Source organism: Chiloscyllium punctatum, chromosome 43 (genome assembly GCF_047496795.1).
Source record: "Chiloscyllium punctatum isolate Juve2018m chromosome 43, sChiPun1.3, whole genome shotgun sequence".
Taxonomy (NCBI): domain Eukaryota; kingdom Metazoa; phylum Chordata; class Chondrichthyes; order Orectolobiformes; family Hemiscylliidae; genus Chiloscyllium; species Chiloscyllium punctatum.
This window is the reverse complement of record NC_092781.1, coordinates 43,251,187-43,323,275: the sequence shown is the minus strand read 5'-3', so window position 1 is coordinate 43,323,275 and position 72,089 is coordinate 43,251,187. Positions and strand designations below refer to the sequence as shown.

At 41.6% G+C, this 72,089-nt stretch overlaps 1 protein-coding gene across 1 annotated transcript; it reads left to right on the top strand.

Moving 5' to 3' along the window:
* Positions 1 to 29,045: 29,045 nt before the first annotated feature.
* On the top strand, positions 29,046 to 61,054 carry LOC140466556 (procathepsin L-like). The gene is made up of 8 exons (XM_072562029.1): positions 29,046 to 29,076; positions 38,347 to 38,488; positions 39,308 to 39,430; positions 42,841 to 43,020; positions 47,730 to 47,948; positions 55,741 to 55,906; positions 58,129 to 58,231; positions 60,655 to 61,054. The coding sequence occupies exons 2-8, from the start codon at positions 38,357 to 38,359 to the stop codon at positions 60,752 to 60,754; spliced, it is 1,023 nt and encodes a 340-aa protein (XP_072418130.1). The 5' UTR covers positions 29,046 to 29,076; positions 38,347 to 38,356; the 3' UTR covers positions 60,755 to 61,054.
* The last annotated feature ends 11,035 nt before the right edge of the window (positions 61,055 to 72,089 follow it).

The following is a 72,089-nucleotide window of genomic DNA, read 5'->3' as shown; positions in this document are numbered from 1 at the left end:
ATCATGCATCTGCCTTTCAAATTGCTGCGGCGCCAACACTGATACATGTGATATCCAATGAGTAACTGCTTTCAGTCCTGACCAGGGTGCTGTTATCTGTAGTTTCTCCATTAAATAATTCTCACTTCCTTTCGTATGTTCCCCCTTACCCACTGGCTTTCTCTCAACTGTAGGCAACCATATGAACGTATTCTGTAAATTCAAATGCAGCACTCCTACTGCTTTTCATTTGTTGATGATGCAACGACGACAAACTCCACGGGTTTCTGAAAGATGATTTCCCTTTTGTGTAGTTAAGCTGACTCTGTCTGCCACGTCATATCCTGATTCCCCGTGTGTCTGTTTTTCATATTGCTTCGAAAATATTCTAATATTTTGCTCATAATTAACACCAAGCTGTCCAATATTTAGTTTTGTTCAGCTTTCCCACCCATTCCCGTTTAAAATATTTCAGGATACAACATCTTCTTTACAATTTTCTGGAACCCGAATTTCCAGAATCTACAGCTAGTTGAAGGATGTTCCACAATTCTTTCTTACATCGTTAAAAACAAACATTTGGATAAGTCCAGAAATCTGAAAATTTTGGAGGGATAAAGGCCAAGTGCAGGCATGTTCGTTTAGGATTATGGTTATTATGAGCTGATTGGATTAAAGCGTCTGCTTCTGTGCTGTGTGAATCTATTACTCTGTCGTTAATTCTATTGCCACCTCCCTGAACACTCGGCGATGGGGTGCATGCGGTGAGTATCTTACCCAAGCTTGAATTCAATTAGTTTTTGGACAGTATTTCTAATCTCACAATTTCTAATTTTCACCAGTCACTCTATAGGGTCAAACTTCTGGCAGATGTTCTGTATCTTCATTTGCGGAGCTAGAACTATTGTTTTCCCGTCAGCGAGGGGCAGCAATAGACATTGTGACCGTGTGAATACATCAAAGCACTCCATCAGCAAGATAATGTCCATGATAACCACTCCTGCTCGGACATTTCTAGGATCTCAAAAGTTGAATGAAACTGTTACTTCATGGTCGCTGACAGTACAGTCGTCTGCCTCGTCTGAGGTCACAGTTTATGCTGAAATAGAAGACACAAAGCTGTGTCATTTAAGAAACAAACCAGCTTCACAGTTTCCAACTGGTATAGTTCCAGAGAGAGACATGAATAAGTCTGTGATCAAAGTATTTAAACTGGGGGAGTGACCAAAAGTGAACTGCAACAGCTAGTAATAGATGATGGTTTACTTACGAACAGCACTGGAGCAGTAGTGAAGGATGGGAATATTGTGGCGGTAGTAGTGGACAAGTTGAGTGATGCAGGGAATATGGAGAAATAAATCAACTCAGGTCTAAATTGGCCACGGTGATTATGAACATTTTTGTTTCTCTCCAGGCACTTGTAAGTGAATGAAATGCATCATATGGAATTGGCATTGACTTTGTGATTCGAAGCGAATACAATAGCTTACTTTTTTGCCAAATATAGACAATAGACATAATGGTCGCGTTAAAAATGATTTACAGAATTAATACATGCAATGAGACAGACTTACCTGGAACACCAACAATAGCGAGGATGGGATAGTAACCTGCCTGAATAATCATCAGTACACATTCTATCCGAAAAGATAACCATAACCAATCCTTAGAAACATAGTGAAGACCCCAGGATAAACTTCTGACCATTGTTGGAACATTCCAGTCTAATGTTATCAGATTACGATCCATTTTGGAACACACCAATCTCGTTCTCAGATTCTGATCTCTCCCACTCTCTGGAGTTGCTGATCTCAATCCTGTTGATGATGCGACTGCTGCTGATACTATGGGATAACACATTGAAACAAACCGCCTTTTCATAAAAAAAGGTAAGTACTCTCGTGACACAGTTCAGTTCCATGGAGACTGAAATCAACCACAGTCACTGAACAAACAGTTCCAGTTAACCCTTTTCACAATAACACTTATAATGTAACCATAATACCTGATCTGGGTGGGATGATAACATCGTCTGCTATTGGTCTTATTGCCCTTCTCCATTTATTTTAGCAAATGTTTGAGCGAAAGGAGAAAGGTGATGCTTTCTCTTCACAGGCTGAATTCTTCTGCTGCGTGATCCACATGCATTGATCCATGTAATTGTATTCCTAAAAGCCAATTGAAATGCTGTCACTATACTGAAATCTCCTCTATCACAACAGCTGTCAATCTAAAAACTGCCTGTTGGCACAACTACCTTGAACACATATAGAAATACACAAGTGTGTATTTCTCTGAACTTCCCTCAAACTGCTTCATTAAGGCAACATTGACTCTTTAACACAATGAATTTCCATAATTTGCCTGTAAAGCTGTAAACATCATATTGCACCGTTTGCATATACTTTGCTCAGATTTTCTGACCTTCGACCAGAAGTAAATTTTACATTTGCAATCACCTAGTTCATGAGGATTTAAGAGTCACAGCCAGAATGTGTGTGTCATTGGTTAAGGGACAGAAAGGAATAGGAGATAGTGGCTGTGGAGAATGGAAAGTGATAAAGTGCCTTCTCACAGTCACCAATATCTTTTTGATAGACAGAATCAAATAAAATACAGGGAGAGAACAGAACAAACTTGGAACAAGGAATGGCGCGTGGAAGTGTAAACAAATCAGGTTAATTTGAAATAGAATGTAGGAAAATGATTTAATGCAAACTGCTTAATGTGTTTTTGCAGATAGATAAATTTGTGTACATGTACACAAGACCGTGAGAATGAACAACAGAGATACAGTCACAAAAAACATGATCCATGAGATTTACCATATTTATAAAACATTAAAACATCCCTTAATTCTGTGTTGATGCCTTAACGTTCCACTTTTCTGGGATTCCATACTGGAAACTCGCATTATTATTAAAATGTGTCTTGTAAATTCTTGCTTCTGTTATCTGAAGCTATTTCAGTTAATCCATTTTTTACCTGGTATGTTCTGTCAACAACTGCTGTTTGTCATATTATTCCAGAAAATGTTGTTGCTTCAAACACAACACTTGAACATGTTACCCTGTTGTGCAAACACCTTCCAAAATATCACAGTACATGGTCATTGCCAAAAGGAATAGGAAGTCTGTCGAATTTTGTCAATAACCTCGTTTTTTGATATTTTATTTATTTTCTCCTCGTCTATATTCTGTCTCTTTCTTTTTCTCTGTGTACGTAATTAATTAATCTTCTAATCGTTCTCTGTATCCCAGCTCTGAAATCTCCCCCTCTCAGTTTAAACCTGTTGCTAACTCTTGGATGAGAAGTGATTATACTTATTCAAATTACAGACAAGCACAAAAGGGAGCAGCTGGCCAGTGTTAAGTGAAAGAGGGAATAGAGCAGGGTAGACGGTGAACCAGAAATGGTAGGAGTTGCTCGGGATAAATCAGATGCACAGCTTAAATTCATCCCAAGGAGACAAAACGTACTCAGGGGAGGACAAGATAATATTGAGTGATAAAGGAAGTCAGAGACAACAATTAATCAATCGCAAAAGCATACAATCTGCTGACGATTATTAGCAATCCAGAGGATGAGGAAAACTTTCAATACCAGCGGACAATAATAAATGAAAGCAATGGGGGAAGAGGATGAAATAGTATAGCCAGACTGTTAAGAATATTACAGAGATTTGTAAGAGGGATTTAGATAAATAACAGAGAAGAGAGGGAAGTAAAAGGAAACAAACCGTTGGAAAATTGGTCTGGAGTACTTATGCGAAATAATGAAATGGCAGAGTATTTGAATAGAAACGTCTGCATCAGTTTTCATGGTCCAGCCTGACGGGAGTGCGAGAGCGTCAGGAGGCAGAGGTGAGTTTATAGACGATGACTAAATAGAAGGTGTTGAGGAATCGCAAAGTCATGAAGGCAGATATATCACCAGACCGGATGGTCAACACGTTCGAGTTCTGAGGTGAAAGCTGAGGTGATCATCGAGGCACTGCTGATGATCATTCTGGAATCGATGGAGTCATGGAGAGTCCCAGAGGACTGGAAAATTGAACGAAAACATCTCAGCCCGATTAAGGAAGGTGGGACGCAGAAAACAGGATGTTACAGGTATCGAAGAAATGTAAAACTGTTGTTAAGAAGTAAGAACCCAGATATTTGACTCACACTTCATTTCTTCACAGCCGAACAAAGACATTCCAGATGAAGCATCATTTCACTTGCACCATTCACAAGTGAATTTGCACCCAATTTGCAAATGTTTCTCTTTCACCTCAAATAAAAGCTGATTTGCGTTTTGCACTCTGCCTCCAGGCCAATTGTTTCACGTCATCGCTCCTCCAACTCCCTAAAGGTATAACAAGTCAAAATTCCTTTCGTTTTCAGTTCTGAAGAAGTATCACGCTGGACTTGAAACGTTAAGTCTATTCCCTGTCTCCACACATGTTGGCAGACCTGCTACGTTTCTCCAGAAATTGATTGTAGAGTAGACATATTAAGTCAAACAAAGAAATGTGGACCATATAAATCTGAATCAATAGCTAAACGTGCTGGAGAAACTGGGAGATTTGAATCATGGTCACTATACCGAAAGATTAAATCTGTTTCCACTCCACAGATGATACCAGGCCTGCTTACTTCTCTAGCAATTTCTGTTTTTCAACAAGTTCCAAATGTAAGCATCAAAGCTGCTCAAACCACTCGTGCAACAAAAGCGCCATCCACCGGCAAGTGAACAATACCACAAGTGCACATATACATTGGTACTGAAACGACGTAAGACTGACATCACTGCCACTACTGAGCTTTCTCCCTAATCATACTCAGGGAGAGAAACAGAGGGATACACCTTCCCTGTATACAGCAAAAATAGCACTTCTGGATGAAATAATAATCAGAAGATTACGTTAAAGTATTTTGTGCAATGCAAGAAACTGGTAGTGTTACACCATGGAGAGATCCTCAGCGGTGAATATATTAAAATGAAAGTTTGGCTATATCAGAAACCAAAATATATCACTGAGTACAGAGCTGATGGGTAAACGGATCTCAGTATGAATTAACGACAGGAAGCAGAATTGCACTGCGGAGAATGAACCTCAAACTGTGTATTAATGTGGTGCTGTACACCACAGCAGCAGCAGAAACAGAATTGTGTTCAATGATACCCTGTTCTTTATGCCTGGGATATTCCATCAGTCTACCATTAGCATCAAGCCGATCTATGGTTCAGTGATGAGTGTGAGTGAACATGCCAGAGTCAGGAACATGTGAACCTGAAGTTGATGGCAACCCGTTAATGTGACCGCCTTTAAATGCATACATTCAAAACAGCAGAACTGACATCTGACAGAGAGGGCGAAACATTTCCACAACTAACAGATCAGCTCGAAGCTCGCAGTTGTGCCACATCCAGTCGTCAATAATGCTGAAAACTTTAAAAATCTCATTCGAGAGGAGGGCTGCACAAATATTCTCAACCTATTTTATGTAAAAACCCTGTACAGCAGTCTAAAGGATGAGGATGTAGTATCTGCACCACCCTCAGGAAGAAGCCTTCATTGGATGATTCACCTCACCCTTGTCATGATGTCCACAGAATCACAGACTCCTGTCTTCACCCAATTCAATGCACTGCACACGACATGACAAAACAGCTGAACACAGCAGATACGACAATATAATAGGGCCTGACACTGTTCCTGCATTAGGGCTGAAGAATTATGATGCATAGCAACTCATGCCCCTGAGGAGTTTGTTTCCTTCCATCTCCAACTCTGCCATCTACCTGGTAATGTGACAAATTGCTCAGCTATGTCCAATCCGCTAAAATGAGAATAATTACAATTCCACTAATTACCACACCCTCAGTCCCATCACGACAGTCAAATTGATGGGAGTTCTTTTTGACAGAGCTGTGAAGCAGCACAGAAATAACCTGCTCAGTGTTGTTTCCGACAGGTCTCCATTTGGAGATGTCGCAGCTTTGGAAATGTCACTAGATTCCTAATCCAGACCAGGCGAATACTTTACTAGTTGGTGAAAGTCAGAAAAATCAATCGGCTTTCGAAATCAAAAATCTGTTGTCAGTAATATTGACTTTAAAACAAATATCGATTGAGAACAACAATTTGCTTCAGCAGTGTAGTTTCAGGAAGCAAATTTCCAGTGCTTCCTGTTCTGACCAAAAATTGAGGCAAGACAGTCAGACGTGGGATAATCTCTTCAATGGTCTCTGAAACGGCCAACAAAGACACTCAATTGTATCAAACTGCTCAAAGGTCTTGTCAGACAAAATCAGACAGAGCAACTGGCACCAGTCTCAGTCCCAAAAGGAAATATGAAACACAGTCCTGTCGACCCTGCAGAGACCTCCTTCCTTATTTCTGACAGCTTGTGACAACATTTGCAGAGCTTTCCTACAGACAACGCAGAAACATCGGAAGGAAAATAGACGAATCAACATATTAAGCCTCCCCACTCTCGTTCATGTTTGAACATCTCCTCAATGGGCTTTTCGGACACGATGTACACGTCCACTAATATGATTAACAATCAGAAACTACGAAATAGGATCAGCTGTATTTTATTTAGTGTATAAAATGTGCTAAAGTATTCAATTTTGCAATGGCCGATCCCCATCTGTGTATGATTGTCGTCGTCGCTCCCATCCCTTTCGTGTTTAGAAATCCTTATTGTATTCAGTTCCTTCGCTCGACAACTTTACGTTGCAGAGAATTCTCCAAGTTTGCCAGTCTCTGAGTGAAGACATTTATTCTCATCTCAATGCAGTGTAGCCTGCCTGTACCTAATACCATGACCAGTTGTTTTAGACGTCTCAGCCTGGGGAATTATCATCTCTGCTACCAATCTTCCTCACCCTGTCAGAGCTTGTTGTATTTCACAGAGATCACCACTCATTTCCCTCAACGCCATGGAATATAAGTCCTTTCCACCCAAACACTGCTCCCAAAACAAACCTGTCAAGTCTGCAGGTCCAGTCTGGTCATCCATCACTGCACACCTTCAATGCCAGATTTGTCTGTTTTGGGTTCGGAGACCAAAACTGCACACAATACGGCACAATGTTCGAGATGAGGTCTCACCAAAAGCTTGTAAAGCTGCAGTAAGCCATTCTTAATCCTGTACTCAATTCTCCTTTAAATGAAGGTTTTAACCACTTGTCTTTCTGACTGATTTTTGTCCCTGCAATATTGATTTCAGTGACTGGTGTTCAGGGAGATCCATATGCTTTTCAGGTAAAAAGCGGCCCACTTGGTGGTCTATGAATATTGTCAGTATCGACTTCTGGATTCAGAACTCGCTGCCTTGCATGTACTTCAGATGCCTGCGCAGAGGAATCTAAAAATAATCGGGTATGTAGGTCCCATTATAGATCAAAATTTCCCACCAATTCAGTTTTTCAAATGGTAGGCTGCTCTTCTACTTCTTTTCAAAAAAAATGCACAAAGTCACATCTAATTCCGTTGTTCTTCATCTGGCATATATCTGCCCATTCACTCTAATTGTCTCAGTCACCTTCGAGCTTTTTTTGAACATCTTCTTCAACCAGTCATAACCCCAGCTGTGTCCCATCAAACGACTTGGATATATTACATTTGTTTCCCTCTGCCAAATGTTTGGTGTGAATTGTGAGCAGACGAAACCCTAGCACCAATCTCAGTATACTCGTGGAGCCTTCCACTCGCAAAAGCACCCATTTATGCCTTCAACTGTTTCCTGTTAGGTCTGCCATTATAACGCCATGTTCATATGTTGTCTCTAATCACATATGCTTTTATTTTACACAGTAGGTTTGGGGCTCCATCAAAAAAACATCCCGAAAATCCAAATGAATTCCATCGATTGTTCTTCCACAATTTGTGTAAAGGATGGATTCTCAAAAATTATACCCATTTCATAAATTTATGTTTACTTTTTCTATGCCCGTTAATTTCAGTCCCAATTATTTGTCCAAATCAGTTTACTTACTAAAGACACTGTATTTCATTTTTCAACAAATTTCGATGTTCTCCTTTTGCTGGGTTGTTATTTTATCTTCATATCGGTTTCTGTTAAGACCACACTGAAGTAATCGCTTCATAGTTCTGCAATTTTCTGTTCTCCATTATCCTTTGTCTGGTTTCAAACTATCAGGATGATGCAATTAATTTCTTATTTTTCCATTGACATACGTTTAAAAGCTAGTACAGTTATCTCTTATAACCTTTGCTGACGTACTGTCCAGAAACACAATAATTCCTATCTTAAACTGATCAGTGAATCCCTTTCCACAATCATAGACTCACAGGAGCATAGACCCTGTACAATCAATACTGCAGCATGGTCTACAGTAGTCGCAGTTTCCTACACGTGTCCCGTAGTCTTTCATGTCATTGCACGTCAAGTGCTCGTCCTCGTTTTTTTGTTTAACGTCTGTGAAGTTACATATGACAAGCCCCTCTCTGGAAGTCCATTCCTGACACCAACATTCTTTCGGTGAAAAACAATTCTCCAATCCTCTCTAAACCCCAAATCCTTTACTTTAGAAGTGTACTCCCTTGTTCGTGGTCGAAAGACAAAAAGAGACAGCTGGTATTCATCGTTGGCTACTTGTCGAACATGTCTGCAAAGGGATCTCTCCTTGCCTGTTCATCATTCAGGCTAGTATAAACTGGCTGACTGTCATGATTCTGATCAGCTGTTTGGCTTGGGAAAGGCGAGGATCGTGGGAAGAGATTTGCCTTCCCATCTGAACTAGGCTTACACTGACGTAGTCGCAGTGGAGAGATATCAACTATTCTGACTGCAGGAAAGGATGCTAATACGTAACCAATACTCTCACACACCGGCAGTTTCACCCTGTGAAGCGCCAATCTATTACACCCGTTTAAAGACTTGAATCAAACACTCATCTCCACTCACTGTACAGCAGTGTTTTCACACTGGGAGAGAGCTGGGAAGTACCGGCCTGTGATGTTAAGAGAGCACGAGGTGGAATACTTGAACAACGGATGGTAATTGTGTGTACTGGAGTCCAATAATCTCAGACGTGTAACATCACTGCAAGTTTCCTGAGGATGGTGCCTTGGTCTCAAACATCTTCAACTGCTTCATCAGTGAACATGACGACATCAAAATGTTAGAAATGGGGATATTCCCAGATGATGGCACAATGCTCAGCACAATTCACTATTCCCATTCACTAAAAGCATCGATGTCAATGTGTTGCAAAACCTTGACAAGATTCAGTTTTGGAACTGATTACAGACAATTGCTCAGCAATGACCATTTACAACAGCAGATACTCTAATCATCTTCCATTGACATTCAAGGGCATTTTCATCACTGAAAATGCCACTTTTAACACGTGTATAGTTACATCATCCAGATTCTGAAATGGACCAGCCTTAAACCCATATCACTACAAGAGGCCAGAGGCTCGGAATTCTTCAGTGACTTCACAAAGTCTGATGTGGACGTGCCAATATTGAACCCGGTTGGACAACGTCGGAAGTCAGCAACACCAGGCTATTGTTCAACAGGTTATTTGAAATCACAAACTTACTTAGCGTTATCCTTCAGAGGGTCAGACGCTGCTATCACGGGACATGATGGTGTGGGGAGAGACTCATGTATTTTTTCTGCTTATTAATTTGCTGTTGGAGTAATCTTCATTCCCTGTGTTCTCCATCATGCTTCCCCTGGACCAGAGTCGTATCATTGCCCCCATTCTGCTGTCGACAAGTTCGTGGAGGTTAGTGACATCTTGTAAGGACACAGACACATTATTCATTCACGAACAAAAAATCGAAATTGCAGGAAGAGCGCAGCAGATCTGGTAGTTTGTGTAAAGTGAAATCAGTGTTAACATTTCGGGCTATTTAGAGTCTGATTCTTCCTCAGAACCGTCAGTAATTTTCACAATGTGAACCGAATGGTGCCAGCCTGTTTGCAGATGTCCTCGCTTTTGCTACTCACTGTAAAGCCAGTTCTAGTGCAGATTGATTTCTGGGTTTACGAGATATGTGCGAACCATGGAGGAGAGCATCTCGAACATTACTTCCCTTCTTCAGAGTGAAACCTCACACTCACACCTGAAACTCAGAGACACAGAAAACAGTGCGCGTGGTCCAGTTCACAATGGACCCAGCTGGCTCTTGCGAATCGGAGAAAAGGTGCGGGGCTGGAGGAATGGACGGCAGAGGTTGGTCCGCCAAGGAATTGGAACGTCGGTGCGTGGCTCGATGTTCACACGTCACTATGCTTACCGCCAGTGATTAAAAGCAGTTGCAGCACGACAATGATGTACTGATGAGTGCACTGTACGCAGGAGTCGGTAAAGGGGGACACAGACGGATATCGGAATGAAACTGATGTCACTGCAGTCTGTGAGGTTTTATAGACAATTGTGTACCAACACAGATCAGAATTTGAACTTTCCACCTCTGCCTTTGCAGTAAACGGGAAAAAGGTTCCCGGGCCTCAGCAGGCATGTGGACAAGGTCACGGCATCTCTCTTGTTTGTGGACAATGCCTCGGGGGTTTATGGGAGAATGGTCATTGATTTTCATCAGAGTTGGAGGATGGGGAATGGGGTTGGGGCAGGAGGATGGCGCTGGGGCTGAAGAGTGGGGATGGCTGTTACAAATCATGGAGTGAGCAAAAATGTTTCATGGGGTCATGTGCAACATGGCACATGTGCTGTTTTCCTTTGTCAAAGGAAAGAGTAATGAGATAAAGATTTGTCTCTTCTGTCAGTGATGGACTTCTTTATCTCTAATCATCTTATTAAGTGTTTGAATTTGGAAGGATTTGGAAATTACAAACAGACATCACGCAGACACTCTTTACACGAAGATATGAACATCATAACACTTATGACTGTGGAAGGAAATATGTTATTTCAGCTATTTCAAGTGACTTAAGGTTCAACACAACTACTCTTTGTTGCCCTCTGAACGCAAGCAATCAGTCAGAGCTATTAAGGATAGACAACAAAGACGGGCATTGCAAATGATGTCCATGACATAGAAAGAGTTGAACTGTTTCGAACGTAATTTCTGCTTCAGTACAAACTAAGTCTGCGTTGGCCTCCCTCAGAAAGACAACACAGGAGAGCTCATGCTATTCCAAATGTAAAGCATACAATATGAAGTACATGGGGAATTAGGTCAATATACACTGCTTTGCAAAAATGGACAAAAACGTAGTTCCTTTGTTCATCACTTTAGTTTGAAAATGTATCTGCGAAAACACAAGATCATTTTGAGAGCTGAAATAGTAGTGTGGTGGCAAAGATTGGAAAATAGAATTCGAATTTGGTTTTATTGACATGCGTGCTCATGTACGGAAGACAGGAGTAAACTGAACAGTTTGAAACGTCCACGTTTCACACTGACATTTTAGGTACAAGATACGAAAGTACAAAATGTTAGATAAGGAGTCGAGAAGTTAACAAGATAAAAGTGATAACTGGATGGTTCTTGTCCCTAATAGAAATGAGAATCAACGAATAAAAAGCAAACAATCCAATTTCATTGTGAAATCTCTAAAACGTAGGTCAGAGGATGAATGAAATAGTAATTCCAAGTATATAAGTTCGGATTTGAATCCATGTTTCCAACAGCTTAGATCAGGTGGTGTGCAGTCGCCACAATTCCCAATGCTTCAACTGAGGAGTTTTCTGGGTAATCAAAGATGGAGGACGGAGGAAAACTTTGGCTATAAGAGTTTTTCCTTTATTAAGATTTATTTCATTGTTAGAGTTCATTTCTTCGTTTCTTGATGTAATAATCTCTGATGTATAAGTTGTTGGCTTGAAGAAACTAATTATGAATGAAATAAACTAATATTGTACATAGTTCACACTACTGGGTTGAGTAAAATAAACCATCCTGATTAGTTGTCTGTTGCCGAGTTTTATGTTGTATGCACTCAGAGATCTGTTGCTCTACCCGCCATCATGCTTCCATCCATGGACATTTCCATTTCTCTCACTTTCCCATCATCATGCAACTCCCCTGCACCCTGGTACCTCCAGGATTCAACTCCAATGTGTCAGTGTCCAGACTTGTAGTTTACAGATTGGTCCAATTAATGGCTCATTCGGAAGACAATATTGTTTTAACTTGACACCTATAATGTCAAGGCTTACACGACCGTGGGCCAAGTTTAAGCAAATTGGGATCAAAACAGTTAGGTGGTTATTTGCTTTACTGGCAATGATGGAACGGCAACACTTGGTTGTCTTGCCAACATTGCCCGCACATTTGGAGTTTATTTTGGAAATTTCGTCTAGCTATTTATGGTTCAGTATAAACCAGTTCGAATACACTTGCTACGATAAGGCCATGACCCCATCCATTAATTAAACTAAACGTCTGGAAACGCTTACCGCTCCTCAAAATCTGTAAACTTATGGGTGATAGATAATATCCAATTTCCACAATTTAAAGAAAGTAAAGTCAATTGGTCAATAAACTACAACTATTTAAAACTTTATGCATGTTTTCTCTAAACTGCTTTTATCTACTTCCAACTCGATAAAAATATATTGTTAGAATTAAAGAAATACGCACCAAGTTATTTTCAAAACCAAACAACGGTTGCTGTCAGGAGTACCATTCTTCATTTGGCTGGTGGATCTTCCTGGGTCGTCTTCCTTCTTTTTTTACAGGGAAGATATTTCCTGTCAAACAAATACATCTGACACTGAGTGTTTTTGATTGACCGTCTTCCGCGACAGCAGTTACTCTCTTGATGACAATTAATCTGTCTAACTTCGAACATTTCCTTTTATTTAAATGTAATCAAGAGTGTTGTGCTGGAAAAGTATAGCCAATCAGGCAGTATTCAAGAAGCAGGTGAATTGACGATTCGGGCATACGCCCTTCATGAGAAATGAGGCTTGTGGGCTGGGTGACTTAGAGATAAATGGGACGAGGTGGGGCTGGGACGAAGGTGCGACACTGCTAGAGGCTAAGCACAATTTCTGTCGAATGTGGATTGATAATTTGGGGCCTTGGACGAAGATGAGGGAGTGGTGTGGGCATAGATTTTCCAATTCCTGTGGGGGCTGGGGAATGTACCAGGAGTGGGGAGTGGGGTGCTTGGGGGCGTGGACGTGACGAGGAAGTCGTGAAGGACATGGTCATTCCAAAACGCTCATAGCGGTGGGGAGCGAAATATATCTCTGGTACCAGGATCCATTTGGAGATGACAGAAGTGGTGTAGGTATATATGGCATATATGGGAGGTTGGTGGAGAGCAAGGTGAGGACCGGATGGTGTTCTGTCCTTGTTGCAATGGGCGGGTGGGGTACAAGGGCAGTGGGGCAGGAAATGGAGGACATGTGCTGGAAGGCATCGCTAACCAGATGGGAAGGGGAATTGCAACCTTGGAAGACGAAGGTAATCTGGGATTTTCGAAAGTGGAATTGGTCACCCTGGACACAGATGCGGTGGACGTGGTGGAATTGGGAAGAAGGATGTTGTTTCTACAGGACGTAGTTTGGAGGAAATGTCATCTCGGTAGCTGTGGGAATTGGTTGGCTTTTCGGAGGTATCCATGATTAGTTTGTCTCTGAAGACAGTAATGCAGAGGTCCAGGAAGGGGAGGGAGATGTATGAGATTTGCCGGGTGAATTTGCTGTCTGTGTAAAAGGTGTTAGTTATATTGGTGAACTGTCCAAACTCCTAGTTCGAATTGGCGCTGCTGCAGGTGGTGGCGGTCTAATTGCAGATGCTTCCTGCCCTGCTATGATTTCCCAGCAAAACACTCTTGACTCTGATCTCCAGCATCTGCAGTTCTCGCTTTCTCCTCATATCAAGCCTCAGTCCATTTGCTGTTTCTTCATTACTCATTCACAGGATTTAGTTCTTGTTGTTTTTTTTTTGTCTGTTACGAGTTACACTTGAGGAGGTGGTGATAAGCTTAAATCACTGAGGTCTATGTGCAGTTGGAAAACGCACAGTGCTGTTCAGTTGTGTCATGCAGGTTTTGGAATCGGTGATACTGAAGGAACCGCAATACATTTCCAAGTCCGGATGCACAATGGTTTGAAGGGGAATATACAGGTCTTTGGGATCCTATGTATCTGATGTCCATTTGCTTCCAGTTGGAAGTGGTCACGGAGTTTGGAGTGTATTGCCTCAGGACCTTTGGAGAATTGCTGCAGTGCATCTTGTTGTGACAGAGCATTGGTGGTGGATGGCATACATATTGATGGATGTGAGGCCAAACAAGAGGCTGCTTTGTCATAGATAGTTTCAAATTTTCCATTATTCGAGCGTTTTGAGGAATTGTCACTGGATCCAAACACCGCACACAGATGCTGCCAGACCCTCGTGATTGCACCATTTTTTATTTTTTTATTACTCGCGTGTCTTTGAGGGTGCACCTATACAGGCAAAAGGGAACAGTCCATCATAGGCCTGACTTGTCTATGAGATTTTGGACAGGTTTTGGGAAGTCTGGAGGTGGGTTATTCATTGTGAAATTAGCGGCTATGTCCAGCTCTTGTAGTCATAGTGTTTATATGCTTTTTGTTGAATGTGGATTAGATCGAGAAAATAGTTCCCGATAGATTAGGAATATAAACTGAGTAAAACTAGTAAAATCAACAAATATTCCATCTGCAGATGAGGTATTCTGAATGGATGAAGTTCTTTTATATTGACAGTGCTTCCGCACTAACGATGATTACCTTTGGTTTTTAAAGCTTGTTCATATAGTTAATATCAAGGGTGACATTGACACTGTTCAACTCAGATGATCACGCAGCGTCTGGTGACACTCAGCATCCCAACTGGATAAATTGATATGTTTTCGGGTTGAATTAAAAAAATCTTGACATAGTCAAGGTAAACTTGAGCGAATGTTTGCATTGGAGTCCCAGAGTGAAATGGTAACCCCAGAATAGAATCGTTCGCTTTCATTGCTGTCTGAGTAACTGTAGCATTGCACAACAGATCAATCTTGGTCTTTGAAAAACCAAGATTATTTTTGAACGAATTTCCATTGAATGAGAAATGCAGAGGATGTTTCTCATTCTTCGTTTATATTTTTCTTCTCTGTTGTGAAATGTATCTTTGACTTCAACTTTTATTTGACTCTGGTATGGAACAAAAAATAACAAGTCCTTTGCTCAATCACGGCTCTGGTAGTTATTTCACAAAATGAATCTTAGGCTTTTTTTTTAATCGAAGTGACTTTGATACAGAAAAAATAAATATAGTGTGCAGTGGGAAACGCAAACAGGAATTGCTGCAAACACTCAGGATGTCACCCATCATTTTTGGATAGAAAGCAGAGTTAGTGTGTTTGGGTCCAGCGACACTTCTTTGATTATGTGTACAACGTTAAAAATCACACAACACCAGGTTATAGTCCAACAGGTTTAATTGGAAGCACACTAGCTTTCGGAGCGACGCTCCTTCATCAGGTAGGAGCACAATCACCTGATGAAGGAGCGTTGCTCTGAAAGCTCGTGTGCTTCCAATTAAACCTGTTGGACTATAACCTGGTGTTGTGTGATTTTTAACTTTGTACACCCGAGTCCAACACCGGCATCTCCGAATCTTGAACATGTGTGTAATGAACAGTTTAGACATAAAAGATCGAAGAAGTCTCATGAATACAGTCACAGTTACAATAGTCTCAGATTAACTGAGGAGGAAAACTATCATCAAACCTTTTTTTTCCATTACTCTACTTCATGGGGAACTTCTTGCGTTGTTAATTTATACCTTAATCTTTGTTCTTTAGTTTTGTTTATTGGCTGGTTGACAGCTGCAGGTATCCGCACAGAGTGATGCGGATCTGCTGGCTTTCATGAATGAAACTTTGGTGTTTTGGAAAATCTCTGGTGACGGGGTCCTCTTATGTCCTTTTCTCCTGCTACTTGTGTGAAGTTGTTGGTGAAGGAAAATGAACGTGTAAATGGAAAACGTTATATAACAGGTCGAGTCAGAGTCATTGTGTGGAGATTTAATGTCGAAACATAATGTGAAAATCTTAATTGGATCGTTATTACTCCTACCCAAATTTTGCATAGATTGAGCAAACAAACCAATGCAGGTTGGACTGACCTCATACATCTCTTTGCTGTCACGCAGTTGTAATTTGTAGTGCTCAGGTGCAGTTTTGTCGTACATCTGAAATAGTATACAATCCAGAGATTTCGGTGAGTAAGGGATTTTAGACGCTAGTTTCCTTTAATAATTTGTAACTGTACAGCTGTGCAGAAGTTGAAAGGAAATTGATGTGTGCACTTCTCTATCCTAAAAAAAGATGTAGATGAGATAAATAGCAGAGCATCTCAGAAAAATTGTGATATTTAAACTTTTTTTAATCTCAGATATCTTTTGGCAATTTTAAGGCTTTGTATATATTGGTTAAGTTTAAGAGAATTAATAATTTTCACTAACATTAATAAGGTCTATTCGTTGTCAATTAAGTAACAAAATTAAAGGTGGATTCAAAGATAATGGCAGTGCAGTTAATGGGTGAGATTGTTGGGTGTGGGATATCTTGAATACAGAGCAAAAGAATCTCGCAATATTCAACTTAGAGTTTATGAGCTGTTGGTCAATCGGAAGACACTGTGGTGCCCCAATGTAATATTATTTCGATACATCATTTGAATTGGCATTCAGAGAATTTTAAAACAGGGTCTTCCAATTTGGTCAGTGCTGAGGTACTGGAATGTGCAGCTGTCGTCGGTCTGTGAACCCAGGAGGTAGAGGAGACGGCGCTTTTGCTGGTGTCCAGCAGATCTTTGGTATTTGCAGCATATTTAGATGAAGGCGAGGACTGCAGGATTGTTCAGCGGACACCCACTGCGCCATAATATCGGGAGGCTTTCACATCTGGTGCAGAATGAAGTGCAGTAGCATTAGGATATAACATGGTGAAGGATATTGACAATTTATTCTGTGGGAATTAACAAGAGTCCAGAACACACTCTTGCCTTCTCGTTGACTGGGCTTGCGACAACTACTCAGAGCTGACGAGCAACCTCGAGTGGAAGGGGAGAATTCAGTTATCGTGAGGTTGACTGTATGTACGATGTCAGCATGTACAATGAAGACAGAACAAGGAAGATGCTCTGCACACTTATTGTGAGAAGTATGGCACGAAATTAAATGGCCGAATCTCACAGGTAACATCCTCATTTTGCAAAAGTTAAATCTGAAAAGACATGGGAGGTAAAGTGGGCAATAGTACAAAATAAAGTTAAGAAAATTAAAATAAAGTAAACAGACATTTGTGAAGACTTTGTGCGAGTTGTGGTGAACATTTATAATCAGTCAGATTAATTAGCAATTCAGTGCAGTCGAACGGCCTCCCAATTTCGGATGGACAAAGAGAAAATAAAGGATTCTGGATGCTGGAAATCTGAAACAAAATCAGAAATCGTTGGAGGAACTTAGCAGGCATGGCTGTATCTGAGGAGAGGACAGAGATTTAAGTTTTTAAGTTCAGTGATGCCAACACTGGTTTTCATCCACAGACGCTGACAGAAGTGTTGATTTCCTCCAGGTATTTTTTAGATTTTTTTCGTTCGATTCTGTGCTTTCATTAAAACTGGAGAAAGAAAATATATAATTGCATTATTCAGTGCGATCTAACGACCACCGAATAGTGGGAAGGATATAGACGTAGAATATGTCGGAGCTTATAGATAAAATTTACTATTATCGGGTAGATAAAATGGAGCACTTCAATAAGTCAAACAGTTCCTGGGATAGTAATAGTTAATTTCCTTTGTGAGCTGCACAATCACACTGAGCTTCCTCACACAACGGACATTGTGCTGACATACCAACCACCAGTCTTGGGAAGTGAACGCCATGCAACGATTGTGGGGATCCACGCATCAAATGAAAGGTTAGAGGGAGTATCAGTGACATTATCAAAGGAAGTGAGGGATTAACTTTCCAAGTAAGTATTCAACAGAATAGCCTATCGTCGGTAAAGGAAGCTTTGCAAAATGATTTGTGATAAATGGATTAAGTAGGAGAAAGTGAGGACTGCAGATGCTGGAGACCAGAGCTGAAAAATGTGTTGCTGGAAAAGCGCAGCAGGTCAGGCCGCATCCAAGAAGCAGGATAATCGACGTTTCTAGCATAAGCCTTCTTCAGCCCTTTCCTGAAGAATGGCTTACGCCCGAAAAGTCTATTCTCCTGCTACTTGGATGCTGCTTGACCTGCTTCGCTTTTCCAGCAACATATTTTTCAGCTCTAAATGGATTAAGTGACAGTATGGGAATGTTTCATGGAATTCAGAATGATGGGAAAAATGAGGATGAGCATTTCCGACTAAGAATAACCAACTGAGGGTGAATAGACATCATTGTCTCAAGAACGGTATTGTGACGGTTAGAATGGAATGTGTGGTTAGCAGAAAAAAAACCAGCAGTTTAGCAAAGGGCTACCTTCAAATTTGAGATGAATTTGTTACATTCACGGTATAATCTCTCAAAGGGGAAAAAATGAAAAGAAATCCACACACCAGATGATGAAGAAGCTACAAATCAATTTAGAGAAGGAAAGGTTATAATCACAACCAATGAAGACTACATTTGACCTGGTGGACTTTGTCTCCAATATTCAATTAATTTTCCAGATGTGTTCTGATTGGTTTTACAATGACAATGTCAATGCGAACATACATCGCATGCAACCTTCAGAAACACTGAATGGAGACAAATAATCTATTCTGGCTTATTTCTACCAGTTCTGGACAGTGGTCATCCTGACCCAGTGACTGCCATTACTTTTATACCCACCCTCACTTCACCTGCCCTATTTTGGGAGAAATTATGTGGAAAATATAAACGCCCTTCCGGTGACTTGGTCTTCCAGTGATGAGCAAAACTCAAACAAGAGCAGTCCTGATACTAGCAATTGCGAGATCCAATCAATTTCTTTTTAATTTGGGAAAGACAATGATAACGTCATTGTACCTTTAGGAATCTGAATTTTGGCTTCCTGCTCAATTACGTTCCCTCCTTGATTAGAGATTACGATAATTTCCCTTCAAAGATGTTAAGTGAACTGGTCTGTAATTCCCCGATTTTCATCTTTCAGCCTCCTTTAAAAGCAGAGTAACGTTTGCAATTTTCCATTCCAGAGAGACAACTCATGCCTCTAGGCAATTGCAGAGTCGAGTTACCTCCTCTTCCTGTGTTTTTCATTTAGAAACTCAACGTACCATTTCATGGATATGCAGCTTTCATCGTGGTTTCCTTGTCCGAAAATAGAACCACCCGAACAGTCACCACCATGAGTTTATAGTCCTCCTCACTGACCAGAAGATGGACTGGAGCACCGAGACTAACACAATGATTGTCGACACAGGACTGAAGCTGGGGAATCTGAGAATTATCACAACTCGTGACTTTTCAGAAACTCCGCAAAACCAAAAATCTTCATGTCAGCACCATGGTGGAATAAACCACACTCATGCTGATGTCGAAGCCACAACAACACAACAACGTCCAACACAGAGCAGTTCACTTGATTGAGGTTCCCGCTCCTCGATTATGTTCCCCCAGCAATATCTACTACCCTGCAGCTGCAGTGTGTACTGTCTACAGGATGATTTGCAGTGAGTCACCGAGCTTGCTTCTTCCGTTACAAACTCCATCACTGAGGAGGCGAGAGCAGCACTGACTGATTTACAATCCCCAACTTCACATTTCCCTCCATATACTACACCATCCTGGAAATATATTGCAGCTCTTTTGTCAGTGTCATTGTCTCCAAAAGCCGTAAGACCATTGTGGGAGCAGTCCCCACCAGTAAAGCAGAAATTTCCATTGATGATTCGAGACCAATTTCTCAAGCCAGTATGTGGTGGCTGATATAGACTGAAAATACAGCATCTTCGACATCTAATTGCAAATAGTAAAACAAACAGGAAAAAGGAGCTCATTTAGCTGGTGATGTACAATAAGTTTTATAATTTCTCCAAAATGCTGACACTGAAGAGTTTATGCCCTGTTAAGTCTGAACATACCACAGCGAATGAGTATTGATCTGTCCCTTGCCTTCCAACTAATCAATGAAGACTGGAAGGTGAGTCAGCGAGTGAATGAGTGAGTGAGTGAGTGCAGGTCCAGCAAATAAAAATTGGACTCCCACATTACGTGGACGCAGTCTTCCAGGAGGGTCCACATATTCAGACCCGTAATTGGCAATGTAATGCAAGTGTCAAGAGCGATTACTTTAGTTTTCTTCTGCATATCCAATTTCTCCGAAAACCAAGCATGACCAGCAGAACTTTTTGTAATGTTAAAGATTATGACATTCGCTTCCTTTTACTTTCTGAATTATATGTCATCTCAGTTAAGGGCAATGCACAGTTTCACAGGAACACAGATCAAACATGCAATTGTTACATTAGGTACTCACTTTCGTCACGATTTTGATTCGTGTCCATATCTGTCGAGATAGTATCAGCACTAGGAAGATTGTGTAGACAGGTTACACTTGAGCGTCAGCATTCAACAAGTCCATCATAGTCCTACTGTTGAGTAACGATCCACTGGCCTGTTGCAACATTCGCAAACAACCCCGTTTAGTAACACAGGTGTAGATGGAGGCCGTTCACCACATCTCGACTGTTCCACAGTTGCTGAGATGAATTCTTATTGGTTATTGTAGTTTACAAGCGTCTTCAGAAAGATAATCAAATTTCATTGGTCACACTTTCAACCTGAAATTTCAAAACCAAGAGGAACATACCATTCCATTCTGATACAGAATTTATCTTATTTTCATAACATGATCTCCAAGCTGCAACATACTCTGCGTTGCATGCTCGCATCTGTACATATCATGGGATTCCGAACTGGTTTGACCCTTTCAATGATGCTTTAAGGTTTGGTTGACTAAATTTTTCCCTAAAAACAATGCTCATGGAAAAGGATCTGACTTCATCATTCACAACTTTAACGAACTTTCAGAGAGTCATACAACAAGGAAACAGACTCTTCAGTCCAACTCTGTTGATTGTAATTGCAAACTAAAATAGTCTCATTTGGCTGGGCCATACACCTCCAAACAGTTGTATTCATGTTCTTATCAATGCAACAACTGGATAGAATCCAGAAGTTACCCTGAACTAAGCCTGGATATCATTATATACTGCACAATCCAGACTACTCCCAGTTTACTATTTTAGCTTGTCAAGTGCATCCTGTCTTGGGCAGAAAAGAAAACATCTTTTCCAAACATTAGAACTCTGTTTTATCAATAAAAGGTCAAAAGGGATGAATTTGATTATGTCTGCGGTGTCGCCACCACGGACTCGATCGTATCCATGCTGTTTCCTCTCTCTCATATATTGTGCCGAATTGCTCACATAAACCAGAAGTTTACAGATCCTGATATAATGGGGATGAAGCAACGGAAAGCAATGTCGCTGAATTCATAGATGGCACAAAGATAGGTGGAAGGATATGTCGTCTTCAGGAGGCGGGAAGTCTGCAGGTGGACTCGGACAACCGAGGAGAGTATGCAAAAAGTGGCAGATACAAATTAATGTGGGAACTCGTGAGGCTGTGGACTTCAGTAGGAAGAGTAGAAGTGTAGGATACGAGTGAATACTCTTGTCAGCTTAACATTCACGTTGACTTCATAATTCGGAAAGCAAATGCAACGTTAGCATTCATTTGGAGATGGCTAGAATAGAACATAGAACATCAAACAGGAGAGACTTTTTGGCCTTCATTGCGCAGAACTGTTGAGTGAACCTGAAGCTCATCTGTCGTATACTATTTCATTTTCATTCACAAGTCAATCCATTGTCAGTTAAATGACCGTTAAGTTGGCGAGTCGACTGTTGTCACAGGCAGTGCTTTCAGTGCCGAACTTCACTCTGAGGAAAGAAACCACCTCTGACATTTGTCGTATATCTGTCACCCTTCAATTTAAAGCTACGTTCCATCTTGTGAACCATTAGAAACAGAGGGAAAAGGCTCTCACTATCTACCCTAACTAAATCTCTGATTATCTTGTATATCCCTATTAAATGACCTCTCAACCTTCTTCCCTCTAACAGTGTCACATCCCTCACACGATCTTCCCTCCATACCAGGCAACATCCAAGTAAATATCCTCTGAATCCTTTCCAAATTGTCAACATCCTCTGCATAATGCGACGACCAGAACTGTACTCAATACTCCATGTGGGACGATACCAGAGTATTGTACAGTTGCATCATAACCTCTTGGCACCGGAACGCTATACCTCTACCACAAAAAGCTAACTCACCAACCCTATCCATCTGGATGGTAACTTTCGGGGATCTATGTACAGGCACACCGAGATCTCTCTGCTTATCCCCACCACAAAGACTCTTACATTTAGCCCAGTATTCTTTATTCCACTTGCTCCTTTCAGTGTGAATCACCTCACACATGTCCGTGCTCAACTCCATTTTCCACCCGTCGGAACAGCTCAGCAGCTTATTTATGTGCCTGTGAAATCTATAACATCCTTCAGTTCTATTCACAACTCCACCGAACATGGTGTATTCGCAAAATTTCTAACCCTTTCCTTTATGCCCTCATTCGTAGTCATTCATAAAAATAAAAACAACATTGGGCTCAAAACTGATCCTTGACGTAAGGTACAAGACTTGAAACTGAACTATAGGATGATCAATTTTCAACAACTACCACCCATTGTCTTCTTTCAGCAAGACAAACCCAACCTCATAATCATCCGCAATCCCATGCCTTCATTTCGTGTACAATAGCCTACCTTAGAGAAACATATTAAACATTTTGATGAAATCCATATACACCTTAACAACTGCTTTACTATTATTCGCCTGTTTTGTCCCCATCTCAAAGAACTCAATAAGGTTTGTGTGGCACGAAGTAACCTTCATGAAATCGTTTTGAATCTCGCTCATCAACTTATTCAGCTGTAGTTGATTGTAAATACAACCTTTCAATTTCAAATTTTTTTTCCTAACACTTTACCCAGAACCACAGTAGGGCTCACTCATGTATAATTACCTCGCTTGTCTCTACTCTCCTTCTTAAACAAGGACACAACATCTGCCATCCTCCAATATTCTGGCACTATTTCTCCAGGCAATAATAAATATAAGAGCAGGGGTTCACTTCTGAGGCTCTTTGAGCCAAGGTCTGACTTCATTGGAAATGTCGTGAACAATTTTGTGTCTCTATCTAAGGAATGATATGTTGAGCTTGTAGGGCGTTCCCAGGGGATTCACAGGAATAATCACAAGAATGAAGGGCTTGTCATTTAAGAAGGGATTAGAGTCTCTGAGAATGTGCACAATTGCGTTTATCAGCATGATAGAGAATCTCATTGTAAGTTACAGAAAACCGAGAGACATAGATAAAGTTGGCATGGTGAATAATTTTCGGCGAGTTGGCGAGATGAACATTCGAACGCACAGCCTCAGCATAAAGGGATGTCATTTTAGAACAGAGAGTAGGATTTTCTGCTGGAAGAGTGTGGTGAATCTAAGGAACCTATTTCCACCGAAGGCTATTGAGGTAACGTCATTGAGTGGAGTGAAGACAAAAGTAGATTGGTCTGTGAATCGCAAGGCCATCAAGGGTAAAGGGATGAAGTCAGGACATCAGGGTCGAGACTCTCTCAGCAATGACTGAATGGTGCAGCAGACCTGATAGGCTGAATGACCTACTTATGTTCCTATAGCGAACGGACTTGTGGTCTAATGCGATAATGAGGCAAACCACACGGGCCCACTTGCAAATACAATTTAAGAAGTCACCCTACTGGGAAACTTTCTTTAAGATATAACCTTGGCCCTGACAGTTCGGGCTAGTCATTGTTCCAATTCCAGCATTGGACGAAGGACTTCTTTTTTTTAAAAAAACTACTTAATAGTTTACAAGCAAATAGAGAATGATTAGAGAAAATAACCACTTCGCAGTTTCCGTTCTGCGAGGAACTACCATCACGAATTTTCTGAAGGCCAACTGTTAATTTGATTTTATATCCGTCTTCGACTGAAATGGGCTGTCCTGTGATACATGGAACTAATAGCAGAGGTAGGCAGCTCTGAAAATTCACTGCCTGGTTCATCAGATGTGCACGGTCCTAGTTACACTAGAGGAGGTGGCAATGAGCTTAAATCACGGCAGTCCATGTAATGTTGGGAAACCCGTCATGTTGTTCGGCAGTGTACTCCATGATCTTGACTGAGCAACACGAAATTATCCTTTATTTTTCACCTCTCATATGGCCCCTGCTCCCTCTTTTGCTTTAAAGTAAATTGCTTTGATCTTCTTTGGAGGTTTGGAATTCTGAGGAATGATCACCCGTTTTGAAAAATTATCTCTGATGCTGTGATATTTGCTGAAAATTTTCAGCAATGTCTGTTTATCTAATGATATTCTTTTGCCAACCTAATAGAGCATGCAAAAAATATATAAAACAGTGATTACTCTTCCGAAAAAAACGGAGGAAATCAAATCTAACATTGACAAACGTCTCAAAGCTGCAGCACTGACAATCACAAATTCTCTCGCCCTCCATCTTTGATTACCCAAAAACCTCAGGTAGTATCAGTTTGGAATATGGATTCAAAACCCACTTCGATAACCGATGGATTTTCAATTCAATCAGTTCTAAGACGATGTATGAAATTATTTCTCCAATGCGAGTCTCATTCGTGGTGATTATAAAAGGAATCAATTCCTCTCGTGTAAGTTTCCAAAAATGTAGTCTGAATGTTGGTCAGTTTCAGAGGAAGTTTCAGGGCTCAGTTGGAAGCCAACCTTATTTTCACTTGGTAATTATAATGTCAAGGCTTACAAGAATATGGATGAAATGTTAGAAAATGGAATCAGAACAGCTCGGTGGTTGTTGTTTTCTTTTACTGACAGTTTGGAAACAGCAACAATTGGTTGTTTTGCCGATAGTGTCGCTAAAATTGAATGATTAATTGGAAAACATGCCAAGTTGTTCACTGTTCATTATGAACTTGGTCTGTCCTCATAATTGCGGCATGGCGATGTCACGCTGCTCCTGGTAACACCATCCTTATCCACAGGGGGATCTAATTGAAGGTTGATGCAGGGTAGAAGGAGATTTAGTCCACTTTTGGATCCATAAAATAACATGTTTGTTGCTGACAGTTAGGTGACACTCCGATCAATCTCCCCTTTGCAATGCTGACGATCCTCCCTCTTCAGCAGTGGTTTTTGAGATGGCCTGGTGGCTCAGTGGTTAGCAAGGTGTCTCCAAGCGTCAGTGATCCTTATTCGATTACAGCCAGGGGAGCTTTCACGTTCTGCCCGCATTGGTCTGGTTTCTACCGCGTGCTTCAGTTTCCTTCCATATTTCAAAAATTTGCAGGTCCAGTAAATCGGCTATGCTAAATTGGCAATAGAGTTTAGCGATGTGTCAGTTAATTGCATTCATAAGGGACAAAATGATGTGTGGTCGGGGAATTGGTTTGGGTGAGCTCCTCTTCATAGCGTCGTTGTAGATTTCCTGGGCCAAACGGCCTGTTTGCACATTCTGGGAGTTAAACCATTTGTGGAAATTAAAGATGTTAATAAAAAAAAGTGGACGTATCATATGATCACATTGGGACACAGTGTTCTTTTAAAGCTTACAATGTTGGAAAATTCTTACGTACCTCTCCCAAGGACTTGCACTAACTGATTTGAGCATACTTAAAAAGCACATAACGCCAGTTTATAGAGATCTAATCTGTCAGACGTTAACCTGATGTGTAATTTTTAACTTGGTCCACCCCAGTTCAATATCAACTCCACCACATCATCATTTGAGATCATTAATAAGAGAATTGGTCCTATTTGTCAATCAGAGAATTGAAGGATGGATTAATATTGGAAGCTGGGTCGATATAAAGTCGCACCACTGACACAAGTTCACAACTCAACTAGATTGAGGGACAGCTGTACTTAGATGGACAAGATCACTCAAAGATGAGTTTACTCATGCAAGGTATTATTTTCCTTTTGGACTTCAGTGATGGGTAGACAGATGGAACAGGACAGACAGGAATAGAATATGGTGTTTCAAATGAAACATGAGATGGTGTCTTTGAGATTTGTGATTTGAAGTGTCTCCAGCCACGATAGAGAGGAGTTGTGAGGCATCCTCACCCGAACTAACCCCGATTCGTTGAGGGGTTTTTCTGATTTATGCCTCGGTCTGCTCTGTCATTTCCCCTGATCTGGGAGGTGATGGAGTTCCAAATCCTGCCATTCCTGCTCTGTACTAACTGACAGTAGCTAACAGGTCGCAAAACTGCGCAGAGTCATACTGCACAGATTTAACCTGGAAGTTTCAATCTGGATCCTTCAACATACGTAGCCTCATGATTACATGTCGATATTTTCCATGAAAGTTGTCTACTTTTAACAATAGTAATTATTATCTTCTTTTTGACACTTTTCCTGTTTTGAATCTTTGTTTTCAAGAACGATTTGTTTGGATCAGGGTGGATATTTATGTCTAAGGGATGTTACGTCTCTGGTTGAATCAGCTTCAGCTGTGTTCAACTGCAGCATTATGAGATGTTCTGGGATACGGTGATCATTCAGTGAGGGAATACAGGAGGAAAGAGTTCTGTTTAATGTCACGGTAAGCAACATTTGCAGGTCCTGTGAATATCGGGTCTCAGTCCAGTTGTTATTTCCTTAATACTCATTCACAGGATTGAGCACTTATTGATTTGGTTGATGTTTATTGTCCTCTCCTCTTTTAAACATGAGGAGGTGGTGATGACCTTGTTATTCGCACAATGCTATGAGGAAGTGTAATGCAGGTTTTGAACTCAGTGACCCTGAAGGAGCAATGATTATTTCCAAGTCAGGTTGTTGTGTGCTTTGGACGTGAATTGCAATTGGTTGTATCCATCTACATCTCCTGCCCATTCCTTCTATGTGGAAGTGGTTGTCCAGTTTGGAATATGTTGTGCCAGGATCTCAGGCAAATTTCTGCAGTGCATTTTGCAGACAGTACATGTTGCTGCTGCAGACTATCGGTGGTGGAAGGCATGCATATTTGTGGAAATGTTGCCAACTGAGTAGGCTGCTTTTGCATGAATGGTTGCAAATTGTCAAATATCCGTGGATTCTAAAAACGTGTTACGGCGCACAAAAAACATAACATGGATTTCACTGTACAGATGCAGCCAGATCTACGTTTTTCATGCAACTTCTGCTTCTTTTTTTGTTTACAGATTAGATGTTATGCAGTGTGGAAACAGGCCCTACGGCCAAACAAGCCAACACCAACCCTCCAAAGAGCAACCCGAAAGTTATCCCTTCACCCAACACTTTCGGTCATTTTGCATGGCCAATTCAGCTAACCTGCACATCGGAGGACTGTGGGAGGAAACCGGAGAACCCGTAGGAAACCCACGGAGACACGGGAAAAACGCGCAAACTCCACACGGGCCCTTTCCCGAGGCGGGAATGTGAAGCCGGGCCCCTAGCGCTGTGAGGAAGCAGTGCTAACCATTGTGCCATCGTGCTGCTGAGTGGATTTGGAACTGCACCTGTCTGGACAAGTGGGGAATGATACGTCATTAAGGCCCACTTGTCCCTATTATATCGTGGACAGGTTTTGGGGACACAGGGGGTGCATTCATAGTTTTAACATTACCAATCTCTGTTCTGCTCTTACAGCGACAGTATTTATGCGCGTTTTTTGAATGAAGATTTGTAAATTGAAATTGAAATTTGTAAGTAAGAAATGACTTTGATTAAACCTAGAAAACAAAACAACAATTATTCCTTCAGCAGTATACGCATTTTGAATAAATGAAGACATTGTATAATGACAGTGCCTCCGCACAAATAATGATCACTGTCCTTTTTCAAACTTATTCACATTCATAATCTCGGCGGTGACATCCGCACGCTGCAACCCATGCGATTATACAGCTTCTAGTGGCATTCATTTGCCCAAGGTGGATGTATTGATAAGTTTTCGGGTTGTAATAAAAAAAATGTTGACTTTCTTAAGGTGAGCTTGAATGAACTCGAGACGCACAGCGCAATGACAGACTCAGAATAGAATCTTTATGACTCTGCTCTATGTGTAAGTGTAGCACTGCACAACAGATCAGTCTTTGGCGTTTAATGTCCTAAGCGTGTTCACGTTTTTGTCTGTATCAAAATTATCTTTTGTGATCGGCATTTTTTGCTGAAAAGTTTATTTTACGCTGTCTGAATCAGAAATATCAAGTCAGCTCAAAGTCAACCTTACACTTTTCAAAGGCCTGTGGCATTACACGAAGAGATTCTGTTAAAGGGGAAAGTGAACACAGTTTTCAGTGGAAACCCAAACAGAAATTTCTGGAAAACATCAGGAAGTCTGAGAGAATCTATGGAGAGAAACGCAAGATAATATTTTGGGGTCGGTGACCCTTCTTCCGAACATGTGGGTCTTGGTTGGCTTTATTCATAGATTGAAAAGATATCACAAGTTATAGTGGTTAAATCGAAGATACAATATTTTCACATTCACGCCAGAGGAATACTGTCATCAAATCACTTTTATCGCTCTGTTTACTTCATGTGGAATGTTTGCATTGTTGAGTTTTTCATTAATCTTAGTTATTTGACTCAGTTGCTTTGTCACACTGCCAGCTTGTCAGGCCAGACAGAGAGCATTCCTTTCACCTTTTAATTTAGAAACCATTCATCTGGCCACACTGAGTATTGAAGAGCTGCTGGCTTTCAAGGATGGCACTTTGGTCTGTGGAAAAAAATCCCTGGTGACACAGTCGTCTTATGTTCTAAAATGCTGCTATCTCTCTGCAGTTGTCTGTGCAGGATGTGGAATTTAAAAAATGCTGCTTATCGGCTACAGTCAGTGACCTTTGTGGGCATATGTACTGTAAAAACTTAATGTGAATATATTAACTAGTTACTTATCACTTCTGCTCAACCATGGTGTCGATTCAGCAAACATACCAATGGAATTTGGAATGAACTCACAGATCTCTTTTTATCTCCCTACATATGTAATCTGTAGTCCTCCAAAGAAATTGTGTAGTACATCTGAAACCGAGTGCACATTGGAGACTTCGGTGAGTGAGGGATTTTAGACAATCCTTTCTTTTATTAATTTGTCACTCTGCAGCTGAACAGGAGCTGAAAGTTGACTTTCAGAAAGCCATCAAAAAGTCAGCTCTGTGAACACTTCCAAACCCCAAAAGCATGAAGTTATGAAAAAATGACATGGAATCTTAGAGAAATGTGTTCGTGAGTGAATGGCGATTGTTCACTTGCTTTTTCTTTAAAAGATCCAGGATATATTTTCATACTTTTTCCCTTATCTTTTCTTATGATTCAGAGCATTAATAATTTTGAGTGAGAGTACATAGTTTTATCGTTATCAATTACTTTAAAAAATTGAAGTTTCATGAAATGGTAATGGTAGAACAGGTGATGTGTGGTGACTGTCGGGTGTGGGATTTATGCGGGCTATTGGATAAAGGATAAGTTAATCTTGAAGATATTCTCCTTCGAGTTCATAAGTTACTGACCAAGATGAAGACAATGCGGTGCACCAGTGAGGTTTCAATGTACATTTGATACTTTCTTTGAGGTGGCAGCAACAGTGTTAAGGTTATGGTCTTCCAATTTGATCAATAATGATGTAAGGTAGGGTGCAGCTGGCATAGCTCTGGGGACCGAAGAGGTGGAGGAGACAACGCCTTTCCTGTTATTCAGCAGATGTTTGGTTCTTCCACCTTCTTTGGAGGAGTTTGATGATTGAGGGATGGATGACCTCACGGACCACTGCACCATAATTGAGTAAGACATTACCTTCTGGAGAAGAATAATGAAACCTAGGATGAGGAAACAGTATAGTGAAGGGTATTGAATGTTGTTTTTTCTGCAGTATTGAGCAAGAGTCCAGACTCTTGTCCAGCCATTGAAAGGATTAGGAAAGCTGTTCAGGAAAGAAAAGGAACATAGAATGGAAGGGGGGTTGGGTCATTATTTTGAAGTTGACATTTCAATACCAAACATGACAAAGTGAGGACTGTAGATGCTGGCTTCCAGAGTCGAGATTGTGGTGCTGAACATTTCCTGATTGGGGATTTGTGTCCGAAACGACGATTCTCCTGCTCCTCGACAGCAGTCTGCGCGACTGTACTTTTTCAGCAGTACACTCTCGTTGTACGTACCAATGACTCATTCAGAACGAGGAATTGTGAGGAATTATTGTGAGGAACGTCTACAAAATTAAGAAGCCAAATTTCAAATGTAACAGTTGTCCACGAAAGTGGAAAACTGAAAATGCATGGGGTACCAAAAGCAGCCAACGTAAAGCTAAGCAGATGAAAAACATTGAAAAGACAAGTGTGAAGACTTTGTGTTTATTGTGATGAGCATTTGCAGTAAAGTAAATTAAGCAGTTGTGTAAATACATATAAACGGTTATGGTGTAGTTATGCTTACATAGATATGACTGCAGAGTGACCAAATATAGGAGCTGACTATCTCATGAGTCATCAAACAAAAGTGGAAAGGAGGTAGGGTGGCACAGTTTGGAAAGGATTCATATAAATCCAACACTGAAAGAGGATATTGGTCAGGGAAATCATGATACTGAGTTGACATAGATGAAGATAACAAAGATTTGAAATTTTAATGGACAGAAATTATTTGGTGGGAGATTTGTTTAACGACTGTAATAGAGTATTGCATATGTTAGAGAAGGCATGAACACAAATACCAGTGGTGGAGTTTGGTGCAATGAGAATATTTAGAAGATATCTGGATGGGTGTGTGAATAGGAAGGGTTTAGAAGGATATGCATCAGTGCTGGCAAATGGAACTCGATTAATTGAGGCTACCTGCTCAGCATGGAAATGTTGACCGACGGACGAGTTTCCATGCTGTACATGTTGGTGATTCATTGACCATCCTGTCTGCTGGTGACTCCACTTTCAAGGAACTCTACATCTGCACCCATAGGTCTCTTGGTTCAACAACGCTCCCCAGGGTATATTATTTAGTGTATAAGCCCTGCCCTCAATTGCCTTAATAAAATACAACACTTCACATTTACCGAAATTAAAATCCATGTGTCATTTTCGGCTCATTGATTCATCTGATCAACGTCCCATTTACTGTGGGATAGTCTTCACTCTCCACTGCACTCCTAAATTTGTGTCATCTACCAAATTAGAAAACCACCCATCCAAAAGAACTATCCTTCCCGCAGCTAATCGCAGCACCACCCGCCCCATCTCTCACACTGACACAACGCTCTGACTCGCTGTGAAACAAATGACCCCCTGAAGTCACAATCCTAAACACTCAATAACCATCAAATGTTGCAGTTCGCAGCATTCCTCGTCATTTTCAGCCTGACTTACGGACCCATAACACTGTATACTCTTCGCCATCACCCACCAATCTTTAACCCATCAGCGAGCCAATTCCTCAAACCCAGCTTCCAACTGACGTGCCTCTCTCGCCCCGCATCATATGTGAACTGAAGACTTCACGCACACATTGTATATACCCCTGCTGTCTATATCTCTGACAATACGAGAAATCAGAAACAGTGAGGCAGAATTGGGCATGAATAAGAATTACACCACAGTCTTGTACTCTGATTGAAAATATAATCTACAGAATGATTGATTCAGAGATCTCTGCGTGAAATGAAGATCTCATAGAACATAGAACAGAGAACAATACACCGCAGTACAGGAACTTTGGCCCTCGATGTTGCGCCGATCCAAGCCCACCTAACCAACACTGGTCTTCAGGTCATGTGAATTAAAGAATAGGATGATGGCCATTTTACTCAAGTTTTGGTTTAACAGATTGTTGCTCAAAAATGTATTGCTGGAAAAGCGCAGCAGGTCAGTCAGCATCCAAGGAGAATCACCTGCTCCTTGACTGCTGCCTGACCTGCATCGCTTTTCCAGCAACACATTTTTCAGCTGTGATCTCCAGCATCTACAGTCCTCACTTAATCCTCGTTGATTTTAATAGATTGTTCTTTGTAATTAAAAGCACAATTTCTAAATTTGAGGAAAGTTTCGAAGTAGGCAACAGTAAATTATGGGAACTGTTCAAATTAAATGGGCAAAATGGACTAACAATTGTCAAATTAATTTCGATACACATAATTTTGTGACTGCATGTTTTGTTGCACGGCATGGAGATCCAGCCCTTTTCAATTCTGAAAATGTCAAACTAGACTCAAAACATTCACTCTGTTTCTCACTCCATAGATTCTGCAGACTTTCTGAGTTTCCTCAGAATTTATTTGGGGCTGTCCTGCATCCCTGAGTCCAACTACATTCTACTCTCAATTTAATAACGTTCTGCTTTCCTGCTGACTCAACGAAATGGAGAATCGACCACTTTGCCATATTTTATTCCACCTCCCAAATATCTGTCTCCCGAGAAATTCTCTCCGTGACTTTGCACGCAGTTTTTGTCCTCTTCCCAATTTACATTGCAGATTTCGTAAGATTTGGCTGTTAAAGACTCTGTTCATTCATTATGTTACCGTTATAGCTAATAGACAGATGATGTTCCATATTCAATTGCTGCGGCATTCCACGCATTGCAATTTGCCAACTTAGAAGTTATCTGTTCATCCCAACTCTCTGTCTGCTATTTGTTCGCTAACTCCCTATTTCCGCTGATATACAACTCTGTCAGTGTGAGCTCTTGCATCTTTCATCTCTAACAATTTTGAACATTTTTAGCGACCGAATCACAATACTATCCTGCTTCCTATGATTTCCAACCTGGAGTTATATCCTCAAAATCGTTTGAACAAATGGAATTTCCTTTCAGAAAACGACGTTGATTGACCTTGCTGAAAGTGTGATCTTTCAAGGTGCTGTTATTCTTTACTTTCCATATCGCATACGGTTACCTTGAAAGTCCCACATTCTTGAGCTAAGCCCTTTCCTGAGATATGGTGACCCCTATGTTTAACTATGACATGCCATCTGCGTCCACTGAGAGAGTGGAAACCCATGGTCCTTAGCCATTTTGTGACTTTACTTAATATTTGTGCTGTCATGCATTCCACCAGGGGAAGCAACAGGTGAGGATCCAATGGAGTTGAGAGTAGCCATTGTTATCCCACTGTTTAAGGAAGGTCAGAGTGATATGTATGGAAATTACAGACCTGTGAGCCTCACATTGTTTGCAGAGAAACGATGGGAAAAGATTCTCAGAGGTAGGATCTGTAGGCATTTAGAAGCAAATGGACTTATGAAGGATAGACTCAATATATTTATGTTGGGAAGGTCACACTTCACGAACGTGGTCGATTTTTTTAGGGTTTGAGAAAGTTAATTGATGAGGGAATAATAGTTGATGCTGTCGACAAAAACTTTTGTAAAAGTTTTGATAAGGTCCCTCATGGCAGATTGGTATAAAAGGTGAAGTCACATTGTCTCAGGGGTGAGCTGGCAACATATAAACAGACCTTGCTTACCCGAACAAGGAAGAGTATAGCTGTGGAATTAATCAGAATTCATTTCAAAATTGTGGCTTCTGACAAGTGAAATTCCACAGTATTCAGTGGTTTGACACCTGTCGTTTGTGATCTACATAAATGATTTGGAGGAAAACATGGCTGGCCAAATTAGTTAGTTTATGGACGACAAGGATTGGTGGTTTTGTGGACAGTGAGGATGACCTTCGGAGTAGACAGCAGGATATAAATCAGTCACTGCATGGGCAGAAAAATGGCAGGTGGAGTTGAGTTCGAAAAAGGTCAGTTGATGCATTAGGGAAGGTCAAGTACAGATGAAAAATATATAGTGAATGGAAGAATCATTAGGAGAGTTAGTATGGAGAGAGATCTGGGTTTCTGGGTCCGCAGATCATGGAAGGCAGCAGCGTATATCGATAGGTATTTAGAGAAATGCATATCGCATGCTTGGCTTCATTGAAAGGGCAGTAAATGTAAGGGTGGAGAGATTATGCTTCAGTTTTACAGAATTTACTTCAGGCCGCACTCAGCATAATGTTCACACTTCTGTACACCACACTACCAGAAGGATGTCAATGCTATGGAGCGTGTACAGAAAATGTTTACTAACATGTTGACTGGTATGGGGGACATTTTGGCTATGGCGAAAGGCTGTCGAGAATACTGAAATGCAAGTTAAGAGACTAGATAGGACTGAGGTTCACAAGTAGGTGGTGTCGCAATTCTGGAAGTGTGAAAATAAATACGCCCCCTGGATTGGATAGGATTTATCCTCGGATCCTGGGAAACAAGGAGGAGGTTTCATTGGCGACGGGAATACTGCCAGAAGACTGGAGGATGGCAAATGTTCTCCCCTTGGTCAAGAAGGCAAGTAGAGACAACTCTTATAATTATAGACGAATGAGCCTTTCATTTCCTGTGAGTGAAATGTTGGGACAGTTTATAAACGACAGGATTTATAATCATCTGGAGACGAATCCGTTGATTGGGGATAGTCAACATGGTTTTGTGCAGGGGAGATCCATTCCGCACAAAACGTATTGAGTTCTATAAGATGGTGACCAACGAGTTGGATGAGGGTAAAGAGATTATGTGGTGTACATGGAATTCAGTAAGTCTTTTGATAAGGTTCCCCACGCCTGGCTATTCCAGAAAGTACTGAGGCATGTGATTCAGCATGATTTCGTGGTTTATATCAGAGATTGGCTCGTTAGGAGAAGATAGAGGGAGGCGGTTGTTGGGAAATGTGCTTACTGGGATTCCGTTAGTAGTGGTGTAATGCAAGGATCTGTTTTGGGGACACTGCTGTTTGTTATTTTTGGACATAATCTGGATGACAGCGGACAAGCATATGATAGTAAATTTGCGAGTGACATTAAGGTCGCTGGAGTTGTGGATAGTGCTCATGTATATTACAAGGTACGGAGGGAGAAAGATAATCTGCAGAAATGGGCTGCGGAGCCAAATGTTAGTCAACGCGCAAAAGTATGAGGGGTAACAGGAATAAATTTACTTGGCGAATGATAAGATTCCTGCAAGTGTAGATGAGCAGAGAGATCTCGGTGTCCATGTACAGAGATCCGTTAAAATAGCTATGCAGGTTAAGAAATTTGTTGATAAGGCATACGGGCTGTGTTCACTTTTATTGGCAGAGGAATTGAGTTTCGTAGCCAAGAGGAAATGTTGCAGCTGTACAAAATTGTGGTGTGTCCTCATTTCGAATATTGCGTACAGTTCTTCTCACTGAATTGGAGGAAAAGTGTTTAAGCTTTGGAGAGGCTTTCGACGAGATTTATGTGAGTGTTGCCTGGTCTGGATGGAACGTCTTATGATGAAAGGTTGAGGCAATTGAGGCTGTTTTGTCAGAGAAAAGAATGTTGAGAGGTGACTTAATTGAGACATAAGAGATAGTCAGAGAGGTAGGCAGAGTGGAGACTGACAGCCTTTATTACTCAAATGGCTAGCACGACGGGACATCTTTAAATTGTGGGGCTGTACCTTAGAGAGAGGACGAATGAGAGAGGTAGTTCCTTTTCTGAGACAGTAGTAAAGGTGGGGAATGTACTGCTTACGACAGCAGCTCACCCGCCAGCGTTAAGGGCATTTAAATGGTCATTTGAAAAACGTACGGATGAATGCATTATTGTGTAGGGTAGATGTGTTTTACTTTTATTCCACAGGTCGCTGCAACGAGGGCCGAAGGGTCCGTGCTGTGCTGTAATTTTCTATGTGTTATATTCATTATCACGGAGACTGGGTTTGCTTTTTGGGGTGACCTGTCAGATAATAGGACATGGATGGCATGGATCGAATGGTGACTAGGAGACCTTTTTCCCAGGGGGGAGGGGTCAGTTACTCAGGGAAACATGCGGAGCGGGCGTGCATTTTAAAAGAGGCAAGTATTTCACAAAAAGTGATGAATGCTGAGAGCGCATTCCGAAAGAGTTGCTGGAAGCAGACACAATGGCAGTACCTGGTAGAAAACAAGAATAGGAACGGAGGTTGACTGTCTCCTCTAATTGAAGACAGTTCATTGGTGACGGGCAATATGTGTCAACATAAGCTTGTAGGGCCGATAGGCCTGTTGGTGTGCTGTAACAGTCGTTACTTTTTGTTCGATTTTGGCCAATGACATCATATTTCCTAACTTGCATAAATCTTCCAATTTGCTATTCTCGTCCTTTTTGTGGGTTGCCCTATTTGCAGATTTCCCGTAGCGAAAACAATTCCTGAACCACAGTAATATTGCCACTATTGTAGCCATTATCACTGCAGTAACTATATTTATAACGTTTAGGTCTAAATCATTCAGATCCAAGTGAATGTCAGACTTTAATCTCATTTGCTTTCTGAGTAATTGTTCCTTCAGCGATCAAGGTAGTTCCCTCCCTTTACCTCTTGATTCTGAATCTTTTTGTTTCGGTCTTTTTAACATGAAAATGCATATTTGTTCAAACTCTCTTGCAACTTTCTTCTTTCCCGTTATCCATATGCAAATCTCACCATGGAAATAATCAATATTTCAGCTAGCTTCTTCATTTAAATAAGGATAAACGTCCTTGCTTTCAGTTTCTTTTCTCTATTTGTCATTAACATTCATATTCTTGTTCTCTTCATCTCTGTTTGTCATCTGTCAGTTTCTACTTTTTTTAATGTCCTAATCGATGATGATCAATATCTTTAGACTCGCCTTGAACTTGGTAGTTATCCATAAATGGTACATTCTTCTCTTACATTCTGCATTATCGAATAGTTCCTTGATAAGAACAACTAAATATTACCTTAACTGTATCCCGCTGTTAATCCAGTCTTTTCCCTCTCAACATTTTTTCCGTTTCCCACTCAGGTAAACGCTGTAATCATCTCCTTGTGCTTGATCTTCCTTCAATTACGGCACTACCTTGATATCCAAGATTTTCAATTTTACATTACATATGAAATTCCGGAAATCTGTGACCACTTTTGTTGAACGAATCATTTACGATATTATTATTGATGATCCTGTCGCGTTTCATACATACAAGGACGAAAATAGCTTGTTCTCCAGTTGATTCTAGAACGTATTCTTCGAAAAAACTCTTATAGTTACACCCCATGAATTCAACCGCAAGGCTGTATTTTTCAATTTGATTCATCCAATCAACGTGAAATTTATTATTGTAATGACTAATTCGGTACCTTTCTTAGAAAGTCCCACTGTTCCTTGGTGTGTGTGCTCTCCATCTACACTCTTAAAAAACACATGAATGAGACCCAACAGAGACTTATTTTCCTTTCTCATCACCACACATAAACATCCACAAAACCATTTCTCACTATTTCACTGATATCCGATGTTTTAAACTTGAAACAGTACAGCAAATAAACTGGCCTTTCGGACCACCATGCATGCGCCTACCATGATGATTTTCTAATTTAACCTCACCTGATTTCACATGTTATGTGACCCTCCATATCCTGCCTGTTCATGTGTCTGTCAAAATGTCTCTTAACTTCGACATTGCATCTACTTCTAGCACATCAACTGACAGCATTTTCCAGGCATGTACCAGACTCTGTGTAAAAAAAAACAAACGCTTGCCTCTCGTTTAAATTTCCCCTTTTCACATTGAAGATTATCAAACTAGCTGGCAAAATACCCTCCGCTTTGTTCGTTGACTTCATAAACATGAAGGATTCTTGAATACTCAATTGAATGTTCCCTGCCGTGATCATTTTGGAAACACATCTCTGAAACAAATTTCATGTCATATCCATTTCTTTGTGACTTTTTACATCAACATTTTAAAAATGCTGCACACATTCAATCTGGGAACTATTAATTCTATCTTTTTACTGAGGACATACGAGCTTTTTCGGTTTGATTTGTTTTACCTGTATCTTTCATTTTGATTGAATTTGTTTCAATTTCTTCCTTCGCTTTCAACTCGCGGTTTACATGTAGTCTTCGGATGCTTTTTGCATTGTCTAAAGTGACAGAAGATATTGATACATTTACATCTTTTCGTGTTGCTAATTCCACAGTCACACCTTCTAAGAACTTATTGCAATATAATTATCATGACATGAATTGTGGACCGTGAGTCAAATAACGTTCATCACACGGAGGCAGTTTATGGAAAAGTACAATTTCACCATACTGTGTTCTTTCCAATAATTAGTTTTAAATTTGGAACGTCATTAATTTGATCAATCTAGTGCTGGAAGATTCCAGTCCACAGACGATGTCTCGTGAAGGTGAATTACATTAAACTTTCAGCATTGGATGAAATGTTGGTTTTTTATTGTTTGTATTTTTTGTACAATGTTTCTTCTCAGAATAAGGAAACGGCTAACTTGATAGTTGCCCAATTCCTGTCTTGCCTATTAGGTTGTGCATCATGAACGTCTGGCTGTTTCTGTGCAGTGTGGAGGTATCTATTCTGGCTGCAGTCTCAACAGACACATTTGATTCAAAATTGGACGAAGACTGGAAAAACTGGAAATCACAACGTGGGAACCAGTACACCAAGGTAAAAGGAGAGTCTGTACTGTTCAGCTCACTCAGAATAAGAATGGACTGCACACAATTGACAGAGATTGAGAATATGTAGTTGCAGTCTTTGAGAGGCATCTGCTGAGTGAAGTGACATTGAGAAAATATTGATCTTGAAATTCAATGGTATTCTCCAAGTTTCTATCTTCATTAATGAACTGACCAAACACAAAGTGAATCAGCAGCGACTTGGTTTATCTTAATTTACTAGGATCCCGCTGCAGTCCTGTTGGATTTACGACAAAAAACACAAATCTGACTCTAGAAGATTAAGATCCATTCTTGGTGTTGAAGAGACATTTGTAAGTGGGCATCTTGGAGACTGAGGGATGGGGGAGCCGTCTGATCATCCCAAGCGGCCCATTCAATGAAGCATCTCTTTGTCGAAACCCACTTTACTATGCTGGCAGCTTAACGCAGTTCTCTCACACAACAGGTTAAGAAGATACATACATGGACAGTAATTGCCCATGTAGTGGCCTCAGTTGTTTTGCAAAAAATGCCATGCTTGCCACTGGCCTAATCTTGCTTCAGGCATGGACCCTTGTTCAGCTATTTAATTTTAATTCACTTTCAGCATGAATCTCTCAGACTGGCAGCTCGACAGGTTTTGCGATGGGTGCGTTATGTTGAGTTGGGTTTGGGTAACCTGAGTAATCATTTTCACATCTGGGTGGGACGGTGAATCCTCACAGGAAAATGTTATTTCAGATTTCACAAACTGTTTTTTAATGCGTCTATATTATTTTATGAATGAAAGAAGCTGGAGTCTACTTATATTAATCTGTTTATTCAGGATGAGGAGAGCTACAGGAGAATGATATGGGAGGACAATATGAGATACATCGAACAACACAACCTCGAGCACTCATTGGGGAAACGCACATCTAAATTGGGAATGAACAAGTTTGGAGATCTGGTGTGTACAGGATATATCGTTTACGATCTATTTGATGCCGGTCATTGTGAAATTGTGAAGCTGGTACAAGGTTATATTCAGCTACAGGAGCAGCACTTGGTCATTTGGTCCCCCAAGCTGACTCACACATTCAGTACACTCAATGTCTGATCTCACTTCACTCCAATTTGTTGATTCCTTTCTTCTCATTCCAGGCTTCCATTACCCGTAACTCTTCTGGAAATCAAAATAATCTCTCTCAAGTTTGAAGCTATTCAGTGACTCAAGTCTCCATTTCTCTCTTGGAAGAGAACTCTAATGATTGGCAATCCCCTGAATTTGACAATTTCTGCTCACTTGCATGATCAAATTTTGTACAACTAATTTGCATTATACAGAACTGGCTGGCTTGAGCACACCCTATCACGGCATGGATACACCTTTGTGTTGTTGAGCCTTCATCGATTCTGTCTATTATGACGTCTGGACGCCGGAGTTGCATTCTGTACTGTGGAGGCTGTTCCCTTCGGCTATAATATTCTTCTTGAGTCTGCTGGATCTCTGCCTCTGTCCTACCTATCGCTGGCTAAACTTTATACACAGCGGATAAACTAACCCGCTTTCCAAACATATTAAAGAATAATCCTGCTCTCTGTATTATTGCTCCTCAGGACAGTTGGTCATTTCCCCTATTCTCGGCACTTCAAAAAAATGTGACTAATGACATCAGCATTACACCAGCATCCATTGAATCGAAAAGAAATGATTTGTATTGAATTGGCTTGAATTGAATTGAATTTGATTGAATTGAGCTGAATTGAACTTAATTGAATTGAATTGAATCGAATTGAATTTAATGTCATGTGTACCGAGGCACAGTGAAAAGCTTTGACTTGCGAACAACACAGGCAGATCACAGAGTTAAGTCACATAGATTAGTAAATAGTAGCGTCAATGTCTATGCCAGGACATTGTTCTGTACTCACCTTTCCCATCAAGAAAAGCATCCTCTCACCATTCGCCCTGTCAATCGCCTTCTTATCTTATTTGTTTCAGTAAGTTCAGCACTCAATGTTCTCATTCCTCATGAGAAGTGGACCCAGTCTGTCAAACTGTTTCTTTGTGATAACTCTCTTCTTCGTAGGAATAGTTTTGATTAACCTGCTTCAACTTTCCTTCCTAATATTCCTCTGCAACAAGTGAAATCAATGCTAATCACAGTGCCCTCTGTGCTGTCTGACTGACTTTGTCCAATCGCAACAAGACTTCCCCACTTTGATGCTGTCTTTGCTCTGCATTAAAGGCAAATACTTCTTTTGCCTCTTTAATAACTTGCTGGACCTATGTGCACACAAATGTTAATAAGTGAACAGACAGGCAACACTTTTTTAACCACAGGAAAGCCAATAGATTGTGTTCACTTGCAATTTTAAAAGACATTTCATGCAGGGCCACATCAGCTGTTGCTAAACAAAATAAAAGATTATGGTGAAATGCGTAACATATTGGCATTGGTTGAGGATTTATTCGCTAAACAGAAAACAGAGAATGGGATTATGGAAAGTGAAGACAGAAATAATCCTATTTTTCTTCTGGGATGGAGGGGAACAACTGCACCAAAGATTGTCCTGTGAGTAATGGCTAATCAGGTTGGGACTTAACTGAATGGGGTTTGGAAGAATGACAGGTGATCCCTTTGAAATTTACATGTTCTTACTGGGTTTGACAGGGTGAGTGCACAGATGATGTTGACGCGAATGAGAGAGGCTAGGACTTGACATCATCGAATTGCAATAAATGGTCAGCGTTTTGAAATCGAGATGAACAGGAATTCCTTCTCTCTGAGGCCTGAATGTCTTTGCAGGAAGATAGTTCAGTGAAGAAAGCGTTTGTTATTCTCCCCTATATTTGTCATGTTATTGAATAGAGCTGTTGGGAGGTCATGTTGCTGTTGTGGAGGACATTAGTTCGGCCACTGTTAATATATTGCGTGCAAGTCTGGTTTCATTCCACTCGCAAAGATGTTGTGAAACTTGAAAGGGGTCAGAAAAGATTTACAAGTATTTTGGCAGGACTGCAGGATTTGAGCGATAGGGAGAGGCTGAATGTAATGATGGAGCAAGGTGGAGGGGCCAATAGTCTACTCATGTTGCTATTTGTTATGTTCTTATGGGGGAGGAAACAATTGCGCAAACTGAGTAAGACAGCTGAAATGCCTGTCAACGGCATTGAGAGGAGTCCTTCGGTAAGGAAAAACGAAGATGTGACAAACACCCCAGTGGGTGGTGACACCGATGAACATGCTGTACAGGTGGAGAACCTGGGAAATGGAATGGAATCTTTGCAGATCGCAGGGTGTGAGGAGACGTAGTTCAACGTAACTGTGGGAGACAGGAGATGGTCTAGCCCTGAAATGGAAACACTAAACTCAAGAAAGGAAAGGAAGATTTTCAGAGATTCCAGGTGAAGTTGGGGGAAGGGTGGAAATTCGGAGTAAAATTGATTACTATTTCTAATTCTGGGTGAGAGTAGGAAGCAACAATCAATGGATCAGAGACAGAACTTTGACAGGGGTCAGAGTAGGACTTGAACAAGGCATGCTCCATATAGCCTGCAAAAAGGCAGGCGCAACTCTGACTTTTGCATGTACCGAGGGCCCCGCTTATTACTCAGAGGATGGGACATGTTCATTCCCCTTTCAAACCGACATGTATCCCTTCCTACCCATCAAAAAGAGACACCAGATGACTCGCTACCAGTTTGCAAGCTGAGTTGGGTATGGAGATATCCAAAGTTCCTGATGATACGATATTTGATGATAGATAGCACCAAATTTGGTCCTTTTCTAACCATTCCAATCCAGTATCTTCTTGAAAAAGAGCAATTTCATTTTCGTACCTAAACCTAATAGTCCATGGGCAATTAGGCCAACTCAAGACCAACGTGTTATCCGGAATTCAGATCAGGCCAGTGATGGAATGTGAAATCCTCCTGATTGGGAAGGTTCATCTCAAACTCCAATAAACCCCACCAATCTGAGGTGAGTTAACCTATCCTTCCATGATGAAATTGACCTGTCAGGTTTTAATGATCAGAGACCATTATCGAACTGATTCTTGCAAAATGAAACACATGTATAAAGCAATTGCCAGTTTGGTAATTGAACGATCGAGCAGAGATATTTGAGCTGCTCGAGCCTTCTCACACAGCGTTTTATTGGATTGGGACGAAATGGGTGGCCACTTATTTGCCTGCTGCTCATTTATTCAGTCCAAGATTAAACACGAGTAATGAATGCCCTCATTGCTTTCCCCGCACTTCATGCTAAAGTCAGCGAATATGTAGAATGTAGCTCTCTTACGTTATTGACACTTCTCCTACATAATCACCACTAAAAGTCAATCATTTCACCAATGTGTTTGAATTTTCAGACCAATGAAGAGTTCAATAAGCTCATGAATGGACATCGCCGAATTGAAGCTGTTAACATGACTGAAATTGAAGCTGATGAAACAGATGAAAGTAGTGCATCTAAAGAAAGTCACTTTGAACTAAGAACTGCAACTGTTGACTGGCGAAGAGAAGGTTTAGTTACTCCAGTGAAAAACCAGGTAAACAAATCAGAAAAAGCTCTCAAGATTATTAAGTGCAGACATTAATTTCTCAATAGAATTGGACGTTTTGATCAGCTTGTCGGAATTGTTAGGAAAGGCTCCGTTTCAGTAGATAATTTTTAACACAAATTGCTTCTCCTGTTTTCTTGTTGCATTTGTTTCCTGGTATTCAAGGGAGCATGGTATATGGATCAATGATAATGTTCGTGCTTTTACTCATAATATCTAGAGAAATCATACTGCAAAAACAAATTCAATGGTGAGATTTAATTGTAAAATTGAAGTCTACCAGTACAATTCCGATGTAATAAATATAAGTTCAGATGTAAATTGGCACAACTCAATAATGGTAATGTTGCGAGCTGCAGTGCCAAGCTTCCTTGTGATACCATGTCCAGTCTTATTCAAAGAATATTCGATCATATGCTCGACATCCCAAATTTTAAAACCACATTCACTTCTGTTGGGCCTTGTACCTCTCTTAATCATTCTCTCCAACTGGACAAGGCTGATCGACAGGAGGGCAGAGCCTGCTGGTAATTATATGAAATATTGTGTACAAATGGGAGTTGTAAACGATCGGACTATACTGTAATTCACTAAGTGTCAGTTGCATTGAATGTTTGGGTGAGAGAACACCATGAGGCTCAGTGAGATTTCTCACTATCGTTATCAAAAGCATCTCGGTAGCCACGTCAATGCAGCTATAACATCCCACATATCCACTCCGTGTCTAATCTTCCCACACATTCTTCCCGGAACTATTCAATAGATTCATGATTAGTGCCCGATATCCTGGGAGCTGACCCATCATGAAAAAGCTGCTGTGAACCCACATGAGCACGAGCATGGTAACATTGCCCTGCTCAGATAGGAATGTTTTCGAACAGGCCAGAGAATGGTACAGAAAAACAACCAACATTGCCATCAGAATGCTTTGTGTCAGAAGCGCTGTGGCCACCCACCTTCCCCCTCCGTCTATATCCCAGCCCCAGCACCCCCTCCTACCCAGATTCATGATGTCACTGACGTCTTCCTCATCTTCAAAACCAACATCGCATTGGCATTGCCACTTCACGACCTCGGAATACCTCCCGTCATGTACCAACACCAACGGCCATGCAAAACTTAAATCTCTCACTCAATCCTTCCTGCTCTGTCATTCCAGGAGATGAGAGAACACTGGAGGACAGAAAGCTCTTGGATTGGTGGAGAGATGTCTGACACCAGATTCCTCAGCCTGTGAGGAGTGACTCCTGTTTCTCACCAGAAAACATGATACACCCACATTCCACTGAGTGAGTAAATACCACTCATCACTGCTTTGTTAGCATTCTGTCACTCTCATTAATTCTCAGTGTGTCTTTGCATTGACCCCAGAAACTTCTGTCTCTCGTTTTCTTTCGGTTCCATCAGCATCTACTCTAGCTCCACAGGGAAAGAAGACACCTCCTCATTCTCTGAGCATGAAAGTATTACGACCTCAGAGGAAATATCAGTAAGGCTGCGTCCCGCACACACCACTAGCTCCCTGGGAATGTGAGCTATTGAGGGTATGGGAGCACTTTCTGGTAAGCACCTCACTGTGTCATTTCCTACAGCACTCAGAGGGCTGCCAGCGACCCGGGACGGGCAAAAGAGACCGTGGTGTCGACAAAAATCTACATGTATCATGGAGCAGCAGATGCAGCAGACAGGGATGTACACTTGAAAGATGACAGATACGCTGCGGGGACCCAGATACCCCAATCAATGAATCATCTAAAGTCCAAGGACAGTATGCCAGTTGCCATGGAGAAGCAGGCCCAGCACCCTCAGCGTCTGCTGGCCATGGGCACAAATCTGTACCCCATCGCCAACTGCTCCACAGGCCTGTAGTCGAGTTGCCACTTTCTAATCACAAGTAAAAGGGACAGTGCCCTGCTGGAGGAGGAGGCACACACAGGTCACTCCGAAGACCCAGACTCCAGATATCATAAAAGTGGCTGAGCCTCCACCTCCAAACTGCTGCCCAGTTCTGCTCAGCATTGTTAGTGCTCCCTCACGCCCGACAGACAAAATTGCTGCGAGACTGACTGAACAAACCATTGCAGGGCTAACAGGCTGCAACAATGTGTCCGATCCTTCCTGCCCAACCCAGAAACTGGTATTCATTAAATCTGAGACAATGAAGGAATATGAAGTTTAGTGGCAAGCGTGACAAACCTCGTACGTTATTTGATCCTTTTCGATATGTGGTATCAGCTTGACCTTCCACTTGGCTGTTTTTCTCTCGGTGGAGAGAAGCCTTAATAAATCTGCACCACCATGATGCCCAATGACATGGTCACATCGGACCAACGTGTGTACTGTGAGCTTGGTGTCGCATGTGGAAGGAAGAGGAGCAAGCTTTGCAGAGGTAAGGCTGTGCTGCTAACACCATCACACTTCATCCAACAACTTTATGGAATCCCTTCCCATCCAAGATTCATTTTAATCATCATTGCATATAGTGTTATCACCCAACCTCGCTCATAACTGCAATCTCCCAGACCTCTCAACGCACAGCCCTCAGAGGTGAAGAATTGCAAACTCTTCTCCCAGTGACAACAGTTCCGAATCCCCGAACTAGTCACTTTGTAGCCAAAGGACTGTTGAAACCAAGTCTCTGGATTGCAGACGCAAGGACAACTCCCCGCCCCGGCACCAGACTATGGTCGATCCCTGGACTGGGGACGAGCAAATGCCAGATGCTAAAGTTCATGGGCAAGGCCCATACAACTGGAGCCTGTGCATTTTGCCCTGAGATGCTATTTGGTCTGATCGAACACCATGGTCGTTTGTAACCAATCGGAAACAGCGTTCATCCTGTCCCTCTCTGAGAGCCAATGCCATGTTCCCTTAATAGCCAATACATTTTGCGAATTTGTCAAGAGAGGAAATTGAATAATGAGACAAGTTTTGGTATTAAGAAGACTTTTCATATTCAAATAATCCTCTTACATGTCAATGCTTCAAGTTGTTGGTCACTGCTGTAGAAATCAGATCAGTCCTCCTGGGAATAACGCTAAGGACGCTGCTTGGCCCAAACACTGTCCCCGCCAGGCAACACAGCTCCAGTGAGGAAAATTCTCCGACATCTTCAAACTCTCTCTTCTACAAGCTGAAGTCCCAACCTGCTTCAAGAAGACCACCATCATCTTCGTACGTGAGGAAACCAAACTCATGCATTGTTCCTTAATGAATACAGACCAGTGACCTGAGCACAATAATCATGAAGTGCTTCGAAAAGCTGGTGAGGGCCCACATGAACTCCATTCTCCCAGCCTCCCTCTGACAATTAAAATATGCCTATTGAAGTAACAGAGACACGGTGGGTGAAATATCTCTCGCCCTGCAAGCCTTGAACATTGGGAATAGGACACTTTCGTCAGACTTCTACTCATTGACTGTGCCTCTGCATTCAACACTCTTATCACACTTTTGCCACATTGAACTCAAAGCCCTGTGACATTGTTCATGATTCTATCGTCTGCAACTGTATCCGCAGCTGTCTGACCCACAGATACCAATCATTGAAGATCGGCAACTGTACCTTCTCCCGAATAACCTTCACCACTTGCGTCCCCCAATAATGAATGCTCATCCAGTTACTGTACTACCTTTATACACACGAATTCTGAACGAACACCATCTATACATTCACTGACGACAGCACTGCAACAGGAGGGAAATTTGTTAACGATGAATGAAAAGACACAATGGAGATAGAGGGATCATTGACGTGGTGAAATGGGAATAGCTTCTCTGTCTCTCAATTCCGGAAAAATTAAAGAACACATAATTAACTTCAGAATGAAAGGAGAACAACACGCTCCATCTACATCAATGGGAATGAGGTTGAGAGAATGGAAATGTCAAATTTCCTAGACTGAACATAATGGACAAACTTTCCAGAAAATACCATGTGTTTGTGCCGTTGGAAAATATACAACAACGCCTCTTCTTCCTCAGAGAGCTCAGGAATATTGGCATGTGAACAAGGACCATCACTAACTTCGACAGTTGCACCTCTGAGTGGAAGGCCAGGTCTAGCAACTGCGAAGCTCAGGATCATAACAAACTCATGAAGGTTGTATGCGAGTCCCAGACGATCATTGAATCGAATACTCTATCTATGAACTCTACTTACACATTTCGCTGCCATGAAACGGCAGGCAACATAATCAAGGACCTACCTCACCCCGGTAATGTACTACTTACATGTATTCCGTCAGGTAGAAGATACTAAAGCTGGAACACATCCACCAGCAGGTGCAGGAACAGCTTTTCCCCAGCTGTTTTTAGTCAGCTTTGAAACTCTCTAGCTCAAATCCTACTGATCTTGCTGACATTGAATTTGCCTTGTGCCCACTCTCTGCGATGTACCATTTGTCCAACTCTTTTTTGAACTCTTCATCCTCGCATACTATCATGTGCCTCTATTGGTCATAAACAAATGGTTTCACTGTTGTTCGGGACACGTGACAATAAATAAATCAAATCACATCTGAACCCAGGCACACCGATATTCACAGGTTCCATGTAATTCTGAGAAACCTGAACAAACCTTTAGATGAAGTTCTAAAAGTTCGTGTGAGACGGTGTTCCAAATGTATGTTGATGCAAACTGGCTATCATTTGTCGATCAATATGAGTTAATGTGGTTATATTTCTGTCAACACTAGGGTCAATGTCATTCTTCCTGGGCTTTCAGTGCAACTGGTGCCATAGAAGGACAGTGGGCAAAAAGGCATGGAAACCTGGTTTCTCTCAGTGAACAAAATCTGATTGATTGTAGTATACCAATTGATGGATGCTCTACTGGATTCGCATGGCACGGCTTTCTTCAAGTGATTGTATTTCAAGGCATCAACTCTGAGGAAACTTACCCTTACACAGGAAAGGTAAATCCACAAGACTTCTAGTAAGATTGTGGTGGAGTCGGGATTCATTCTCATTTCGTTTTATTTCATTTCTTCTGTCCTGTCTGTGTTCGCTTGTAAGTCTTATTGGAGTTTATTTTAATTACCTCTTGGTGAAGAGCAACGAAACCTGTGAGTGTGTCGAGCAGCATGGACTCACAACGGAAATAGACGAGAGAGTTTGGGTTGCTTATGGCTCCTGTCCTGACGCCAATTCATGGCTGCTCAGGCGGTGATGAGTCTAGGTACCTGGCAGTGTCCGTATTGAGTACAGTTTCGTGCAGGCAGCAGATGAGCTCTGCTTTCGTTCATGGCAATGTCTGCGTCTATCAGAGATTCACAAAATTAGCTGCGCAGGTGAGTCTGGGATTTTGGCAGCATCTGCACCCTGCACAGACTCATTGAGGTAGCGTGCAAGTGGGTTAGTTTTCTGTCAGTGCCTGTATCCAGCAGGGGTTGACGGAGCCAGAGCGGAGGTGAGATTTGTTTCCTGTCAGTATCTGTATCCAGCTCAGATTCATGGAGGCAGAAAAGGTGAGTTTGGTTTCCTGTCATTACTGCATCCATCATAGATTAGTGCAGATTGATTTTGTTTCTGTCAGTGTCGCTATCCAGCACATTTCATGGAGGGACGGGAAAGGTGTTTTCGGGTTCCTGTCATGATCTGTATCCAGCACAGATTCATGGAGATGGGGGGAAGGTGAGTTCGGGTACCTGTCAGTGCAGGTCTCCATCACAGATTCATGGAGGCAGCAATGGAGCTTAGGCCCAGTACAAGATCCGGCAGCAACTGCAGTGACTGCATTAGACAGCGATATCGAAAGCAGCCTCGTGGTAACAACAGAATCGTGTTTGGACCAATGTCATGCCTAGCAGCATCAGTGCCAACTACTTTGCTGAGGTCCATCAAGGCCTCCTTTTGACCAAGGCATCAGCGGAGTCAAGATGCTGCCAAAGATTTGGCGACTTTCATTCCGACGGTGATAGAGAAGGGGACACATGCCTGACCAGCATGTCCATGATTGAGCACTTAGCAAGGACTATGAAGTTGGACGTTCTCTTTATATCTCCATATGTTTCTCTTTTATATTGTATGTTGTGATTTTAAATGTGTTTTGAGATGGTGCTGCAGCGTGGCAACACTAGACAACACATTTCACTGTATGTGCAAAGAACATGCATGTGACAGTAAAAAACTCAAATGAAATTTCTTCGGTGGTTTTCAGAAGCACGGACTTTTTCCAACATCCATGGTGTTAGACCCTGAAACGCAATGCTTTTCAAATGGGAGCTGCCATCCTGGATCTGTGTCAATCCTTCCCTAAGAGTCTGCCCTCAGGTTTCTGAAAGTGTCACTGTATAAGCACCATTAAGGAGGCTGAGAGAATAAAATCTTTCAGCACTCCCAGTCATCTCAACCTTATCTTGGAAAGCTCTCCTACATCTTGACACAACACCTCGTACCCTCAGACAATATGTCTGAGGAGTTAAGAATACTTCACTTTTTGTGAATTAATGCTCACCATTCCCACAGTTCAAAGATGTGGAGGTTAGGGGGATTGTCTATGTTACCTAACCAGAGTGCGAAGGGAATTATAGGTTAGGTGTTTAAGCCATGGGAGACGCAGGGTTACAGGGATAAGGTAGGGCCGAATGGGCATTTTCTACACTCTGGGAATTCTATCATACTGTGATTTAGCATCTGGATGTGACGTTCGGCTGAATCAACGGAACATTCAGCATATTCTGTCCTTCAGACTGGGACGTGCGCCATCCACTATAACAGTTAACATCCTAACACAGCGATGGACAGATCTGAAGAGTCAGGAATGTCTGTCTGCTTCTCCCATATGCCCCAACGGGCTGGTCAGTCACTCTCATATAATCTGGAATTTTACATGAAAAGGAATGTAAATATGTTGATTTGTTAAGAGAGGCGTTTACTCTTTAGGAATGTCATTTACCATGCGACTTGCTGGGTTGACATTCGGCATATTGTGGTGTAATTAAGAAACTTGGCTTGAATCGATACTCAGGAGACGTTTTTGCGTAAGTTGCTTTGCAGTTGATGTTGTTCCTCCAGAAGCCGTTGTTGTCTGTCTACACGTCACAATTGCCCCGAGTCTTGGATTTGATTGGGATCAGCCTCTTGCGTGCAAATCCCAGCTCTTTGTCTCAGTGTTACACAGTTTCACCTTGTTCTTCAGTTAATTCTTCAAATCCTTACCCCAGCTCTTCCACACTCTCATGTCTGGACTCATTGTAGATGACTTGCGCATTATCCAGGACAGCAATTGCTTTTGTTTTAGGTTTGTGTCAACACTGTTTAATTGTTCCCGTGGTAATCTGAGACCACAAGCAACTCAAAATTTAAGTTCATTGTCTGCCCATCTTCCCTGCTTTCCAAACTCCAGCGTTTCATTGGCCAAAGAAACAACTGAATGAAAGAAACACTCTCGTCATATGACAGGCGTACATGATCTGGTGACCGGGCATCACCCTACACTAATCCTATTCTCTGGCTATGTTTTATGGAAGTGATGGCCTCTCACTCACTGGCTGGCGAGTGAACATTAACAGAGTCTCCTCTTTTCATGAAGCTCCAGTGTAGGAATTGTCACTCAGGCACTGAGCTGGACAAGAGAATGGCTTTGCACAAATGACAGCGCTAAGGAGTGGTCATTACCAGCCAAAGGCCAGTGGCGCTGCTCATCAGGAAGGCAGTAACATTCAGTACAACAACCTGAGGGCTGGTATTGATCTTGGGTAACAGACCAACAGTAAGTGACTGAGTGAGAGGAGTGGAGGTGACGATAACAACACAGCTTTGAGGAGGGGTGTGTTTGGCTGGGGTGGGGTGTGGTGCAGTGAGGTCTGATAACAGCAGGGGTACCCTTTGTCAACTGGTACTTGATATTTTCCCAACCCCTAAATCTACAATCAATGTTGAACACATTTGCATGTCGTTGTCGTCTCATGTTGATCACCTCACTCACCACTGAATGAATTATATTGGCATTGGGATCAGAACTGCTCAGTATGATAAATTGCCAATTTGGCAACCTCAGTTTGGACTCCAGCACGAATACTCGGCTTGTGATTCATTACAACTTTAGTCCCTAATTTACACTCCATAGTTGGGGAAACGACCTGATATCAAGCGTTGAAGTGAGAATGACACCCCTTTCCATTCAGGCGTGACGTGACATCAAGGAGCCCAAGAAAATCTGGAGTGAATGGAAATTGGAAGAAAAAAATCTTTTGGTTGTAATTATATCGAACACACTGGAAGGTGTTTGCAGTTATTTGATGGCTTTCTGTTCGGGACATGTCGATCGGAGTTCCTCAGTGTAGCCTTCTTGGTACAGCCACCTTCAGCTGCTTCGTCAGTGGCCTTCTATCCAAAAGGTAAGCAGGGGGATTATCTACACGATTGTCAGAAACATTTGAATTTATCACATTTTGAAGAAATCTGTGTCCAATGCGGCAAGGTGTGGACAATATCTCCACTTGCGAAGATAAATAACAAATGACATTCTCACCAGACAAGTACCAGGCAATGACATAATCCAACAAGTGAGGTAATTTAATCATCACTGAGTCTCACATTATCAACATCTTTGAAGCCTTTCCATCAACTAAAGAAAAGGCAAGGATATGGTGGAATACTTCATCATCCCTGGATGACTACAGCTCCGACAACAAAGAAAGAAACAGTTATTTTATTGGTTGTCTACTATAGACATTGGACAGATTGGACAGTAGATCTTGGAAACGTGCAGATATAACAGAATTGCTGATAAGGGTGATTTGAAATTCCCCAATATTAATTGGAACATCCGTGGTGAAGATTATCAGGATGGAGATGATTTTGTTGGGTGTTACCAGGAAGTATTCCTGATACAATAAATAGATAGGCCGACTGGGAGAGGCCATATTGGATTTGGTTCGAGACAATTCGCCAGGCCAGGTGTTAGATATCTCGATGGGTGAGCATTTCGGTGACAGAAAGCATAAATGCCACAAATGTGCGGTCGCCGTGGGTAGGAATAGAAACGGACTGTATGAGAGGGAAGCCGAAAATGTGTTGCTGGAAAAGCGCAGCAGGTCAGGGAGCATCCAAGCAGCAGGAGAGTCGATGTTTTGTGCATGAGCCCGTCTTCAGGAAGAAGGGCTCATGCCTGAAACGTCGATTCTCCTGCTCCCTGGATGCTGCCTGACCTGCTGTGCTTTTCCAGCAACATATTTTCTGCTCTGATCTCCAGTATCTGCAGTACTCACTTTCTCCTTTATGAGAGGGAATTTAATCTGGGGACGGGATGTTTTACTACTCTTCGAAAGGTCCCGTGGAGTGCAAATTAGGAATAATTGTTCTACGGAAATGCACAACAGAAATGTGTAGCATTTTTTTTTACTGTGTTGAATAACTTTGTCCCAATGAGACCGGTGCGGAATTGTAAAGGAAATTAGCCCTGGATGACAAGAGCAGAAGAATGGGATCTGGCGAAAATTTTGTCGATTACAGCGTCGAAAGGAAAGAACTCAAAAATGGACGAAGGAAAACTGGTTGGGGGCATGAGAAAGCCGTGGCGAGAAGGATTTGAAAATATCCGAATGTTTTGCACACGTACATTAGGAATAAGAGAATGATCTGCGAGAGTCTAAGCTGGATCCAAGCCAATGGAGGGAACTTAAGCATCGAGCGTGGCGAGATAATGAAGGATCAAAATGAGTTTTTTTTTGCTGTAGTAGTCGTGAGAGAGAGGGAGCTCGATGATAGCGAGAATACTGGGGAAGAGCTTAATAGGCTTGAACTGATTGATATTTAGAATGTGGATATGGTATAAATTGTGAAAAGCGTGAGTATGATTCAATCTCGAGGGCAGGATTAGATCTATCGACATTTCCTACGAGAAGTGAGAAATGAGATTGCTGCACCTCTGGCAATGATCTTTGAATCCAACCTCTTCACAGGAGTAGTTCGGTATGTTTGGAGGGAGGAATATATTGTAATTCTCTTCAAGTAATTAAATAGAGAAAAAAAACTGGAAATTATTGTCGAGGTAGGTTTACGTCTGTGGTCAGCAAGGTACTGGAGAAAGTTCGCAGATATAGCATTTTGGATTGTTTAGATAATGATTTTTGATTAAGGAAAATCAATATGGCTTTTTGAGGAGCATGTCATGCATCACAATTCGTATGCGTTCTTTGAGGATGTGTTGAGACAGGTTGATGAAGGTCGAGCAGTGGATAGGATGTATATGGATTTCAGTAAGGTATTTGATGGGTTCCCCACGGCAGGCTCATTCAGCAAGTTAGGAGGTTATAGGATCTACTGAAATTTGGCTGCCTGTATACGGAATTGGCTTGCCAAGAGAAGACAGGAAATGGTCGTGGATGGGATGTCATTCATTTGAAGGTCGGAGACCAGTGATCTCCTGCAGGGATCTGTTCTTGGGCCTTTTATCTTTGTTATTTTTTATATAAATGGCTTGGATAAAGAAATGGAAGGTAACCAGAGACGTTTATCCAGGAAAAAGGCTGTCACGACAGGTCATACAGTTATGGTCACTGGAGAAAGTAAAGGGAAGATACCAGAAGTAGGTTGTTTCCGCAGATGCTTTGATGCGTGGACTCCACTGCTAGCTTTGGAAGTAAAGTTAGAGACATTCACACCATTTCAGCAACTGCTGGTCAAGCACATGCAAGGCAGCAATTGGAGAGGTGTGTATTTAGGTTGATCTTAGATGAAGATAAATATTTGGCACAACATTGGGGTCCGAAGGGCCTGCACTGTGCTGCACTGTTCAGTGTTCTATGTTTTGACACTGAGGAGGTTTGACACCATCCAGGACATTCACTCCATTTGTCTGGCATCAAATCCACAAATATTAATTCCCTCCAATATCATCACAAAGTGACAGCAGTATGTACAATCCACGAGCTACAGCTGTGTAGTTGACTGATGGACTGTAGACAGAATCTTCCAAACCGAAAGCCACTTCCGCCAAGGAGGGCAGGAGATACAATTAACACCACTCCCTGCAACATCCCCTCAAATCAGTCACCATCCGGGCTCAGAAATCTATTGTCATTCCGTCACCGACTTTGGGTCAAAAGCCTTGAACTCCCTCTCGAACAGAATTGTACCAATCAAAAATTCTGCAAATGTTCTGGAAGGCAGCTCATCACACCTTCTCCAAGCCAAGTTTGAATGAACGCTGACACAGTCTGCCACAACTACATTTTCAGCCACCTTGGAATTAAACCTGGGTGAATGTGGCAATCCCTCCTGCTCCACACAGACACCCATTCCAATATCACTCCCAGTATCAATCTCACCCCAGAATTGGCATCATGTTCTTCCCTGTGTCCTGAAGCTGAAGTAACTGCAACATTGATGAGAAGTGATTGAAAATTATTGACCAGAATCTTCACTCCATCAGACAGTACCAACACTCTGAAAAGTCACCACATTTATAATTTTCCAATTTTCGTTAAAACACGGGCATAGTGGCCATACTTTAGACAATCAATATACTCCATCATTTCCAAAATGCAGGAATTTACAGAGAAGCCAAGTGTGCAGGTGCATAATTCCTTGGAAGTGGAGCCGAGGATAGATAGGATGGTGAAGGAGGCACTTGGCTCAGTTACCTTCATTGTTCAAATCATTGGTACAGGTATTGCGACGTCATATTGCAGCTGTACAGGACATCGACGAGGCCACTTTTGTAAAACTCTACACAAGTTTTGTTGCTCTGTTAAAGGGACGATGTTTTTAACTTTCACAGGGTGCAGAAAATATTGACAAGTATTTTGCTGGGATTTGGTTTCAGTTTTTGGGAGAGACTGAATAGGCGGGGCCTTTCTCCCAGCGGAGGAACAGAGGCTGAAGGGTGATATTATTGATGTTTATAAAATCATGAAGTACATGTATCGGGTGAAGAGCCGAATGTTTTAGCCATGGGATCGGAGTCCAAACCTAGAGAGCAGAGCCTTAAGGTGAAAGGGGAAATATTTGAATAGGCACTGAGACTAATACTAATTAATTGTAATCCAATGACTCTAATGTTGCAAGTATTGACGGTTTGGGAAACGTTTATCTGCATGTGAAGATTTGAGTTTACTAAAGGACGATCACAATTTTCAGATGAGTCGACCGAAAACACTGAAGAGACTTAACTCTTTCTCGTCTAGTTTCACTATGAGCTAACCAGAGGATGAGCTTGATTGGGATATTGAATTGTCAAGACAAAGAACAATGTTCTTCATGTACTCACATTTCAATTCATTTGCAATACCATTGCTTGGTCTCAGTGTAGAATTTTTCGAATACATTGAGCAATAAATATTAAGTTTGACACAAGAAAACCCTAAAAATGATCTGATTTGTAATTGTTTCGCGCTGAGGCTCATGTATGTATGGAATGACCTGCCTGAACAAGTTGTGGAGGCTGGGGCAATTACAAAACTTAAAAGGTACCCAGATGGGTATATGGATTGGAAGTGTTCAGGGCCAAATGGTCGCGAATAGGACGACAATACGTCAGGATATATGATCGGCGTGGACGAGTTGGAACAAACGGCTTGTTTTCATGCTAAGTCACTATAAATGTATCTTTTTCTAAAAAAAAGTGAACAAAGCTGACACAGATTTGGGAAAATAAATTGGCTGCCAAAGTAGGAATGCAGAAAAGTATCAAGAAAAGAAAAAATAGCTTTATCATGAACTTAATGAGCGTTCATTTTCAACATTTTATTTAAACTATAGGATGGAGGCTCCTGCAGATTTCAACGAGATAAAATTGCTGCTAAAATTACTGGCCAGAAATGGGTTTGGGGAGGCGAGGAAGCATTGGAACAAGCAGTGAGAGAGATAGGACCGATGTCTGTTGTGATTAATGCAAGTCTGAAATCCATTCAACATTATAAAGAAGGTAAGTTGCAGAGCACTGGATGATGTCGTTGAATCATATGATCGACGATTCAAGAAAAGGTATAAGAAATCATAAATCTACAGAGACATTTACTGTTACTATTTTGGTATTAATATCACTTCAAATTCACCATGGACCATGACCATTACCCTTGTTCCTCCCTACACTCCTCCCGTGTTACATGCCGTCCAGTTCTGTCAGATATCATCGAGTTAAAGCGAGACTATGCTACAAGGTGAGCTCATGAATGGTAATGAGAAATGGACCTGCTCCCATTTGGAGTGATGCAAATAGCTCAAAACATTGTGCGATAGCTCAGAGAACTGACAGTGAGGTGTAACTGTCCTGATGTGCTGCTGAGTACCTGCACATGTCAGCGTTTTATTGATTGTAAATTGAAGACGCTACACTCACTGTAGCTGGATTAAGAGGAAGGGCGAGACCTTCGACTTGAAATCTCTTGGCCTCCTGCTGAGAGTCTTTCACTCTCTGCTCCACCTCTTCTCTCAGCAGCTGTTTCTATTCTGTTCTTGATCTCCTCTCGTGTGGCGACTCGAGATGACTTGCAAAGATGGTGGTCTGAACAGGGTGGTGGAGCCTGCACAGCTTCCTTGTGATGATGACACAGGTCGTCTCCATGTGCAGGACGATTCTCTATTGACTCCATCAACATTTCAAATCACAAAGCACTTCTACTGTACAACCCACAATTGGAGACAAACCCGAAAAATACTGAATGCAGAGTGGAGATCCTTCATTACCCCAGGTGTAGGATTTTGTCAGTTAACAGAATGTGTTAACACACATGGCAGCAAACCGATATTCCACACGGTCAGATACCATGGTCAGTGTCTTCTGCAAATGTCTGGTAAATTATTTCTACACTGAATATAATCTCAGCAAGATATAAAAACAACAGCAAAAATTATTAAATAAATGGAAGAATGTAATCAAGGTCGGACCTTCAATTGGAAAACAGATAGTCTGTGATTGGGTGGAACAAGGAAATTAAATAAGAAAAGGGATGGTGCTCCAGTGCCAGCCGGAATGGACAGGAGACAATTAAAGAAAGTAAAGAAATGTATGCAGAAAGTTTCAGGGCCTGAGGGAGTGTTATTTAAACAAAAAGAGACCTCGGGGCCCGCGTGCATAATTCCATGATTTTGGAGTCACACGTCGACAGGGGAGTGAAAGCAGCATTCGTCAGTGCATTGAGTATATGCTTTGGGATGTCATGTTCCAGCTGCAAAGGACATTGGTAAGGCCAGTTTTAGAATTTTATGTTAAAGTCTGGACTTTCTGCTGTAAGAAAGATGTTGTTAAATTTGAAAGGATCCAGAAAATATTTACAAGGACTGAGCAAGGGTTGAAGTATTTGAGGGTCAGAGTGAGGCTGAATTGAGTCCAGCTTAGAGTTTTGCTGGAGAAGCACAGCAGCACAGGCAGCATTTGAAGAGGAGGAAAATCAAGTTTCGGGCAACAGCTCTTCCTGATGAAGTCTATTTTCCTCCCTCCTCAGATCCTGCCTGACCTGCTGTGCATTTCCAGCATAAGTCTAATCTGGACTCAGATCTCCAGCATCTGCAGTCCTCACTTTCGCCCGAGGCTGAGAAGGCTGCAGCCTTGTTCGCTGGTACGACAGAGACTGAAGGGTGAGCTTGTGGAGGTTCATAAACAATAATGGGTATGGGACGAATAAAGAGGAGGAGAGTCCAAAACTAGAGACCGTATGTTTAAGGTGAGAAGGAAAAGATTTAAACCTTAACTGAGGAGCAATGTTTTCACACAGAGCATGGTACGTGTCTGGAATGAAATACCAGAGGAGGTGGTGGAGAGTGATACAAATACAACATTAGCAAAGGCATCTGGATGGGTAGATGTATAGGAATGGTTTACAGGGATATTGGCCAAGTGCTGGAAAATAGGGCTAGATTGGTTGAGGATATGTGCTCATCATGGACGATTTCCATCGAAGGATCGAAGCATTTCTACACTAAAAAAGTCTATGACTCTGAAGGATGTGCCGAGAGGAAGTGAGAATGGCGGAGGCGATATCATTGGGAAACATTGATTAAAGTCAACAGAAGTAATGGTGCAGAGTGAGGACGATCAATTTGAAGACAGTTAGTAAAAACAGACATGTCAGTGTTCATTAATCAAAGCTAAATTAACACTAATTAAATATTTCACAGATAAACCATGTAATATGTTTCTCCTTACAGGAGTTTACTATGATGAAAATTGCAATGGATATGTAACTGATGAAGTGCTGGTCGTTGGTTTTGGAATTGAGGATGGAATGAGATATTGGCTGGTTAAAAACAGGTCCGTACTCTTTGAAATAACAAACACCTGATCACAGACGGAGAAGGGAGAGTGGCATGGAATGAATTTCCTGTCTCTGTGCTGCAACCTTTGTATCTGTTCAGCGAGCACGTAACTCTGTGTTTATCTGGAATTGAATGCTTAATGGTTGTGCTGTCTGAGATGATATCTATAAAAAACGTCAGAGGCAGGTATCCCATCACCATGTAACGCTGCACTTACAAGTGTACGGTTCTTGTCTGAAGTATTGCTTCGCACAGAGGCAGGCATCAGAGTGTCATTATCCCTGAATCACAACCAGTTTTTAAACTTACCAGTACAAATTACAAACATATGGTTAAAATTAACAGCTATACACAACAAAAGAAAACAATTTCCTGGGGAAATGGGCGGCAAAGTCATATCTCAAACCCAACTGTACAACCTGTTCACAGGAAAACAAGGACACAGCTCTAATTACTTGTCACTAAGACACTGATGGGATCAGATTAACAGCCCCAATTCTGGAAAGTAGAACATAGAACTTTACAGCCCAGTACATGTCTTTTTACACTCGATGTGCAACCAATCTGAAGGCCATGGAGCAAATACTATTCCATTCTCATCCATATGCCTGACCAATGACCATTTAAATTTTCTGAAATATGGCAATACCTCCACTGATGCAGGCAGAGTTCCAAGCCCCGACAACAATCTGAGGAAAGAAACTACCACTGACATATGTCCAATGTCTATCTCTGTTGATTTTAAAGCCCTCCTGCCAGCCATCGCCATTCAAGGAAAAAAAGCCTCTCACTATCCAACCTATCAAATATTTTAATTAACTTATGTGTCTCAATTAATTCACCTGAAACTTTATCCTAACGAAAACAGCCTTAACTCCCTCAGCTTTTCCTTTTGCTATCTCCCTCCATAACTGGCGATTTCCCAGTAAATCTCATCTCAACCCGTTCCAAAGCATGCACATTCTTCCTGTAATATGGTGACCAGAAGTGTGCATATTACCCAGAATGTGGTTGCGACAGAGTTTAGTATGGCTTGAAGAATGATCTCCTGTTTCCGAAACTGAATCCCCCTAACAATCAAAGCTAACACACCACATGCCATTCCAATAACCCTACCGACCTGGGAGGCAATATTCAAACATCGATGTACCTCGACACTGAGATCTCTATGCTCATCTGCACAAGCACGAATCTGACCATTCGCCCATTACATTGGGTTCTTTCCAAACTGAATCACCTCACACTTTACCACGTTAAACTGCATTCGCCACCTGTCGTCATAGCTCTGCAGCTTTTCTACTTATCTCTGCAATCCATACATCCTTAGTAACTGTCCACACCTCTAACGAACTTAATGTCATTCGCATATTAGTCCACCATCCTTCTCTTTCATTGAGTTCATTTCTATAAAAATCGACAAACAAAAGTAGATCCGAAACTGATCCTTGCGGTACTTTATTAGTAACTGAACTCTGGAATGAATATTTTCCATCAACTACCACCGCCTGTCTCCTTTCAGCCATTTATTCTTTGAAGCATCGCTGGCTACCGTCATTTAAATCATGGCAGTCAGGTTTGGAAGAAGCAGTCACATCTTCAGGGCCAGATTGGATACAAAATGTTTGATTAAATAAGTCCTGTGGTTCTGGTGAATACACACACACACACACACACACACACACACACACACACACACACACACACACACACACGCACACACACACACTGGCACACACTGGCACAAACACACATTTCTACTTGATTTCCAAGAAGAAAGAGTATGTGGGTAGCTTATAAAAACACACACATTGTTCTTTAATAAGGTAGATGTAGTGGGTAATGGGTGCTGGAATAGTTTGGTAAAGCTTGGAAATGTGATTTGGGCAGGGTAACCGGATATGGAACAAATTCTAAGGCCGAAGTATCCTTGCAGTTTAGGAGACACGGGGTAACCTTTGCCCAAATCAACTCATGCTCTACACAGACTCTATCCTGTGGCAGGCAATCTCAGAACGATGTTGGTTGAAAAAAACCCTGAGAAAATCTCCTCCTCCATAAGGCAAGAAGGAAATCTCCAGGAGGCCATATACACCTACACTCGGCCCTATTCAATTATAACTTCGTATCTACTCCAGCTGCAGACTATCCTTGATAATGATCTCACCTCATGCCATTTTAATTGTTGTAGTGAGTCTATACGTAGTATACAGATCAGCAATTGATGTTAAAGAAAACAAGTCACTCTTTCCACCCTGATGCAACTTATTCTTTACAACGCATTGTCTAGCTCAGTAATTCCAGAATTCAGTCCCTAAAATAATTCCAATTGCATACCAGAGTTAAAACAGCTGCTTCTTCAAACATATCTCTTTTATCAGCATTTTGATTCTAACACCAATCGATTTTCTTATTTTCCAGCTGGGGAACTGACTGGGGTGAAGACGGGTACATCAAAATTGCTAAGGATAGAGGTAACCACTGTGGAATTGCCAGTTTTGTGTGGTACCCTGTCGTGTAACGAGCCAACTGATAAGACAGAGCTTCATCAATCCCAGCTGAATGAAAACCCGGACAATTTCTGTTAATGCCGACTCATTCAAGGACATTGCTTTAATTGTCTGCTGCAAATTTAAAAAGTGAAATAATGACGATTTTTGCCATTTCTATCGCTTCATATAAAACCAATGGCATTGTCTGATTGATACATATAGCCACTGTAAATGATAGAGTAAATAAATTCTCCAGCTTGTCGAAGACAATCTGCATGTACTGCTGATGCCCAACAATATAATAAAGGCTGCCAGCAATCATTTTCAGAGTTTGTTTGTCCAAAGGAACGTAGTTGTCTTTGTGCCTAATGAATTGCCGAGTCTGCTATGAAATCTATTGTCAAACCATGTTGTCCACAAATGCACAGAAAATTTGAAGAGTCTGCGTTTTTTGACACAAGCACAGTTACTGAATAAATGCAATGGGGTTGTTGAGGACAATAAGGCTTAATTGTACAGAGTCTCACCAGAAACCCTCCTGGAAACAGGTTAAGCCGGTCAGACTGTAGACTGGGAGTGTCCCGATGAGATTCAGTTCAGACAAATGCGAATATGTAGTTTCATCTACTAATTGTCACTGAACAGAAAAACTGGAAAACCGAGTATTTTATGTATGGCAAAGCAATATTTGTGGAGAATCGTCAAAGACAAAAAGAGGTCACACACAGATCTTGTGAAATAGACGAATACTGGTTTATTTCTGACGATATCATGGGCAAGAGAAATTGCTAGGAGTGGTACAGCATGGACAAACTGCACAGATAATTCCAGGATTCTCTATCCCGTGCTGCAGATACAAATAGTGTGCATAGTGTTACGTCCGTGTTCTGGTCGTGCATTGTTAATTCCAAGACAATATGACTTAAATTATATTGAATGGAAAAAAATATGTATAATTGTAACAGGGGTGTCCGTTCCTCGTCTAGTGCAGGTGCTCATCTCCAGTTTCCTCGTTTCAATTCTTATGCAGGGTGGTGTGCAATCTTCCGTCGTATCAGGTGTCACTCAGTCTCGGTAGGCTTTGTGGGGTTATGTACTTGAGGAGACTGGGGATGTCCTCACATCACAACGCTTCTATAAAGAGATGATGCTATTGTGAGCTAAGAATACTGTTGTCATATCATCTCAGGAGGGGATTCATTGAGTCTGGAAGCTGTTCAGAAAATGGCTTGTTTTGCTGTTTTGTTACTGAGCTGGTTGTAGTCAAGTTGAGGTCTTTTGCGTATGTTGTGTTTACTTAATAATCGACACGGCTTCTGCAAGCAATTAGTGGCCACGCAGAGTAGTTCATTTTTTTTTCTCCGACAATTCCACCTTTTTATGTTTTTGTCTGAGAACTGAGTTTGAGGTGAAGGGGGTGTGTCGCAAGAACCGGGGGGTAATCCGACGCGGTCGGGCGAGAATCAGTTGGTTAGTATTTGGAGTCCGAATCCAAAGCTGCATATTCCTTGTCGGTTGCAAAGTTATTGTTCGAGTGGGCCTTCATTGATGCAAAGTAAGGGGGTGGGGGAAGCACCTTGGAGGACAAACGCTGGGGATTTAAACACTTTTTAATAGCCATGCAAGTCGTGCGATGTCGACAATGATAGTAATGACGAATATGAATCCCTGTCATAAGCCTATGCTCCAGGTAAACTGTCGCAGTTCTTGCCCAGTTCCATAGGTCCCATTTGGTTTTTGGTTGAGCAGTACAGCGGCAGCACATTGGATATGCCAGGCTGGGTTACTGATGTACACACTGGGGTTGGGTAAGTTAGTGCAGCAATCAGAAACGATGAGGGTGCATGCGTCCACTTTCTCGAATAGCAGATAATCCTGGATCATCCAGGTTTGCAGGGTGCCATTGGGGATGCCAACAGTTTTGACATTCAACTGGTCGTTGGCTACCTCCTCCAAGGTGGGGGCCAGCTGATGAGTTTTTATTTTGAATCGAGTGGTTGCATATTTGGGTGAAACGATAGAGAGAACCAGGTCAAGATCGGTGAGGCTTCGCTTCCTGTGATATGGTGGTGTCGTAAAGGGAAATACTGGGAATGATATGCAAATGAGACTGCACCGCATATACAACATAACAGCTCCTGGGTCAGGATAATGAAAGGTAATGTTTGGGGCCACAAAGAGCATAGATACCATTATAGATTCTCAACTTTTCGGTCTGGAACTCTCTCTAGGGTTTGGTGAAGGTGGTGTTTTGGCTGGCAACGATGATGACGTGAAGGATCAGTAAACTGTCTTCTCCTGTGGACCACCTTGCTGCGGGAGTGAGGACCAACGAGTTCGTGCACTGGCGCCAGCCAGCATTCCATCTGATTGGATGGCTGTTTTTGAGGCTGATAGATTACAGGGGTTTGCACTGTCTGGTCGAGTCTGTGAGGGGTAGTGCTGGGGTATCGTTGGAAAGATTGCATAAGCGGAGACCCATTCCTTAAGTTTGTTTAATGGGTACCCTGCGGGTTTCTAGTGGGCCAAACATTTGCATTCTTAACTTTCCATTCCTGGTGACAAGCTGAGAGAGCTTACTTCGGGGAGTTGTCGCGTTCCAGCCGCCATTGATTTCTGATTCGTTGAAGGGGATGGGTTTCAAGGGAATTCACTCTTGGGAGTGCATGGAGGCATGAGCGCAAACACAACATCTAATCTGCTTGACCCGTAACTCGTGATCACCTAAAATTTCTCACGACCTGCCCCCAGTTCCAATCATCCCGTGGCAGGATGATCAGGGTGAGGAGATAAATGATTAGTATAGCGGCGGTCAGCTAGAATTTCCTCAGGGAGCGGAGCTGACTTTGGCTGTGTTTCCTGTTTGTTGCTGTTTGCGGTGGAGCTCGCTTGCAGCAGGTCTCATGCTGGTTTCTATTCAATTTGACAGTTGTCCAGGTTGTCAGAAACAGCAGTTATGGTCTTTCTAAATCGATGAGAAAATCTTTTTCCAGTGAATTGATCATTATGTAGTGAGAAAGGGAGTACTGCAGATGCTGGAGATCAGACCTGAAAATGTGTTGCTGGAAAAGCAGAGCAGGTCAGGCAGCATCCAAGAAGGAGGAGAATCAACGTTTCGGGCATGGACCCTTCTATCGGAATGAGGAGAGTGTGCCAAGCAGGCTAAGATAAAAGGTAGGGAGGAGGGAATTGGGGGAGGGGAGTTGGAAATGCGATAGGTGGAAGGAGATTAAGGTGAGGGTGATAGGCCGGAATGGGGGTGAGGGCGGAGAGGTGAGGAAGAAGATTGCAGGTTAGGAAGGTGGTGCTGAATTCGAGGGTTGGGACTGAGACAAGGTGGGGGGAGGGGAAATGAGGAAACTGGAGAAATCTGAGTTCTTGCCTTGTGGTTGGAGAGTTCTGAGGCAGAAGATGAGGCGCTCTTCCTCCAGCTGTCGTGTTGATCCCTTGTGGTTGGAGAGTTCCGAGGCAGAAGATGAGGCGCTCTTCCTCCAGCCGTCGTGTTGATCCTTCCATATCCGCTGCAAATTCACCTCCACCTTCACACACATCATTTACTGCATCCCCGAACCCGATTTGGCCTCCTCTATATTGCGGACATAGGCCGCCTACTTGCGGAACATTTCAGAGAACACCTCTGGGACACCTGGACCAACCAACCCAACCACCCTGTGGCTCAACACTTCAACTCTCCCTTCCACTCCACCAAGGACATGCAGGTACTTGGACTCCTCCATCGCCAGACCATAGCACCACGACGTCCGGAAGAAGAGCACATCATCTTCCGCCTAGGACCCCTCCAAGCACAAGGGATGAACTCAGATTTCTCCAGTTTCCGCATTTCTCCTCCCCCCACCTTGTCTCTGTCCCAACCCTCGAACTCAGCACCACCTTCCTAACCTGCAATCTTCTTCCTGGCCTTTCCGCCCCGACCCCCACTCCCGCCTATCGCCCTCACCTTAACCTCCTTCCACCTATCACATTTCCAACGCCCGTCCCCCAAGTCCCTCCTCCATACCTTTTATCTTAGCCTGCTTGGCACACTCTCCTCATTCCTGTAGAAGGGCTCATGCCCGAAACGTTGATTCTTCTTATCTTTGGATGCTGCCTGACCTGATGTGCTTTTCCAGCACACATTTTCCGGTCTGATCTCCAGCATCTGCAGCTGTGTTCAACGCTAGCTATGTCACAGATGATGTAATGTATGCACGAGCGAAATCCACGTTATTATGAAGTGGAGGTTGACCCCCGAACTACGAACTAAAAGTGTTATTAATGTTTAGAACAAATTTCCTGTAGAATCCACTCAATTGTAAAACTCGTAGTACTTCCTTCTTTGAGGATGGGTTTGCGAATTCCTCGATGGCCTTCACCTTCATGTTCCTCAGTGTTATCACCCACTTCCGTTGCTGTGCCCGAAGAATGCCATTTCCAATTTCACAATTCCTGGTTTTGCAAGTTTTTGATCAACGTCCCCTGCCATAGACTTTAAAGGAGCATTTTCAACATCTATCAGAATTGCTTGATTGACCTGGTGAGGCAGGTTTGTCAATTTGCAAGTCACATTCCTGGGCCATATCAATTTGTTCAACATTCCATCTCTTTCTTCGGATTATATTCCCTTACTCCTTACCCCCTCCCTCAGTCTATCTTCTGCAGATAAGCTGACCTAGGAGCCAACAGTTCTGAGGAAGTGTCAGTCGACACGAAATGTTAAACCTGATTTCTCTCCACAAATGCTGCCAGACCTGCTGATCCTTTGCAGCAACATCTGTGCTTCTTGTTTCTGATTCACAGCATCCGCAGTGTTTTAAATCGATTTTTATTCAATTTAACCATTGTCATCAATATTACTGATGCCTGCTTCATATCTCAGAGTTATAAAGTACATGTAAACCTCCTCTTTGATATGCATATATTTACAATCAGCCTGCCTTCAAAATTAGTGTCGACGGTTGGAATTATATTGCAATTTCACAAACCTATATTTAAACACTGTCTCCAGGCCTGTCAAGTTCTGTTCATTCCAGCAATTTGTCCTCTGAGGCAGCAATTTTCACAACTGTGCAAGACGATTGCAACCACATAAAACAAACACTCTTCACATGCACACACGGAAACATACACTCAATTGAAAATCTGAATCTACTTCTATGACATCAACTCATTCAGTATCTCTACCTCATACAGCACGGTGCCTCAGTGGTGAGCACTGCTGCCTCACAGCTCAAGGGACCAGATTCGATCCCAGCCTCAGGAAACTGTCTGTGTGGAGTTTGCACATTCGCCCTGTGTTTGTAGAGGTTTCCTCTGTGTGCTCCAATCTCCAATCACAACACAAAGATGTGCCGATTAGATTAATTTTCCGTAGTGTTCAGGGATGTGTAGGTGAGGTGCATTAGGGGAAATGTAGATGAATGGGGTCGGGAAATGGGTTTGAGTGGAATACCCTCCAGTCGGTTTTTATGAATGTGTTGGGCCAAATGACCTCTTTCCACAGTGTAGGGATTCGACGGAAGTTCGAGGCAATAAAACATTTCAAATGAACTTCAGTTCCAAGAAGCACATGTTGCAAACAATGCAGCGTATTCGACTTTTGAAATAAGTGCAATTAACACAAATGATCCCAACACATCATATTGTAAGTTGAATGCCCAGTCCCTCAATCTAATATATAATGAGTAATATCATCCAAAAAACAGACACTCTCCAACAAGTGCTTGAGGTGCAACTCCTGATTATCTCCCAATCTGTAATGATTCACCGAACAGTAGAGATTCTTCAATGATATAAACTATTCAACAAAGAAACTGAAATTGAACCACCTTCACCTCGAACTGACATGGTTCTGTGAGGTATGAATTCCAATAATGGGTTAAAGTTCAACAGACATATGGCCGTCAACGAACCCGGTCCTCCGAACAGGTTGTGCAAATCCAGACGTTATAAATAGTGCGGGAATGTCATCTAATGCAGAGATCAATCTTCCAGTGGGTTTAGACCTGACAGCAGCAACTTGTATCAATCCCATTGTCTAAAGTATTGTTCAGGGTGACTGACCTGCTGACCAAGTCTGCCCCAGTGCATTGTTGGGGAAAGATGACAATTACTTGACAAAGAACCTGACAAGAGCAGTTTGTCCAATTGTTTCCCATTAGTAACATGATAGGAGGTCTCAGCAAATCAGATGTGACATACCATCCTCTCAACTCCGCTCAACATCTGCAGAACTTGCTGAAAGGAACAAACTTTGTTCCATTTGGCGAATATGGATGAGCGAGATCAGGAAATGCACATACTATGGCTACCTACCCATGATCTGGAGTAAGCTATTGAATAATCACATCGAAGAATCCAAATGCATCTTAAATCAATTACAGCCAGCGGTAAGTCTCAGGACTGTCAAAGCAGGAATCATACAAGATTGTTATGCTTAATAGGGATTACAATTATCACACCTTGCCAATTCAGGTGTTCCTCAGCCCAATGTGCTCAGTCGAACCATACCAAGTGATGCATTACATCTTAATAAATGAGGAATTGTCACATTTGTCCATTTCGACCAATGATGTTCAAACGTTGGACGATATTAGTGACATCTCAGAACCCAAATCAACCATGTCCGCGTGCTTAATGAGCTGCACAACTACCAGATTAGAAGTGATCATTTTCAAATAAATTTCACACGACAAAAGTGTCAGAAAATAATTAATTCCGACGAAGCCAATAATGCTCGATATACTCGTGATAATAAGTTGTGGCTACGATGGTTATTCATCCCACTATGTTGATTCTGACAGTTAACTGTGACCGAGAAATACATTGATTTTTATGTTTATATGCGTAGGTGATATGTATACATTACCACACACTAGAAATGAATAATTTTATTCTCAATGAGTAATTCAAAACCTATTATATTCACAATTTTCTCCACACATGACTAGCTTCCGAAGCTACTTCAAAGACCATTTCAGGATCAACCGGAATGTTTATATTCCTGTAATGACATGTAGACCACGCCCGGGAAGACAGGCTAATTTCCTTCGAAGAAGCATGTTCGTAAACTAGATGTCATTTTCAGCTGTTTAAATAGTTACATGATATCCATCAAACTAGTTTATTTTTAATTAAATCTAAATTAATTGTAGATTTTATTCAATTCAGTTTGACGCTTTCCAAACTTACTTCAGATTTCCTATTTCATTTTGGATGAAGTTTTAAATGGGATAAATACCATTTGTACCCGAAAGTGACAACACAAGTGCATAAGGTGGTAAAGAAGGCAAATGCTCAGCATTTTGACATCGGTATGATCCTTCACTGCGATAGTTGGCGAGTCATATTTTAAGCATGTAAGATTTGAGCCACATTGGAGTATTGCGTGCAGTTCTGTTTGAAATTTAGGAAAGGATATAAAATCTTGGTTTCGTGTGCAAAAGAGGTTTACCAGGATATTTCATGGATCGGAATCCATTAGTTATCAGTAGAAGAGGGATGGACTTGGATTAATGACCTCAAGAGGTTTCAGAGGCCAAGGGAAAACCTGATAGAATTGCAAAATGTTGGGATGAATTAATACGGTCGATAGTCAGAGCCTTTATCCCAGGGTGGAAATGTCACATAATAGTCTGCATAGTTTGAAGTTAGTGGGGGAGGGGGGGTGGAAGAGTTAAAGGGGGATTTGCAACAAAAAGTCTTTTTACACAGCACGTGAACAGGGCCTGGAATATGCTGCCAGGACAAATGTTAGAAATGGATACGATAGGGACACCAAAGAATCATTCATATAGATGCATGAAAAGCCAACGAATTGGCAAATGGACAATGTGCAGACAAACTATGTATGTTTAGAACGACGACATGGACAGCAAGCACTCAATGGGCTGAAAGGCCTTCATGTGTTTTTGTACATTAGATTCACTTTAGTGTGGAAACAGACCATTTGGCCCAACCCTCCAAAGAGAAACCAACCCAGACCCATTTCCCTTCATTTAATCCAGACAAATGCACCGAACAGTACGGGTAACTTAGCATGGACAATTCACCTGGTCTGCCCATCTTTTGGATTTCGGTAGGAAACCCTTGCAGGCTCAGGAAGAATGTGTAAACTCCACACAAATAGTCTCACGAGACGGGAATTGAACCCAGCTGCCTGGCACTGTGACGTAGCAATGCTAAACCCTGAGCCATCATGCCAGCCCAAGTTCTAAGTTTTATATTCTTCTGTGGAATAGGCCATGAATCTGTTGTTTTGTTTCAGAACTTACAAATTTTTGGGAGCAATGAAATGACGAAAACTTTGATGAAACGGAGCTCTCTGTTGACCAAGGAGGAATTTTTGTCAAGTGACTACATGGTATCTGTAGAAAACCAAAGGTTATGGAAAATGTGTTTTTGAAACTGGATTTTGAACATCTCAAATATTTTTCAGTTCTAGTGGGGATTCATCAAGCTGAAATGCAACTTGATATATTTTATTCACAACAGCACTGAAACGTAGTGTGCTGTTCCAAGATGCTGGCCAGAGTGCTGGCCGCCTTTGCAAGATGTTGTAATGTAAACTGTGTGATATGTATTATATGTTGAGTAAATTATGTGCCACATTAAATATGAAGTATGATACATAACTTCCGTGTGAGGTGGATTGCTGTGATTTCAACGAGTAATATTGTAGTTTTCCACATACCTGAAAAATAATTGACTTGTGACAATTTTTATCCTTTTGCAATCATTAATGACGTAAGGTGTGCTGTACCTTTAAGACAGTTGAAAGCGAGCAAGGACTCAGAGAGGCACAGAGCCCAGAACAAGATAACAATATAACGTTTGGTCAGAACAACTAGCACGGGCTGACCTGCTGTGAGACAAAAGCAAATGCAAATTCAACCAGTCAGTTTGCATTATGCCCAAGACACCAAAATCTAATCAAATTTGAATTTGGTATTTTGCCAAGATTAAAACCATGAAGTGATCCGATATTTTGGGGTATAAAACCAGAAAAAAAAACTTGATCAGTTGAGAGAGAATTGTCGAAATACTAGCAAATGTAGGCTGCTCTTCAGAGCTCGCTCAGAGTTACCTGTCTGGAGATGGAATTTGAACAGTAAAAAAAGATCTACACCGACCCGGAGAGCAAACCTACAGAGGAAGATGCCAAGAGAAGATTCAACAGCTGGCTGTTTTTTGAAATTTGAATTATTCAGCAAAGCTTAATCAGGTGTTTTTTCAGACCAGTATTGTAGAGGGAAAGGTAATCGATAGGGTGAGATAAACGAGTTGTAATCAGTTGTTAGTTAATATTCCCTGACAGACTTTAAACAAAGATGCTAATTTTTCCTTTAAATAGAGAATTTTGGGATAGTTCTTTGCATCTCAAATGTTCATATTACCGCATGGAGTAAATATTATCTGTCTTGCTCGTTTAAGTTCGCGAGCTGGAGGCGTGGGAGGGGGTTTACCTCGTGTCTTAAGACATAATCATCGAATCACCCACTCAATAATAAGGGCTTTGGACCATCGAGGCTACTCTGCCAAAACTACGGTCTATCAACTCTTCCCACTTTTGAGTATGTGATCCATAGACTTGAATGTTATGGTTTATCTGATGCTCATTTAAGAATCCTTTGTGTAAGGATTGTACAGTTGGTCGGCTGCTCTACTAGGATGAATATTTCCCCGACCATTCTCATTAAACCCCCTCTTATCTCTCACATCCTTTGAATTTCTTTGTATCACTCATGGATTTTATTTGTATTTGTCTGAAATTGTCTTTTCAAACCATGAAAGTACATCATAGGTCTTTCACGATAAGAATAAATCTTGATTTTGTTTTTAGTCTGCATGAAATTTATCTTGATGATTTTGCTTTCTGGGACATTGTGACAATTGTCAGTCAGGTAGTAGCAAAGCCATACTAGTTGTACCTTAAGCAGAATGAGAACTGAATCCCTCCGGTAATGATTGCTCATTCTGTTGGGGCAGGATTAAACTAAGATGGTTGGGGGAGGTATCCCGAGGGATGAGTCATCCGGGGGAGATACAGATTAAGATCAAGAAAACACAGTCCGGAAATAAATTAGGAGGTTCTAATAAGTAGAAATCCAGTCACGGTGAAGCGAAATTAAAATTGTTAAGATTGAATGATACATATTTTCAAGCAATGGGTCTGAAGAACAAAGACAGGGGATTTGATATCACAAGTTAAGAGAAAGGGATTGAAGTCATTAATGTCACTGAAGGCCAGCAGAGGGATAGGTAAGTCAATTTTCCAGAATGTACAGGCTTCAAGCGATACAGAGAAGCAGTAAAAATTGGAGGGCAAGTCATAATATTGATCAGCGATCATTTTGCACGAGTACAGAATGATAAAGCGTGAGGAATTTCCTCAAGTGAAGTTATCCAATTAAAAGTAAATAAAAACAATCCCAAAATGAGCAATTACATCACTATGGAATGTACTATATGCCCTCTATTACTCTGGGATAAACAAAGTTTTATATATGTCGGTAAATTTACAGGAATTGACAAATTCATATGGAGCTGGTTTGGCGATTTCAACTTTCCGATTATTAATTGGAATAATGATAACGTGATTGTCTTAGAGGCAGGAGAATTCTTAAAGTACATCTATCAGTTCACAAATCCACTATAATCAAGGTGAAAGTGAGAACTGCAAATGCTGGAGATTAGAGACTCCGTTTTAATCAAGATTTGTATGAAAAACAAAAGACGCGAATCGGCCTGGAATCGAAGTTCTCAATGAGGGGAAGGCCGCTTTAAATAAAGTCACGTGAGGTCTGGCCAGAGAGGACTGGAAGAAGACTTTTTCTCGACAAGTCTGAAAGTGTCAGAAAGTTTGCACATTCAGGAATGAAGTGAGGAGAGTACAGGCCCGGATGTTCAATTAAATAAAAATCGTGAAACCCTCAAAATCATTGATTTCTACACATCCTTATCGTCAATAATGTGCGCTGAAGACAGCAAAACTTATAAAGGAGTACAGAATGATCAAGGGAAAACTTAACAATAAGATAAGAGGAAAAACACAGACATGAAAGAACAATGTTGAGAAAATAAAGGAAAATTAATGAACTTTATTGGAATTTTCAGGATGCAAACAAAACCAGAGAAACACAGATTGCATTCAGGACCACAGTGATAATTCGTGTCTGAAACCAGATGATGGCGGTAGTGGTCTCAATGGATGCTTTGTATCAATGTCATGACTGATAGGAGCGGTATGGGAGAGAAATCAGAGAGAAAAAAGAAGGCAACGAAAGCCAAGTGAGAGTTGTAGGGGATTTTTAATTGGGGGATATGTAGTATACATTATAAGGAGGATCAAAGGTCTCATACGGTCTG

What these genes read in the sequence shown, in the direction of transcription:
- LOC140466556 (XM_072562029.1), top strand. Translation starts at nt 38,357, where the DNA reads ATGAACGTCTGGCTGTTTCTGTGCAGTGTGGAGGTATCTATTCTGGCT. An exon ending in GTGGGAACCAGTACACCAAG is followed by an intron (nt 38,489 to 39,307) that starts GTAAAAGGAGAG and finishes CTGTTTATTCAG; the next exon opens with GATGAGGAGAGCTACAGGAG. An exon ending in TATTGGCTGGTTAAAAACAG is followed by an intron (nt 58,232 to 60,654) that starts GTCCGTACTCTT and finishes CTTATTTTCCAG; the next exon opens with CTGGGGAACTGACTGGGGTG.